The sequence below is a fragment of the Bubalus bubalis genome, chromosome X (genome assembly GCF_019923935.1).
Source record: "Bubalus bubalis isolate 160015118507 breed Murrah chromosome X, NDDB_SH_1, whole genome shotgun sequence".
NCBI classification, from domain to species: Eukaryota; Metazoa; Chordata; class Mammalia; order Artiodactyla; family Bovidae; genus Bubalus; species Bubalus bubalis.
This window is the reverse complement of record NC_059181.1, coordinates 135,748,035-135,820,123: the sequence shown is the minus strand read 5'-3', so window position 1 is coordinate 135,820,123 and position 72,089 is coordinate 135,748,035.

Sequence of the window (72,089 nt, the reverse complement as noted above, 5' to 3'; positions counted from 1 at the left end):
ATTTTAATATAACATCGTAAGTGCTATTTCATAGGTATTTATTAGTGCCAAGGGAACACAGAGGAGAGAACAACTACTGCTTGCATGAGACATTAAACAAAAGAGGTATTTTTTTTTCCTGAGACCTGAAAAATAAACAGGAATATTAAAATGCAACCAGGTTTAAAGGCTTAATGGTCTTGTGTGTTTATATGTATATCTATATTTCAAATATATGTGTATTGAGTATTATATAAATACATATTATATATTTTGGAGAGATAACATCTACCTGTTTTAATTAAGAAATATAATTTTTAACACTTGAATTATTTCTGTTTAACATGAAAAGTGTTTATTATTCTTATCCTCATTTAAAACAGTTCAAAATAGCTTTTATTGGACAAATTATCTTTAGTATGTATCTTAAGAATTATTTTACAGTTATTTTCTCTTTAGCATAAGTTAAAGTGAAACCATTGTATTTAAGCTATTCTTTTATCCAGACCTTACTAATATAGACTTACCTCCATCCAAGTCATTTGAATTTGAAAAACCAGAATATATCTGGATATATGAGAAACAAATGTAGCCAAGCTAATGGATCTTAGTCAATTCTTGGCTGTGAATAAAACCAATTTTAACCTGGGAAATCGATTGGAAATGTGGGAAACTCAGTCGGCAGGAAACCAGTGATGAGAACCACTTAAATTGGGTTAGAAATGAAATTTCAGACTACAACATGCTTTAAGACTTAGAGGAGCTAAGCAATCTAGTGAATATGGTTTGCTAGGAAGAAGTGTTAAACTTTCTGAGTATGGAAGAATAGTATATCCTAAGGGAAAGTATAATTAAAGCACAACAGATTGTATTTTTCTTTTTTGGAGGAATTGTAACGAGCAAGACGAATTCAATGCAGCCTCCCAGAGGACTGTTCAAAGATCTCCAGGTAAAGAAAAATCTGTTCTGGAAACTGGAGGAGAAAAGGAAAATGGAATAAAATAAAAGTCTGCTGCATCGGTTAAGAATGTTAGGAAAGAGATAAAGGCAGCAGGAAAGTGAAATGATTTCCTGCACACAAAAGCAGTCAGAGATTATAAAGGGGCACAGGTAATGGGAAACCTTTATGATTATATCACAAAAAGATCAGAAACAAAATGGATTTACTAATAATGGAAGAAACTGCAATTAAAAATGACTATTAAATATGTGCTTTCTCAAATCTATATTTAACAATTACAGTGCATTTCTTTTCTAAGAGCTATTTAAACAAGTTGGAGGTAATGGAAACTAGGTGAAAAAGTGAACAGCCAGGCACTAGTAATTAAATAAGAAAGGAATGTACATTAGGGAATAGGAAACTTTGAGAATGAATTCACTGTTTTATGTGAGCTCTTTTTTTTTTTTACTTCTCAGTAAAAATAATCAAACTCAGTCTGCTACTAAACAGCTAAGCAAAGTAGAAGAGTATCAGTGGAAATCAGATAAGTGTGTTTAGAATTACAGTTAGTTGAATACAATTATATCACAGGAAAGAGATTTTATCATTTTTTGAGAATTTAGTAGACATATATAAGAGAAGGTAAGAAAATCATTGAAAGTTATATCTGAAGGCATAGCTAGTTGCAGGTCTCAAATAGGTCGTTGAGAAATACTTCTAACGAAGCAGATACCATTACCTCCCCAAATTATAGTACTCCATGGAGAGCCAGTTATGTCAGATACACATGTCTCTAATATAATTTGGAATAGCCCAAGACATAATGATAAGAAAAAGTAAAGTTGTATATTTTACATCTTCCCAATCCCTGCTCTTAGAATTTTTATAGGCAAGCTTGCCATCCAAACTTTCCTAAGCTTCTTTCTTATCAAAATCTGATGTATTTATGCCCTACCCTATTAGAACCCCATTCTCTACTAGCAAACTAATCAGTGAAACCATGCTAGTGTGATCATGATGCCATGTACTTCTCAGTTATCTTTCCAAAGGGTTAATCGTTTGAAAATGAGTCTTATGGAGACCTACAACCTAAATTTAATAACAGAATTATCCTTTCTATAGTAATGATTTTAGGGAAATATGGTTCAGGAAAGATTACTTAAATAGGTGAAATTTTCAAGCATCCTTCTAATCATATTGCACAGACTTGTTTATAAACTAAAAAAAAATAGTCTTTGAAACTAAAATCAGTGAGTATTTCATCATATATTTGTCTACTAGTTGCTTTACATGGATTAACTATTATGATCCTCACAAAATAACTCTATAAATTAGGTATTATGATTATACTCTTATTTACAGATGGGGAAATGGAAACTTTAAGATTAACTTGTCTCTGTCATACAGCTAGTAAGTTGTAGAGCTGGAACTCATACTTTCCTGTGTCTCAATCCAGAGCCTGAATTCTTTACTGCTACTTTTACTGCCTATATATTGCATTACCTTTTCATAGAATAAGGTTTGCTTGAAAGTATGTTATGAGGGGTGGAGAAGAGCAGGAAACATCTGAAACATCTCTTTAGTCCTGAATGTCTCTATAGGAACTTCAATTAGGAATCTCCTGGCTTCTCTGTACTTTCCTTTATTGAATCCCTCTCTCAAAGGAAGATCAGTTAAGTATCCAACTGGTGAAATCAAGAGAAAGAACTGGGCATGCAGAACTCAGTACTTTCTCTCTTTCTCTTTAAGCTCAGTCTCTTTAGAGAGAACATTCATTTTACTCAGCTACTTTGTGCCATAAGTCTTTCAAGGCCTGGCTATTTCCCTGCAGGAAGATGCCAGTGTTTTACCACACACTGTCTATTACTGGAGTTCAGCATTAAGAATTCCACCTTTGACACACACCTGATGCAAGTTCTTCAATAGCTCCATCAATAATAATGCTGACATTTATTTCTACAGCTGCCTTACTGCTTCTTTACCCCTCAATTGGTTTACAACTCAGTACTGAGGAAAAAAGTGTCAATTATTGATCACATCAAACTACAAGAGTTATTTATGGTTAAGATTTAGGAATGTTTTCTGCGTGGCAAAGAAAATAAAACTCAGGCTTTGTTGACATGGTGATAGACATGTGGAGAGTTAGATATAACTAGATTATGTCACTGACTACTCTCCACTGATGTACCTGACACTGTTTTATATGTAATACAAATTCTTTCCTTGGTATAAATTTTGTTTAATTATTTTAAAGTGTTTGTTAATGAGTTATTCTAAGCATGCTTTGGGGGACAGTGACATTTAGCATCTTTATTTGATATTAGATATCAATAAACCTAGATAGCATATTGAAAAGTAGAGATATTACTTTGCCAACAAAGGTGCATAAAGTCAAGGCTATGGTTTTTCCAGTGGTCATGTATGAAAGTGAGAGTTGGACTGTGAAGAAAGCTGAGCACTGAAGAATTGATGCTTTTGAACTGTGGTGTTGGAGAAGACTCTCGAGAGTCCCTTGGACTGCAAGGAGATCCAACCAGTCCATTCTAAAGGAGATCAGTCCTGGGTGTTCATTGGAAGGACTGATGTTGAAGCTGAAACTCCAGTACTTTGGCCACCTCATGCGAAGAGTTGACTCATTGGAAAAGACCCTGATGCTGGGAGGGACTGGGGGCAGGAGGAGAAGGGGACAACAGAGGATGAGATGGCTGGATGACATCACTGACTCAATGGACATGAGTTTGAGTGAACTCCGGGAGTTGGTGATGGACAGGGAGGCCTGGTGTGCTGTGATTCATGGGGTCGCAAAGAGTCGGACATGACTGAGCAACTGAACTGAACTGAAAGATATAAATAGATTATTTAAGGAGAAATCTTTGACTTGAACAACTTAAAGATTGTCTATAGATAAGTTGTTTTATTGGGCCTGGTAGTATCAAATAGTTAATTACTTGTACCACTCAGTCTGGCACTTGCATCCATACTATCTTCTTTTGTTTCCAATTTTTCCATATGTTTCAGTGTTATCTCCAAAATGCAATTAGAAGCTCTTCTAGATGAATGGTGACATACTATGCTTCCTTTTTATCTTTCATGCCAATTATTGCCAATAGCATGGCCACAGGTTATGGGGTAAATAAATTTTTTTTCTGATTTGGAAGTGTAAAAATAATTAGTGAAATGAGTTATCTGTAAATCATCAAATTTTCTACCTGTGTTATTTAATTTTTAACCATTTGTTGGAGAGGTATAGTGTCTATCCCTTTTCATGTTCTCTTGGGGAATAGCCTGGTTGTTTACTGGTAAGTACTGGTAGCATCTTTTGTCAGTATTTATTCACAAAACTTCTAATAGGACTCATAATAAAAGATTTAAATTTCTATATTTCTGAAATTTTAGTAATATGGGGTAAAGTGGTAAAGATGTCATGGAAGAAGGTTGCCTTGATTTGGCGCATACTTAGTCTCTGTCACTGTCAGTGTTAGTACAATCATTTCTCTGTTTCCACAGTTTCAGCATCTGCAAATTCACCCAACTGCAGTTTGAAAATCTTAAAAAATTAATTCAAGAACTTACCAAAAGCCAAACTAAAATTGCCACATGCTGGTAAATATTTACATAGCATTTATATTGTACTAAGTATTATAAGTATTCTAGAGATAAGTTATAAGTATTATAAGTATTTCAGAGGGTGTGCCTAGGTCATATGCAAATACTACATCATTGTATTAAGGACTTGACCCTTCACAGGTTTTGCTACCCATGGGGCATCCTGCAACTAATCCCCTGTGGATACTGTGAGACATCTGTACATAAATCATCTCTCAATATCCATAGAAAAGTCATGACATTTATGTTGTTGACTGGAAAAAATAGACTGCCAGATATTTCTCCAGCAAAAGTGGGTTTGTTTGGGATCAGCAGAAAATTGCAATTCAAGGTCTGCAACCATGGAAAGCCTCATGCAAGCCCCTGCAAGGCAAGTGAAGAACACTTTTAAAGAGGTTAGAAGGAAATTGGGAGGGCTAGAGTAAACATAGTCCATGGCTTTTCATTAGCTGAGTCCTTGCCACTAAACAAGAGGAATCTTTTGTTGGGCACTGCTATTGCTGTAGAATATGAGCGTTCTCCCTTATGGTCTCCCCATTCTATTTAATTGGGGTTTCTATTTATTAATTTTTTTTTATATTTCCACCTTTTGATCAAGACCTTTCTCTGAAAGCATTGCTGATCAAGAGTTAGGTTTTCTAGTTTCAGAGGCTTTTTGTTCTTCAGTGTCTGGAAGGAACTTTCATGGATGTACTGTCTCACGTAAGAGGAAAAGTGCACTGGTTAGAAAACAATGTGATATATCATATTAACAAATTGAAGGATAAAAACCTTATGATTATCTCAATAGATGCAGAGAAAGCCTTTGACAAAATTCAACTCCGATTTATAATAAAAACTCTCCAGAAAGCAGGTATAGAAGGAACATACCTCAACATAATAAAAGCCATATATGATAAATCCACAGCAAACATTATCCTCAATGGTGAAACATTGAAAGCATTTCCCCTGAAGTCTGGAACAAGACAAGGGTGCCCACTCTCACCACTACTATTCAACATAGTTTTCGAAGTTTTAATCATAGCAATCAGAGAAGAAAAATAAATTAAAGGAATCCAGATTGGAAAAGAAGAAGTAAAACTCTCACTGTTTGCTGATGAGATAATCCTCTACATAGAAAATCCTAAAGACACTGCCAGAAAATTACTAGAGCTAATCAATGAATATAGTAAAGTTGCAGGATATAAAATTAACACACAGAAATCCCTTGTATTCCTATAAACTGAGAAAACAGAAAGAGAAATTAAAGAAATAATTCCATTCACCATTGAGATGAAAAGAATAAAATACTTATGAATAAATCTACCTAAAGAAACAAAAGACATATATATAAAACTATAAAACACTGGTGAAAGAAATCAAAGATGACACAAATAGATGGAGAAATATACCATTTTCATGGATTGGAAGAATCAATATAGTGAAAATGAGTAAACTACCCAGGGCGATCTATAGATTCATGCAATCCCTATCAAGCAACCAATGGTATTTTTCACAGAACTAGAACAAATGATTTCACAATTTGTATGGAAATGTAAAAGACCTTGATCAGCTAAAGCAATCTTGAGAAAGAAGAATGAAACTGGAGGAATCAACTTGCCTGATTTCAGACTATGCTACAAAGCTACAGTCATCAAGAGAGTATGGCATTGGCACAAAGATAGAAATATAGATCAATGGAACAAAATAGAAAGCCCAGAGATAAATCCATGCTCCTATGGACACCTTATCTTTGGCAAAGGAGGCAAAAATATACAATGGAGAAAAGACAATCTCTTTAACAAGTGGTGCTGAGAAAACTTTCAACCACCTGTAAAAGAATGAAATTAGGACACTTTCAAACACAAACTCAAAATAGATTAAAGATCTAAATATAAGACCAGAAACTGTACAACTCCTAGAAGAAAGCATGGGCAAAACACTCTCTGACATAAATCACATCAGGATCCTCTATAACCCACCTCCCAGAGTAATGTAAGTGAAAGGAAAAATAAACAAATGGGACCTAATTAAACTTAAAAGCTTTTGCACAACGAAGGAAACTATAAGCAAGGTGAAAAGACCACCTTCATAATGGGATAAAATAATAGCAAATGAAGCAACTGACAAAGAATTCATCTCAAAAATATACAAGCAGCTCCTGCAGCTTGATTCCAGAAAAATAAACAACCCAATCAAAAAATGGGCCAAAGAACTAAACACCCATTTCTTCAAAGAAGACATGCAGATGGCTAACAAACACATGAAAAGATGCTCAACATCACTCATTATCAGAGAAATGCAAATCAAAACCACAATGAGGTACCATCTCACACCAGTCAGAATGGCCACTGTCCAAAAGTCTACAAGCAATAAATGCTGGAGAGGGTGTGGAGAAAAGGGGGCTCTATTAAACTGTTGGTGGGAATGCAAACTAGTACAGCCACTATGGAGAACAGTGTGGAGATTTCTTAAAAAACTGGAAGTAGAAGTGCCATATGATCCAGCAGTCCCACTTCTGGGCATACACACTGAGGAAACCAGAATTGAAAGAGACACATGTATCCCAATGTTCATTGCAGCACTGTTTACAATAGCCAGGACATGGAAGCAACCTAGATGTCCATCAGCAGACAAATGGATAAGAAAGCTGTGGCACATATACACAATGGAATATTACTCAGCTGTTAAAAAGAATGCATTTGAATCAGTTCTAATGAGATGGATGAAACTGGAGTCATACAGAGTGAAGTAAGTCAGAAAGAAAAACACCAATACAGTATATTAATGTATATATATGGAATTTAGAAAGATGGTAATGACAATCCTATATGTGAGACAGCAAAAGAGACACAGTTATAAAGAACAGGATTTTGGACTCTGTGGGAGAATTTGAGGGTGGGATGACTTGAGAGAATAGTATTGAAACATGTGTGTTACCATATGTGAAATAGATGACCAGTCCAAGTTTGATGCATGAAACAGGGCACTCAAAGATGGTGCACTGGACAATCCAGAGGGATCAGATGGGGGGGAAGGTAGGAGGGGAATTTGGGATGGGGAACACATGTACATCACCTGTGGCTGATTCACATCAATGTATGGCAAAAACCACCACAATATTATAAAGTAATTGGCTTCCAATTAAAATAAATAAATTAATTTAAAAAAGAAACCTATTAAGGTCACATTCTTAGGAGAATGTGAGGGGGAGTAGGAAAAAGAACCCTCTGGTACTTTTTATTAACATCCATATGTTAGTAAGATCATAGACACTGAAGATCATCTGAAGTGTTAATGTCTTCATCAAAGTTTGGCAACAAACTTCCAACAGGCCTGGTCCAGATATCTTAGGAAAGCTGTCTCATCATATGTAATCTGCTTCAGTACTGGGAAATCTTTGCTTTCATGTTGCTAGATTATATGCAGGTCCATCAAGGTTTATTCATGTTTCAGCACTTTCTTTAGGTGTATTATGTGTATCTAAGAGTATATTCCTTGGTGGCACAAGGTTTGTTAGCAGTATTTGGTAGTGGCCTTTCCAATGATTTTGAGTAGAGTCCTTCCGGAGGTTTTTTCCCAGGTTGCAAGGTTTGATGTTTAAGGTGTTTATCTCCCAAGGGCACACTTTGAAATGATTGCTCTCCCAAAGCAGTGCTATTTTTAATAAAAGGAATTAGGCCTTTTAAATATTGGAGTATCTCTCCTTTTATCAGTTGTGGGTCAAAAGAAGCAGTAGCCATGTGCATTATGCATCCTGTGACTGTCTCAAAGGGTGAGAGTTTATGAGTTCCAAGGGGTGGATATGAGATCCAGAAGGATCATGGCAATACCTGTGGCCAAAGTATTTGGAGAGTCTTTATAAATTTTGCCATTTGAGTCTTAATAATGCTGTTAGTGTGTTTGACTAAACCAGAGGATTGAGGGTTGTAAGCACAGTGAAAATGATTTAATACTGGCTAAATAGTACAGACTTGTTGAAATGCCTGGCCAGGTAAATGGCTTCCTTGATGAATATAGTTTGATAAGAGTTCCCCAGGTAGGGATTATCTTTTCCAAGAGGACTTTAGCCACGGAAGAGGCAATCACCTGTCTGTTAAGGAAGTTTTCAGTCCAGTATAAAAACATACAGACCATGACTAAAACATATTTATATCCAAGAAATAGAGAAAGTTATATAAAATCCATTTGTCAGACTTTGAATGGCTCATTAGATAATTTAAAATGTCTAGGAACAGTACAAACATGTTTCCCTGGATTGTACTGCTGATAAGTAGGACAAGTGAGGTAGACAATTTTGTGGCCTTGTTAATGTTTCCCCACTGATAGTGATTCATGAAAGCTGTCATTTTGTCAGTAGTTCAATGGCTTAATGTATGTACAGTGGTGAAGAGTGGGACTTTTAGAGTCTACAGGAGGACTGGGTTGTTATTTGGTACAAACTAGAGCTTAATTTTTAAAAATCAAACAAATTATTAAATTTATAACCTGTTTTTCCTTTTCTGAGGCCAATTATTGGGCCTCTGTAGCCAGTTCTTCTAAATTATAATTTGGGAAAATATCTCTTTGGACCATGACAGAGATTTGGCTGTTATTAGTCACATTAAGAGCAGCATTCCTAGCAGAAATATCAGCAAGGTGATTTCCTTTAGTTTCCAGAGAGTCAAGTTTAGAATGCACCAGAATCTTAATAATAACTAGTGGAAGGTAAATATATTACACTCAATAATTCATGAACTTAGGGACCATTTTAAATTTTATTTCCATTGGAAGCAAGAAGGCTACTTTGCTTCCACAATATTCCAAAATCATAAGCTGCTCCAAAAGCATATCGACTATCAGTGTAAATATTGATCATTTTGTCCTTGGCTAAAATATATGCCTATGTAACAGTGTATAATTCAACAAGTTAGGCTGAAGTATCCATAGGTAAAGAGGCTGCCTTAGTAGTACCAAAGGGATTTGTAATAGCATACTCAGCACAATATTTGCCATTGTGACCTTTTAAATAAGAATCATTGTGAATGATAAGAAATCAACATTACTCAATGAAATTTCCTGTAGGTCATTATGAGGAGTCAGGAGGTGATTCATCAGTGCTAAGCCATTGTGAGGGACTTCATTGCTGATGGAGACCAGAAGATTAGCCAGGTTAAGATTATTACAATTTAAAGGAGTTTTGTGTGGAATAGGTAGCAAAAAGACTTCACGGGAGGTGAGGCAGCTGGCTGAGAAATGTCCAGTGTGATGAGAATTCAGGAAAACTTCTACTGTGTAAGGTACAAAAATGGTTAAAGGGAATCCTACAATGATACACTAGTGGCCTTCCACCAAAAAAGCAGTGGCCATAATGCCTGTAAGACATTATGGAGTAAGGAGTAAGACATTATGGAGTAAGGAGTAACCCCTTGCTACAGAATCCAGTTACTAGCTATAACACTCTATGGATAGTTGGTGGTGCCTGTTGATTTTGCTTGAGCAGCCCAGGCCTTGCTTTTCATATGCAGAAAGGAAAGTGGAGATCTGACAAATGGGGTGCCCAAGGGCAGGTGGCATCATCAAACTCTCCTTTAAAGCCTTAGAGGCCTTATTTTCTGATTCTTCTCCAAAGATTGACTTGGGGTTGTTATTGTTGAGTAGAACATATAGTGGTTTGACTATAAGAGAGCAACTTGGAATCCAATTTCAGCAATAACCAACTGGCCTGAGAAAACCTCACATTTGGTGCTTAGTTTTAGATTTTGGGAAATTTAGGACACAATGAAGTCTGTCTGGACTTAGGTGTATCCCTTGTTCTGATATCACAAGCCCTAAATATCAAGCCAGGACTTGGGTAAACTGCAATTTTTCTTTGGTAACCTTGTGTCCCTTTAAGCTGAAAGCTTTATCTGGATCCTGTATTCTTGTGAGGAGGCTTGAGAAGGAGAGCAAAGAAGAAAATCATCCTCATATGGCAACAAAGTAGAGCCTGTGGGAAACTATGTTATCCAGATCAGCCTTCAGGATAAGAAATATGATTTCTCAGTGTAACACTGGGGCATTAATGTCCAGGTGAATTGTTTTTCTTCTCAGTTCAGTTCAGTCGCTCAGTCGTGTCCGACTCATTGTGACCCCGTGAACCATAGCACGCCAGGCCTCCCTATCCATCACCAACTGCCGGAGTCTACCCAAACCCATGTCCATTGAGTCGGTGATGCCATCCAACCATCTCATCCCCTGTCATCCCCTTCTCCTCCTGCCCTCAAGTGAAGGCAAAAAGATATTGGCTAGCTTCATCAACTGGAATATTAAAGAATGTAATGTATAAAAAATTACTTCTGGTGGGAATGGATGTTCTTAGCTCATGAGGGTCAAAAACAACAGATTGTTGAGGGATAGAAGTATTGTTTATTTGCTTGGAGATCCTAGATAAACCTCCACCCTTGGCTCCTAGGTTTTTTCACCAGTAAAATGGGAGTTACAGGAGCTGATATAAGGACTAATGAGACATTGAGCCTGTAATCTTCTACTGTGGGCTTTATGCCTTGAAGGGCTTTTTTCCTTATAGAGGATTGATTAATTCTGGGAAGAGATTTTTTATGGAGTCTATTTGAATCATATTTGATGGGAAGTGTGCTGTGAATTTTGCCAACACCAGTTGAAGATTTTGCCCATAAGGAGATATTTCAGTTATGACAAGTGATCAGTGTTTTCAGAATCTACTCTAGTCCCATCAGAGATGGGACAAATCAAGTTGTCAAAGCATCATTTAATTTACCTGGTTGGTTACATTGATGACTACTGTCATACTTTGAAATAATTTCCCTCTTTTAGAAGAAATTCTGGCATGATACTTTTCTAACAAGTCTCAGCCTACCTGATGTCAATTAAGACAGGAAAAGATTCATCTCCAATCTGGAGAAATGATTCTCCAAGCTGATTAAGAGGGAGAATTAGGCAGAGCCCATGTAGTTCCATCAGAGAAGGCAATGGCACCGCACTCCAGTACTCTTGCCTGGAAAATCCCATGGACGGAGGAGCCTGGTAGGTTATAGTCCATGGGGTCGCTAAGAGTCGGACACGACTGAGCGACTTCACTTTCACTTTTCACTTTCATGCATTGGAGAAGGAAATGGCAACCCACTCCAGTGTTCTTGCCTGGAAAATCCCAGGGACAGGGGAGCCTGTTGGGCTGCCGTCTGTGAGGTCGCACAGAGTCGGACATAAATGAAGCGACTTAGAAGCAGCATGTAGTTCCATAGAGCCCTGCCATTGAGAATTGGAAGGACATTGTAAAGGCTGGGTAGATGGCTGAAAGCCCATAAAGGGCTTAAATTTGTAACAGTCTCTTTTCCTGGCATTTTTCACTAGTAGCAAAAACTAGGAGGGTTTTGGTATTGCTTAGGAGCCTTGATTTCCTGGAGTTGAAGAATTTTGGAGATTCTCCTTGTATGTGACTCATCTAGGGTATAAGAAGTTTGCAGGGTAAGTAAATCTGGAGTGGACATAGTTTCCCATTACATCCTAGTCCTTTTTACTAGAAGGGAAAGGTCCCAGTACAGCTCATTAATAAATGTAGAGTTAAAACCTACCCAGGAAGGAAAACCAGGGTTTTCTATAAAAACAATCTGAAGCTTATGATAACATTCATGAACAAGTTCTTCAGATTTTTGTGTGGAACCTTGCCATTTTGTTCTAATTAAGAGCCTTTGGAAAAGCTCTAGGAATTGCTTGATGAAGTCACCTTGTGATGGCCAGAACCCGATCATGTAAGAAGTTAGTGGGGTGATCTCCCAGTTGTAATCTTATAGACCTGTCAGGATTTTCCCAATTATGGTTTTCATCCAATGCTGGGTCTGGCCTTCATAGTTAAGCATATAAACTAAACTAATGTAAATCAGAGCAACAAGGTTGATAAGTTGGATAACTGTATAAAATTCTTTAGCAAATCTGTGAGAATCTTTGATTAGTTTGGGAAAATCTTTGTGGCTCATAGTTCAGCTGTAGTCCAAGAAGTATGAGAAATTAAGGGTTTGGGCTTTGGATCACCAGAAGTCTTCATTTTCAGAGTGATATGTGCTGACAACTTCAGAAGAAATGGCAGTGGGAAGAGTTTCAGAGAAAAGAAAGTTGGCAACTGAGGGCATAATGGAGGCATACACAGCATAGAAGGGAAGGAAGAAGATAGTGCAGGAGGTGAAGTCTGACCATAAGGAACAAGGCAGAGAGACAAGATGGTGCCAGAGATGGCACCAGTGGCTTTGGAAGCTACTTCATCTCTCTTTACTTGTTTGTTTGCCTCAGTTAATCTTAAAATATTTTGCAGAGAGGCAAATTTTGAACTCCTGACAACATTAGGAACCCTCAAAATGCCAATTAAAATACAGCATAGCACTCAGTTCTGGAAGTTTTTTGAGTTTTTGTAGTTTAATTTGGTCTTAAGGAAATTAGATATGCTGATTTCAAAGGTTCCCCATAATGGCCATTGATGTTCTAAATTGCCTTTGATCGGGTCTGCCTTTTAGTTAGAAATGCATATGGGAAAGACCACAGTTTTTTATAACGTAAAATTGGCTGTAGTTCTTGCAAGGGGGGGTGCACCCTTAAAACACTTAGATAACTACGATCCCATATCCTAGAGGTTTCTCATCTAAAGAACAATTTTCAAATAGCTTACACCACTTACAACACAAACAGCTCAATTCAAACATTTTGCAAGCCAATCCCAGCCACTCTTAAGGACATAACTGTCCTGGAGGAGCCAGGCTGAAGGCTTTTTTGAAAAGCCAATCTCCAGAAGACAGCCCTTCCAAAGGAATAGGCCAAAGGCTGAAAAACCTGGCACCATTTCAGAGAAAAAAACCACTGTTTCCACAGGAATGGGCCAAAGGCTAGTCAGCTTCAATGAAATTGTCTGATCTCAAATTCAGACTGGAGTGCCAACAAGTTAGTACTTACTAACAGAATAATCCCTTAACCAGAAAGACAAAATCTTTACATAGATAACTAAATAACCCTAGACAGCTTCAAACACAAAGAGTATGTGAGCTTGAATCCAAGAGAAAGATGTATTTTCAAACTCCAGGGTTTGCTCAACCCTGGAGGAGACCAACAATGGGCTCAATTGTGGGTACTCCATGTGTTTGCACATCAGACCCTAAGCCATCAGGAATTTTCTCTGGTCCTCCCTTAGGTCACCAAAATGTTGACCCGAAACAGAGTGCCAGCTATTTCTCCAGCAAGATGAGTTTATTTGGGAGCAGCACAGAATTGCAATTCAGGATCTGAAATCATGGCGGGCTACATGTAAGTTTCCCCCTTGGAAGTACATGGACAACACTTTTTACAGAGCAGAAAAGGAAGTTGGAGAGCTAGAGTAAACAGAGTCCATTGCTTTTCAATGAGTTGTTGCCAAGCAAAAAAGACGTCTTTCTTCTTCCTGTTGGGCTCTGTTGTCATCACAGGGCTTGTGAGCTCGCTCCTTCTGGTTTCCCAACTCTAAGTCTTCTGTTAATTTTTTTAGTGCCAAACCTTAAGATTTTCAGGGCTTTTCCAAGATGGGTGATGGGTATAGGTGGGCCATATAACTGATTTGTCTAGTAGGTTTTGGCTGATATCAGACATGTTACTTGTACAAGGAGAACATGCCATGTTATTTTGCAGAATTTCAGTGTTGCCTTAATTGTGATCCTCTATATGAATATTTCCTCTGTAATATTCTCTGGTGAATAACAAGTGTGGAAATATCTCACATTTTAGTGCATTTTTAATGCCAATTATTGCATAGAATGGATATAAGTATCAGGTGCCACCTTGTACCCTGAACCCTTATTATTAATTTTAAGGGATAGTGATTTAAAGATCACAACAAAACAAGAGAAGACTCTACACATGGACATCACTAGATGGTCAACACCGAAATCAGATTGATTATACTCTTTGCAGCCAAAAATGGAGAAGCTCTATACAGTCAACAAAAACAAGACCAGGAGCTGACTGTGGCTCAGATCATGAACTCCTTATTGCCAAATTCAAACTTAAATTGAAGAAAGTAGGGAAAGCCACTAGACCATTCAGGTATGACCTAAATCAAATCCCTTATGATTATACAGTGGAAGTGAGGAATAGATTTAAGGGAGTAGATCTGATACATAGAGTGCCTGATGAACTATGGACAGAGGTTCATAACATTGTACAGGAGACAGGGATCCAGACCATCCCCACGGAAAAGAAATGCAAAAAAACAAAATGGCTGTCTGGGGAGGCCTTGAAAATAGCTGTGAAAAGAAGAGAAGCAAAAAGCAAAGGAGGAAAGGAAAGATATAACCATCTGAATGCAGAGTTCCAAAGAATAGCAAGAAGAGATAAGAAAGCCTTCCTCAGTGACCAATGCAAAGAAATAGAGGAAAACAACAGAATGGGAAAGACTAGAGATCTCTTCAAGAAAATTAGAGACACCAAGGGAACATTTCATGCAAAGATGGGCTCGATAAAGCACAGAAATGGTAGGGACCTAACAGAAGCACTAGATATTAAGAAGAGGTGGCAGGAATACACAGAAGAACTGTACAAAAAAGATCTTCATGACCAAGATAATCACGATGGTGTGATCACTCCCCTAGAGCCAGACATCCTGGAATGTGAAGTCAAGTGGGCCTTAGAAAGAATCACTATGAACAAAGCTAGTGGAGGTGATGGAATTCCAGTTGAGCTATTTCAAATCCTGGAAGATGATGCTGTGAAAGTGCTACACCCAATATGCCAGCAAATTTGGAAAACTCAGCAGTGGCCACAGGACTGGAAAAGGTCAGTTTTCATTCCAATCCCAAAGAAAGGCAATGCCAAAAATATCCTCAAACTACCGCACAATTGCACTCATCTCACACACTAGTAAAGTAATGCTCAAAATTCTCCAAGCCAGGATTTAGCAATATGTGAACTGTGAACTTCCAGATGTTCAAGTTGGTTTTAGAAAAGGCAGAGGAACCAGAGATCAAATTGCCAACATCTGCTGGATCATGGAAAAAGCAAAGGAGTTCTAGAAAAACATCTATTTCTGCTTTATTGACTATGCCAAAGCCTTTGACTGTGTGGATCACAATAAACTGTGCAAAATTCTGAAAGAGATGGGAATACCAGACCACCTGATCTGCCTCTTGAGAAATCTGTATGCAGGTCAGGAAGCAACAGTTAGAACTGGACATGGAACAACAGACTGGTTCCAAATAGGAAAAGGAGTACGTCAAGGCTGCATATTGTCACCCTGCTTATTTAATTTATATGCAGAGAACATCATGAGAAACACTGGGCTGGAAGAAGCACAAGCTGGAATCAAGATTGCTGGGAGAAATATCAATCACCTCAGATATGCAGATGATAACACCCTTATGGCAGAAAGTGAAGAGAAACTAAAATGCCTCTTGAAGAAAGTGAAAGAGGAGAGTGAAAAAGTTGGCTTAAAGCTCAACATTCAGAAAATGAAGATCATGTATCTGGTCTCATCACTTCATGGGAAATAGATGGGGAAACAGTGTTAGACTTTATTTTTTGGGGCTGCAAAATCACTGCAGATGGTGACTGCAGCCATGAAATTAAAAGATGCTTACTCCTTGGAAGGAAAGTTATGACCAACCTAGATAGCATATTCAAAAGCAGAGACATTACTTTGCCAACAAAGGTCCGTCTAGTCAAGGCTATGGTTTTTCCTGTGGTCATGTATGGATGTGAGAGTTGGACTGTGAAGAAAGCTGAGCGCTGAAGAATTGATGCTTTTGAACTGTGGTGTTGGAGAAGACTCCTGAGAATCCCTTGGACTGCAAGGAGATCCAACCAGTCCATTCTGAAGGTGATCAGCCCTGGGATTTCTTTGGAAGGAATGATACTAAAGCTGAAACTCCAGTACTTTGGCCACCTCATGCGGAGTTGACTCATTGGAAAAGACTCTGATGCTGGGAGGGATTGGGGGCAGGAGGAGAAGGGGAAAACAGAGGATGAAATGGCTGGGTGACATCACTGACTCGATGGACATGAGTCTGAGTGAACTCCGGGAGTTAGTGAGGACAGGGAGGCCTGGCGTGCTGCAATTCATGGGGTTGCAAAGAGTCCGACACGACTGAGCGACTGAACTGAAGTGAATGATATCCAAAATTTACTGCCTTGCACAAAGCCAAGGCTACCAGCCAGTGAATTTTCAATAAGTATATTTTCTATGGTGCTAATAATGATAGAAAGAATATGCTGGGAATGTCACAAGATTGTCATTTAGTATTGACAATTAACAACTATCATCAAGTATCTAATTTGATTTGTATATATCAACTAGAGGGAGTCAAAAAACTGTCACAGGTTAATTTAAAGTAGCAGTATCGTTGCCCACTAATTGCAGGCATGAAATTAAAACATGCTTACTCCTTGGAAGGAAAGTTATAACCAACCTAGATAGCATATTCAAAAGCAGAGATATTTGCTAACAAATGTCCGTCTAGTCAAGGCTATGGTTTTTCAAGTGGTCATGTATGGATGTGAGAGTTGAGCTGTGAAGAAAGCTAACACTAATTAATTGATGCTTTTGAACTGTGGTCCTGTAGAACACTTTTTTTAAAATATAAATTTATTTATCACGCCAGTCAGAATGGCTGCAATCCAAAAGTCTACAAGCAATAAATGCTGGAGAGGGTGTGGAGAAAAGTAACCCTCTTACACTGTTGGTGGGAATGCAAACTAGTACAGCCACTCTGGAGAACAGTGTGGAGATTCCTTAAAAAACTGGAAATAGAACTGCCTTAAGATCCAGCAATCCCACTGCTGGGCATACACACTGAGGAAACCAGAAGGGAAAGAGACATGTGTACCCCAATGTTCATCGCAGCACTGTTTATAATAGCCAGGACATGGAAGCAACCTAGATGCCCATCAGCAGATGAATGGATAAGAAAGCTGTGGTACATATACACAATGGAGTATTACTCAGCCATTAAAAAGAATACATTTGAATCAGTTCTAATGAGGTGGATGAAACTGGAACCTATTATACAGAGTGAAGTAAGCCAGAAAGAAAAACACCAATACAGTATACTAATGCATATATATGGAATTTAGAAAGATGGTAGCAATAACCCTGTGTACAAGACAGCAAAAGAGACACTGATGTATAGAACAGTCTTATGAACTCTGTGGGAGAGGGAGAGGGTGGGGAGATTTGGGAGAATGGCATTGAAACATGTATAATATCATGTATGAAACGAGTCGCCAGTCCAGGTTTGATGCACGATACTGGATGCTTGGGGCTGGTGCACTGGGATGACCCAGAGGGAGGCTATGGGGAGGGAGGAGGGAAGAGGGTTCAGGATGGGGAACACAGGTATACCTGTGGCGGATTCATTTCGATATTTGGAAAAACTAATACAATATTGTAAAGTTTAAAAATAAAATAAAATTTAAAAATAAATAAATAAATATAAATTTATTTATTTTAATTGGAGGCTAATTACTTTACAATATTGTATTGGTTTTGCCATATATCGACATGAATCCACCATGGGTATACACGTGTTCCCCATCCTGAACCCCCCTCCCACCTCCCTCCCCATACCATCCCTCTGGGTCATCCCAGTGCACCGGCCCTGAGCATCCTGTATCATGCATCGAACCTGGACTGGCAATTTGTTTCACATATGATATTATACAGGCTTCAGTGCCATTCTCCCAAATCATCCCACCCTTGCCCTTTCCACAGAGTCCAAAGGCTGTTCTATACATCTGTGTCTCTTTTGCTGCCTCGCATACAGGGTTATCATTACCCTCTTTCTAAATTTCATATATATGCATTAGTATACTGTATTGGTGGTTTTCTTTCTGGCTTACTTCACTCTGTATAATAGGCTCCAGTTTCATCCACCTCATTAGAACTGATTCAAATGTATTCTTTTTAATGGCTGAGTAATACTCCATTGTGTATATATACCACAGCTTTCTTATCCATTTGTCTGCTGATGGACATCTAGGTTGCTTCCATGTCCTGGCTGTTATAAACAGTGCTGTGATGAACATTGGGGTACATGTGTCTCTTTCAATTCTGGTTTCCTCGGTGTGTATGCTCAGCAGTGGGATTGCTTGGTCATATGGCAGTTCTATTTTCAGTTTTTTAAGGAATCTCCACACTGTTCTCCAGAGTGGCTGTACTAGTTTGCATTCCCACCAACAGTGTAAGAGGGTTCCCTTTTCTCCACACCCTCTCCAGCATTTATTGCTTGTAGACTTTTGGATCGCAGCCATTCTGACTGGCGTGAAATGGTACCTCACTGTGGTTTTGATTTGAATTTCTCTGATAATGAGTGATGTTGAGCATCTTTTCATGTGTTTGTTATCCATCTGTATGTCTTCTTTGGAGAAATGTATGTTTAGTTCTTTGGGCCATTTTTTGATTGGGTCATTTATTTTTCTGGAATTGAGCTGCAGGAGCTGCTTGTATATTTTTGAGATGATTTCTTTGTCAGTTGCTTCATTTGCTATTATTTTCTCCCATTCTGCAGGCTGTCTTTTCACCTTGCTTATAGTTTCCTTTGTTGTGCAGAAGCTTTTAAGTTTAATTAGGTCCCATTTGTTTATTTTTGCTTTTATTTCCAATATTCTGGGAGGTGGGTCATAGAGGATCCTGCTGTGATTTATGTCGGGGAGTGTTTTGCCTATGTTCTCCTCTAGGAGTTGTATAGTTTCTGGTCTTACATTTAGATCCTTAATCCGTTTTGAGTTTATGTTTGTGTATGGTGTTAGAAAGTGTTCTAGTTTCATTCTTTTACAAGTGGTTGACCAGTTTTCCCAGCACCGCTTGATAAAGAGATTGTCTTTTCTCCATTGTATATTCTTGCCTCCTTTGTCAAAGATAAGGTGTCCATAGGTGCATGGGTTTATCTCTGGGCTCTCTATTTTGTTCCATTGATCTATATTTTTGTCTTTGTGCCAGTACCATACTGTCTTGATGACTGTGGCTTTGTAGTAGAGCCTGAAGTCACGCAGGTTGAATCCTCCAGTTCCATTCTTGTTTCTCAAGATTGCTTTTGCTATTCGAGGTTTTTTTATATTGCCATACAAATTATGAAATTATTTGTTCTAGCTCTGTGAAAAATACCATTGGTAGCTTGATGGGGATTGCATTGAATCTATAGATTGCTTTGGGTAGTATACTCATTTTCCCTATATTGATTCTTCTGATCCATGAGCATGGTATATTTCTCCATCTATTAGTGTCCCCTTTAATTTCTTTCACCAGTGTTTTATAGTTTTCTATATATAGGTCTTTAGTTTCTTTAGGTAGATATATTCCTAAGTATTTTATTCTTTTCATTGCAATGGTGAATGGATTTATTTCCTTAATTTCTCTTTCTATTCTCTCATTATTAGTGTATAGGAATGCAAGGGATTTCTGTGTGTTGATTTTATATCCTGCAACTTTACTATATTCATTCATTAGCTCTAGTAATTCCCTTGTGGAGTCTTTAGGGTTTTCTATGTAGAGGATCATGTCATCTGCAAACAGTGAGAGTTTTACTTCTTCTTTTCCAATTTGGATTCCTTTTATTTCTTTTTCTGCTCTGATTGCTGTGGCCAAAACTTCCAAAACTATGTTGAATAGTAGTGCTGAAAGTGAGCACCCTTGTCTTGTTCCAGACTTTAGGGGAAATGCTTTCAATATTTCACCATTGAGGATAATGTTTGCTGAGGGTTTGTCATATATAGCTTTTATTATGTTGAGGCATGTTCCTTCTATTCCTGCTTTCTGGAGAGTTTTTATCATAAATGGATGTTGAATTCTGTCAAAGGCTTTCTCTGCATCTGGCTTTTATTTTTCAATTTGTTAATGTTGTGTATTACATTGATTGATTTGTGTATATTTGAGAATCCTTGCATTCCTGAGATAAAGCCCACTTGGTCATGATGTATGGTCTTTTTAATGTGTTGTTGGATTCTGATTGCTAGAATTTTGTTAAGGATTTTTGCATCTATGTTCATCAGTGATATTGGCCTGTAGTTTTCTTTTTTTGTGGCATCTTTGTCAGGTTTTGGTATTAGGGTGATGGTGGCCTCATAGAATGACTTTGGAGGTTTACCTTCCTTTGCAATTTTCTGAAAGAATTTGAGTAGGATAGGTGTTAGATCTCTAAATTTTTGGTGGAATTCAGCTGTGAAGCTGTCTGGACCTGTGTTTTTGTTTGCTGGAAGATTTCTGATTACAGTTTCAATTTCCATGCTTGTGATGCGTCTATTAAGATTTTCTACTTCTTCCTGGTTCAGTTTTAGAAAGTTGTACTTTTCTAAGAATTTGTCCATTTCTTCCAAATTTTCTATTTTATTGGCATGTAGTTGCTGATAGTAGTCTCTTATGATGCCTTCTATTTCTGTGTTGTCTGTTGTGATCTCTCCATTTTCATTTCTAATTTTATGGATTTGATTTTTCTCCCTTTGTTTCTTGATGAGTCTGGCTAATGGTTTGTCAATTTTATTTATCCTCTAAAAAACCAGCTTTTTGCTTTGTTGATTTTTTCTATGGTCTCTTTTGTTTCTTTTGTATTTATTTCTGCCCTAATTTTTTAAGATTTCTTTCCTTCTACTAACCCTGACATTCTTCATTTCTTCCTTTTCTAGTTGCTTTAGGTGTAGAGTTACGTTATTTATTTGACTTTTTTTCTTGTTTCTTGAGGTCTGCCTGTATGCTATGAACCTTCCCCTTAGCACTGCTTTTACAGTATCCCACAAGTTTTGGGTTGTTGTGTTTTCATTTTCATTCGTTTCTATGCATATTTTGATTTCTTCTTTGATTTCTTCTGATTTGTTGGTTATTCAGCAGCTTGTTGTTCAGCCTCCATATGTTGGAATTTTTGATAGTATTTCTCCTGTAATTGAGATCTAATCTTACTGCATTGTGGTCAGAAAAGATGCTTGGAGTGATTTCAATTTTTTTGAATTTACCAAGGCTAGATTTATGGCCCAGGATGTGATCTATCCTGGAAAAGATTCCGTGTGCACTTGAGAAAAAGTTGAAATTCATTGTTTTGAGGTGGAATGTCCTATAGATATCAATTAGGTCGAACTGGTGTATTGTATCATTTAAAGTTTGTGTTCTGTGTTAATTTTCTGTTTAATTGATCTATCCATATGTATGAGTAGGGTATTAGTACTAGTGTTAGCCGCTCAGTCATGCCCGACTCTTTGCAACCCCGTGGACTCCAGCCCACCAGGCTCCTCTGTTCATGAGATTTTTCCAGGCAAGGATACTGGAGTGGGTTGTCATTTCCTTCTCCAGGGGATCTTCCCACCCCAGGGATAGAACCCGGATCTTCTGCACTGCAGGCAGATTCTTTACCGACTGAGCTACAAGGGAAAGTCTCCCACTATTATTGTGTATTGTTAATTTCCCCTTTCAAACTTGTTAACATTTGTCTTACATATTGTGGTGCTCCTATGTTGGGTGCATATATATTTATAATTGTTATATCTTCTTCTTGGAATGATCATTTGATCATTATGTAGTGTCCTTCTTTGTCTCTTTTCACAGCCTTTGTTTTAAAGTCTATTTAATCTGATATGAGTATTGCTACTGCTGCTTTCTTTTGGTCTCCATTTGCCTGGAATATCTTTTTCCAGCCCTTCACTTTCAGTCTGTATGTGTCCCTTGTTTCGAGGTGGGTGTCTTGTAGACAACATATATAGGGGTCTTATTTTTGTATCTATTCAGCCTGTCTTTGTCTTTTGGTTGGGGCATTCAACGCATTTACATTTAAGGTAATTATTGATAGGTATGATCCTGTTGCCATTTTATTGTTTTGGGTTCGAGTTTATACACCCTTTTTGTGTTTCCTGTCTACAGAAGATCCTTTAGCATTTGTTGGAGAGCTGGTTTGGTGGTGCTGAATTCTCTCAGCTTTTGCTTGTCTGTAAAGCTTTTGATTTCTTCTTCATATTTGAATGAGTCCTTGCTGGGTACAGTAATCTGGGCTGTAGGTTATTTTCTTTCATCACTTTAAGTATGTCCTGCCATTCCCTCCTGGCCTGAAGAGTTTCTATTGAAAGATCAGCTGTTATCCTTATGGGAATCCCCTTGTGTGTTATTTGTTGTTTTCCCCTTGCTGCTTTTAAATATTTGTTCTTTGTGTTTTATCTTTGTTAATTTGATTAATATGTGTCTTGGGGTGTTTCACCTTGGGTTTATCCTGTTTGGGACTCTCTGAGTTTCTTGGACTTGGGTGATTATTTCCTTCCCCATTTTAGGGAAGTTTTCAACTATTATCTCCTCAAATATTTTCTCATGGTCTTTCTTTTTGTTTTCTTCTTCTGGGATGCCTATGATTCGAATGTTGGTGTGTTTAACATTGTCCCAGAGGTCTCTAAGTTGTCCTCATTTCTTTTAATTCGTTTTTCTTTTTTCCTCTCTTCATTTATTTCTACCATTCTCTTTTCTACCTCACTAATCCTATCTTCTGCCTCTGTTATTCTACTATTTGTTCCCTCCAGAGTGTTTTTAATCTCATTTATTGCATTATTCATTATATATTGACTCTTTTTATTTCTTCTAGTTCCTTGTTAAACCTTTCTTGCATCTTCTCAATCCTTGTCTCCAGGCTATTTATCTGTGATTCCGTTTTTATTTCATGATTTTGGATCATTTTCACTATCATTGTTTGGAACTCTTTATCAGGTTGATTCCCTATCTCTTCCTCGTTTTTTTGGTTTTATGGGCATTTATCCTGTTCCTTTACCTGCTGGGTATTCCTCTGTCTCTTCATGTTGTTTATATTGCTGTGTTTGGGGTGGCCTTTCTGTATTCTGGCAGTTTGTGGAGTTCTCTTTATTGTGAAGTTTCCTCACTGTGGTGGGGTTGTACCAGTGGCTTGTCAAGGTTTCCTGGTTAGGGAAGCTTGTGTTGGTGTTCTGGTGGGTGGAGCTGGATTTCTTCTGGAGTGCAATGAAGTGTCCAGTAATGAGTTGTGAGATGTCAATGGGTTTGGAGTGACTTTGGGCAGCCTGTATATTGAAGCTCAGGGCTATGTTCCTGTGTTGCTGGAGAATTTGCATGGTATGTCTTGCTCTGGAACTTGTTGGCCCTTGGGTGGTTCTTGGTTTCAGTGTAGGTATGGAGGCATTTGAGGAGCTCGTGTCAATTAATGTTCCCTGGAGTCAGGAGTTCTCTGGTGTTCTCAGGATTTGGACTTAAGCCTCCTGCTTCTGTTTTTCAGTCTTATTTTTACAGTAGCCTCAAGACTTCTCTACCTCCTTTCAAAGACTATGGGCTGCCTTTCTGGGTGCCTGATGTCCTCTGCCAGCATTCAGAAGTTGTTTTGTGGAATTTTCTCAGCTTTCAAATGTTCTTTTGATGGATTTGTGGGGGAGAAAGTTGTCTCCCTGTCCTATTCCTCTGCCATCTTAGGACCACGCCTGGAGAAGACTCTTGCAAGTCCCTTGGACTGCAAGGAGATCCAACCAGTCCATCCTAAAGGACACCAGTCCTGGGTGTTCATTGGAAGGACTGATGGTGAGGCTGAAACTCCAATACTTTGGCCAGCTCATGCCAAGAGTTGACTCATTGGAAAAGACCCTCATGCTGGGAGGGATTCGGGGCAGGAGGAGAAGGGGATGACAGAGGATAAGGTGGCTGGATGGCATCATCAACTCGATGCACATGAGTTTGGTTGAACTCTGAGAGTTGGTTGTGGACAGGGAGGCCTGCCGTGCTGCGATTCATGAGGTCGTGAAGAGTCGGACACGACTGAGTGACTGAACTGAACTGAACTGCCTTAATGAAGAAGTCTCTAACCAACATTATTTACTAAAGAAAAATAGGCCTTTATTTTGTATTATTTCCACTGAATCTGTTACAAAACAAAAATGGAATGACAACTATGTCTGAGATAGATTTTTAAAATTCCATCTTCTTCTTGTGGGTCTTCTAATATACTGTTTACATTTAAAGTCTATTTTAAAGTAAAAATGATTAAGTGGGTTTGCATACTAATGTCTTTACTATCTTAAAGCTATATGGAATAAAGTGAGAGGTTTTAGCTTTGGAGCATCCATGAAATACTTTGTTTTTCTATAAACTCAATGCAGTAGAAAATTTCAGGTTTCAAAAAGACCACAGGAGGAAAAGGGAGGTGAGAGGAGGAGAGGGAAACATTATTAAAAAATCTGTGACTTCACTCTGTTGTGAATTATTATGCTATACCACATGGGGCAAGCCACACTAAAGTGTGATTGTCCCTCAAAGATACAGTATATCCTACAATACATGGAGACAGAGGAGAGAGACAGAAAGGGATGACAAAACAAATATTTCTTTACTCTCCTCTCTGTCCTAGTTTCTTCAGAAATGTCATCACTAGTAGCAAAAGCAGAAGACTGAGATTATGAAGACTTCAGGATCTCCAGAGGCCTCGAGACACATGAATTTATGCACAAATACCACCTGGACCTCTAGATACCTAGAGAAAAGGATACTAGCTTGGCTATATGAAGGAGGCTTTGGGTTGGAAGGTCAGTGGGAACTGTTACTTTTCCAGAGATTTCTATGCCATTCACTGTCACTAGCCCTCTTCTCCCAACTACCAGTTTGGTTTGCTAGACTCCCCCAAAGAGAACAACACAGTTATTTTCCTGATTTGACTCACCCCTCCTTTCCCCCAAAACCTACTCATGGAAGCCACTGTAAGTATCAACTCTTTCTTCTCTTCACTCAACCTCAGCCTGAGTAATCTCAGAAAGTATACTTTGATTTCCAAATTCCTGTCTCTACTACTAAACAATAGAATACAAGTTTCAGTTCAAACAAATCATACATTTGGCAAGTTGTATAATTGAAAGAGACCTTGAGAAATATTTTAGTCACACTTGATGAACAAAGAAAAATCAGTTTGTGGTTTGCCTTTGGGATGTCATATGTCTCTTTTCAGTGGGACATCTTTCTAAGAAAGACGTTTCTGAAAGGTTCTTTTTGACTCTCCATAATTTTAACTTTATGTATTTAAGATGAAACACTATAAAAATGACATATACACTCCTAGAGCTAAGAGAACCAGAGAAATGGGAATTAAACCAGCCTGGGTGGAGGTGAGGAACTGATTAAAGGCAAGAAAAAGGCCTTTCTGAAAGAGCTAAGTTTAGAGCTGTGTGTCAATAGCTGAGTGGTGAAGAGTTTGAAGAATGAATTTTCAAAGAGGACAGTGCTAGCAGAGTTGAAACCAAGCATCATTGTGGTGTGTATAGGGCAACATAGGGAAATAGTTGATATTTCGTTATATACCAGAAACCAACACAATGTAGAAAATCAACTATACATCCATAAAATTTAAAAAAGGAATAACTACCAAAAAAAAAAAAAAGAGAGAGAGACAAGGGGAAATTGGTAACATTGGCACATAAAGTAAAAGAATAAAAATGAGACTGAAAAACTAGACAATGATTTTGTCTCGTTTAGGCCCAGAATTTTGTCCCTGACATATCATCAGAAAGAAACTCTTTGTGTTGGTCTTCCTGTAATGAGGATGGGTTTTCATTGAACTCCCCATAATTTATTACCAACATGTTTTTTGACAACAGTTCCTGTGAGGTGAGCACATTGTGCAAAATCTAGAGTCTCAGAGTCAGACTGCTCTGCTTAGATTTCAAAGTATAACAGCTCAAATCAACTGAGGAAAATAAAATTAAGCTGAAAACAGTGCAAATATTGTTTATGTGCTATTGAAATTGATATCTTCTACATCTCCAGCTGAATTAAAGTTGCAAAAGAAAGAATAAATATCGATGAGTTCACAAGACTCATGAGTTCACAAGACTTTGTTAGAGTTAGTGTTTTCCCCAGGAGGAAAAAAGTTGAACTTCGATTGGAGAGTAAGTTGTAAGTCTCATGTTAATAAGTATCTGTCAAGGGAATCTCTTGAGTGCTGAGATTGGCTATTATGAAATAGGGAGAACTGATTTTTTAATAGCAAGGCATCTGGTAAATATCAACAGGATATCTTTTCAACACAGAAGTATCAGTTGTGTTGCCTACATTAAAAGGAAATGCACAGTAAAATAAACTTTCTTGGTTGTCTGGTACTTTTTGACAACTGTTTGTTGATGATAGTAAATAATCATACATGCAGAAACTTCTCTGGCATTTATATTTTATTTTCAAATTCTAGTACATATCCTAAAACTCAACAAAATATCAAATGAGTTGATTCTCTCTTCATGTCTGCAATATGCTTAAATATCTAGGACATTAGATTCATTCCTTCTTACAGATGCCTATGTATAATGCCTAAACAATAGAGTAAAATTTTAAATTCAAGGAAACCATATATTTGAGGAATTGTTTAATTGAAACTCCGGTGGAGTCCAAAAGACTGTTCTATACATCAGTGTCTCTTGACGTCTTGTAGAGGGATGGTACAGGGAGGGAGGAGGGACGAGGGTTCAGGATGGGGAACATGTGTATACCTGTGGCAGATTCATGCTGATATATGGCAAGACCAATACAATATTGTAAAGTTAAAAAATAAAATTTTTAAAAAATTGAAAAAAAAAGAAACTCCCTTGGAAATGTTTTAGTTATGGCCACCAAAAACAAGACTGGGAGCTGACTGTGGCTCAGATCATGAACTCCTTATTGCCAAATTCAGACTTAAATTGAAGAAAGTAGGGAAAGCCACTAGACCATTCAGGTATGACCTAAAGCAAATCCCTTATGTTTATACAGTGAAAGTGAAAAATAGATTTAAGGGAGTAGATCTGATAGATAGAGTGCCTGATGAACTATGGACGTAGGTTCGTGACATTGTACAGAACACAGGGATCAAGACCATCCCCATGGAAAAGAAATGCAAAAAAGCAAAATGGCTGTCTGGGGAGGCCTTACAAATAGCTGTGAAAAGAAGAGAAGTGAAAAGCAAAGGAGAAAAGGAAAGATATAACCATCTGAATGTAGAGTTCCAAAGAATATCAAGGAGAAATAAGAAAGCCTTCCTCAGTGATCAATGCAAAGAAATAGAGGAAAACAACAGAATGGGAAAGACTAGAGATCTCTTCAAGAAAATCAGAGATACCAAGGGAAAATTTCATGCAAAGATGGGCTTGATAAAGGACAGAAATGGTATGGACCTAACAGAAGCAGAAGATATTAAGAAAAGGTGGCAAGAATACGCAGAAGAACTGTACAAAAAAGATCTTCATGACCAAGATAATCATGATGGTGTGATCACTCACCTAAAGCCAGACATCCTGGAATGTGAAGTCAAGTGGGCCTTAGAAAGCATCACTATGAACAAAGCTAGTGGCAGTGATGGAATTCCAGTTGAGCTATTTCAAATCCTGGAAGATGATGCTGTGAAAGTGCTACACCCAATATGCCAGCAAATTTGGAAAACTCAGCAGTGGCCACAGGACTGGAAAAGGTCAGTTTTCATTCCAATCCCAAAGAAAGGCAATGCCAAAGAATCCTCAAACTACCGCACAGTTGCACTCATTTCACACGCTATTGAAGTAATGCTCAAAATTCTCCAAGCCAGGATTCAGCAATCCGTGAACCGTGAACTTCCAGATGTTCAAACTGGTTTTAGAAAAGGCAGAGGAACCAGACATCAAATTGCCAACATCTGCTGGATCATGGAAAAAGCAAGAGAGTTCCAGAAAAACATCTGTTTCTGCTTTATTGACTATGCCAAAGCCTTTGACTGTGTGGATCACAATAAACTGTGGAAAATTCTGAGAGAGATGGGAATGCCAGACCACCTGACCTGCCTCTTGACAAACCTGTATGCAGGTCAAGAAGCAGCACTAGAACTGGACATGGAACAACAGACTGGTTCCTAATAGGAAAAGGAGTATGTCAAGGCTGTATATTGTCACCCTGCTTATTTAACTTATGTGCAGAGTACATCATGAGAAACGCTGGGCTGGAAGAAGCACAAGCTGGAATCAAGATTGCCAGGAGAAATATCAATAACCTCAGATATGCAGATGACATAACCCTTATGGCATAAAGTGAAGAGGAACTAAAAAGCCTCTTGATGAAAGTGAAAGAGGAGAGTGAAAAAGTTGGCTTAAAGCTCAACATTCAGAAGACGAAGATCATGGCATCTGGTCCCATCACTTCATGGGAAATAGATGGGGAAACAGTGGAAATAGTATCAGACTTTATTTTTCTGGGCTCCAAAATCACTGCAGATGGTGATTGCAGCCATGAAATTAAAAGATGCTTACTCCTTGGAAGGAAAATTATGACCAACCTAGATAGCATTTTCAAAAGCAGAAACATTACTTTGCCAAGAAAGATCCGTCTAGTCAAGGCTATGGTTTTTCCAGTGGTCATGTATGGATGTGAGAGTTGGACTGTGAAGAAAGCTGAGCACCGAAGAATTGATGCCTTTGAACTGTGGCATTGGAGAAGACTCCTGCAAGTCCCTTGGACTGCAAGCAGATCCAACAAGTCCATTCTGAAGGAGATCAGCCCTGGGTGTTCTTTGGAAGGACTGGTGCTAAAGCTGAAACTCCAATACTTTGGTCACCTCATGCAAAGAGTTGACTCATTGGAAAAGACCCTGATGCTGGGAGGAATTGGGGGCAGGAGGAGAATGGGACGACAGAAAATGAGATGGCTAGATGGCATCACCGACTTGATGGACATGAGTTTGTGTGAACTCCGAGAGTTGGTGATAGACATGGAGGCCTGGCGTGCTGCAATTCATGAGGCCGCAAAGATTCAGACACGACTGAGCAACTTAACTGAACTGAACTGAATGAACACAGGAAAGACTTGTGGTTTGTTGCTAGCCCCTTGAATTTGGCCTCTTTCCTTAGGTTTAATAAGTCGAAAGGAGCTCCAATCATTTACAGTGGAAATCCTCACAATTGATGGGTCATTGGTGAAATATCTAGGTTGTTAGGGTTGGCTTCATTTGCACATAAAAATGTGTTTAAAATTCTCCATTCTCTTTCCTCTTGAATTTCAGTTTTAAGCTTTATTCCTTCCTTTGCAGTAAAAGGCTTTTACTCTTGTAATATCATTTAGCAAAAAAACAATTGGAGAAGTATTTATCCCTGACAGCAGATCTTTGTAGAGCTCTTGAGGGTGTATTTTGCCTACGTATAAGTATTTCCTATATAATGAATAATTTATGGATGAAAATATATATTAGCAAACTATTGCATGAGTTAATAAATTGTGAGATGGTCTGTATACTTGGATAACCAATCAAATTCAATGAAAACATCAAGTTATACAATTGACATTGTATAGACAAAAAAGATCTAGTTAGTAATTGGGTTTTTGGCTTTTAAACAGGTTCTTTTGTTATCTTCTGAAAGCAACCAACTTCAAAGTCTGCTCTCTTTTCAAGACCTAATTTGTGAGTCATCTCCAACATGTTACTAAGTATCCTACAGGACTTCTTCTTGACTCACACATGCATGAATACACAGATACAGAAATACACAAACACTACCCAACTCTTTATTACACATTTTCTAACACATGGACTTAATTTTTTCTCTAATTATCTGATGGAATGTCCTGCCACATGTCTTGCTAATGAACACCTGGAAGACAGTGAATTATTATTTCTTCACACATTTGAATGTGATTATGTAGTTAGTATAGCATTGCTGATGCTGACGCTCCAATAATTTGGCCACCTGATGGGAAGAACTGACTCACTGGAAAAGACCCTGATTCTGGGAAAGATTGACAGCAGGAGGAGAAGAGGGCAACAGAGGATGAGATGGTTGGATGGCATCACCAACCCAATGGACATGACTTTGAGCAAACTCTGGGAGACAGCAAAGTCAGGGAAACATGGCAGGCTGCAGTCCATGGGGTCACAAAGAGTTGGACACAACTTAGCTACTAAATGCATAGAGTTGGGTACAATATAGGTACAAAACACAGCTGGCTACCTGAGTAAAACTGTAGATATTTTTAGATGTAGCAAACTCAAAGGTAGAAAAGTGCTTGTTTCTGCTTGCATTCTAAGCATGATCATCATCTTCTTTTTCAAAAATTCAGTGGGGTTTCAGGGAAAGTATACTAAAGTAGTGTCATTGAGCGTGATTATCTTTTTTTGTGGGAATTAATCTCAGAGGACATTTGTAAAATACTCATCAGCACTGATTCTTCCCTTTCTCTCTCTGAGCCTTGAAGTACCCCTTGAATGGAGTAATTTTTTGTTTGTGCATTCACTCCTGCAAATGCAAGGAGGCTGCAGGTGATATGCCTAATTGCCTTTTTCACTACCAAACTGCTTCACACAATTTTAAATAGTTTTATCTTTGAAGGAAACACCTCAATCTGTTTCTCTAATTGAGAGTGAATCCCATTGTCTAATTAAGAGATTTATCAATACAAGCAATGGGTTCCTGGTGTGTACTCTGGGGCAGGCAGAAATTCAATCTAAGAATGCTTTCCTTTTCGGTCATGAAGCATTAGGTCAAGTGTGTGTGTGTGTGTGTGTGTGATTCATATATTCATGGGAAAGAGACTTAAATCCTGAAAAGTGATGGGCAATTCATGTGGAATCAGTCCTCTTAGAATCACAGCAGGATAGAACTTGTTTCTAAACCTTTAGAAGAGGTGAAGAAGCTCTGGGCTCACAACCCCAGGGAGGCTAGAAGTATAAAAATGTTGAGGCAGAAACCAGAGAATCTACATGTGCTATTTTCTCTAGTGTCTGGTATATCTAACACAAAATATTTTACCTATCAAAATGAACTCACTAGGACTTAGAGAAAATGACTTATGCACCTCGGGACATGTACTGTTCTTGTCCTTATTTATCCCTTCTGTACTTTTCTTCAGGCATAGGTACCTTTTGCAGTGACCCATCTCTCTGCGAAGCCTAACTAATATGTTAACTTTGCCTTGCCTTTGCTTGTACTACACTGCTGATTAAAAGCATTTTATTCTTCTCTTCTCGGTCTACTTCTATTATCCTTTTAATATCTGCCTTTAGTAATAATAATAAATATTGTTATTATTGATGATGACCATGGTGATAATGATGATGACTATTGGGCTTCCCTTGTGGCTCAAATGGTAAAGAATCCACCTGCAATGCGGGAGACCTGGGTTTGATCCCTGGGTTGGGAAGATCCCCTGGAGGAGAACATGGCAACCCATTCAAATATTCTTGCTTAGAGAATCACATGGACAGAGGAGCCTAGTGGGCTACCATCCATGGGATCGCAAAGAGTCGGACATGACTGAGTGGCTAAGCACATGCACATATTCCTTTAGAATTAACCTGCAGATGAATATATAAGATTTAGCTCCACCCAGATCTTCCAAATCATAGTTCTGGAAGTGAAAAACCACTGACCTACACTATAAGCAATCTAGTGATTATTCAGTTCAGTCAATTCAGTCACTCAGTCGTGTCTGACTCTTTGCAACCGCAAGGACTGCAGCACGCCAGGCCTCCTTGTCCATTGCCAGCTCCCAGAGTTTACTCAAACTCATGTCCATTGAGTCAGTGATGCCATCCAGCCATCTCATCCTCTTGTCCCCTTCTCCTGCCTTCAATCTTTCCCAGCATCAGGGTCTTTTCAAAAGAGTCACTTCTTTGCATCAGGTGGCCAAAGTATCGGAGTTTCAGCTTCAGCATCAGTCCCTCCAGTGAATAGTCAGGACTGATTTCCTTTAGGATGGACTGGTTGGATCTCCTTACAGTCCAAGGGACTCTCAAGAGTCTTCTCCAACACCACAGTTCAAGAGCATCAATTCTTCGGCGCTCAGCTTTCTTCATAGTCTACCTCTCACATCCATACATGATTACTGGAAAAACCATAGCTTTCACGGACCTTCGTTGGCGAAGTAATGTTTCTGCTTTTTATTATTATGAAGATTGAATGAACAAAGTATGTGCAGAGTGATTTATAAACCAAAAAAGTAGTATATAAATATTAGAATGTCACTGTTATTTTTGTAATTGTTACTATTGTTATTGCTTGTCAGTGCTGTAAATTTCGTTTCTTTTCACTCCAACATAAATGTTGGTTGAGAAGGCTGTTTTTACTAATACTTATCTGTAAGAAAATGTTCTCAGTTAAATTGCTGGAATATTCTTCTGGCAGTTTTAGCAAGGATACAGTAAAGAAAAAATGCATATGCTATCACCCTATTGCTACATTTTACAATGGAAAAAATATACATGGATATTTTTCAGTATAATATATACTAATCTCCAATAACCTTAAATTGTTATACTCCCCACTGGTTTAATTGTCATAAATTAAAAGTTAAATAATAAAAATATAAGATAAATGAATAATAAAGAATAATTTTATGTATATGCCTGTTTATGAAATAGAGTCCTAGAAATTCATTTAATGCACAAAAGCAGCAAACCCACCACCCACGGTGCATTAGAACTTTTGGGTTCATCTAAATGAATACATGAATTTGACCAAAAGTCATGTTTGCTATTTAACTTGGGGAAGAAATAAACAGGTGGCTCTCACAACTTCCATACATCATCATATGTCTTATCACTGAGATAATAATTCAAAATATACATTTTATGGTTGAATTCAAGGTTATTTCTGAAATTGACATTTATGTGCTTAATTATGCATCATCACCCTAGGATTAAAAATGTCTTTCCACTTGGTTCAAGCAAAGAATATTGCTGATCTAGATGTAGAAAAAAACACTTGTTTTAGCTTATTTTTAACCCTATAAATTTCCTCTTTTAGAAAATCTGCTGCAGTGCTAAAACTGAACTTTGATCCCTTTTCTGTCTTCTTTTTGTCTTTCATCAGTCTCAGCTAAGTGTTCAGTTCAGTTCAGTTGCTCAGTCATGTCCGACCCTGCCACCCCATGGACTGCAGCATGCCAGGCTTCCCTGTCCATCACCAACTCCTGGAGCTTGCTCAAACTCATGTCTCCATCGAGTTGGTGACGCCATCCAGCTATCTCATCCTCTGTCATCCTCTTCTGCCTTCAATCTTTCCCAGCATCAAGGTCTTTTCTAATGAGTCGGCTCTTTGCATTAAGTGGCCAAAGTATTGGGGCTTCAGCTTCAGCACCAGTCCTTCCAGTGAATATTCAAGATTGATTTCCTTAAGGATTGACTGGTTTGATCCCCTTGCTGTCCAAGGGACTCTCAAGAGTGTTCTGCAATACCACAGTTCAAAAGCATCAATTCTTTGGTGCTCAGCTTTCTTTATGTTACCTACAAACAACTGTGTATCAATTTTATATCACTTAAAATAAGTGTTTAAAGGCATTTAGACATATACAATAAGAAAAAAAAATCCACATTTGGATTGTGGCCAGGGAGCTAAAACTACCTCATTTCCCATGTCAATTGCAGTCAGCTTTGTAGTGGCAGCTACAGTATTGGGCTGAAAGGGATTGTAACTATTCAGCAATGACCACCAAGAACCTGGAAGAGAAGAGTAAAAGCATACATCCCAGATATTCTCCATCTCAGGACTAGGACAAAATATCTTTAGGAGCAGGAAAAGCACAGGTTTTGGAGTCAGATACCTTGGTTCAATACTTAGTCAAATTATCTGAACCTTTGTGTCTCAGTTTCCACTTATGTAAATGAGAATACAGTGTCTCTCTCTGAGTGTTTTATTGGTTATGAAATGAGAAAAGAGAGAGAGAGTAACTAACAAAGTGCCTGAGCTCTAACCCAGTGCCTGTAAGAAAGGCAGCTATTAGATAAGGGTTAATAAATACACCATTAAACATATTTACCACCTCATCCTTAGGTTATCACATATTCGCAGACAATCACCTGGCAAATTCTTTAAATAGATGTATTTTATTGAGGGCAGCAGAGAATAGATCTAGTTCTTAGTGTGTTTGAACAGGGAAGAGTAGGACAAAGTATTATACCAGTAAGCAGTTAAGTAACTTGAAAGCACTGTTTGAAAGGCAAAGGAAGAGATAGTGCTTTAGCAGTAGGCCGTAAAACAGAGTAAGAACTATGTAAGAATTACTAACCAGATTTTTAAAAATAGGAGCCTCAGCCAATACACTATATATAAGTAATAACTCTAACTACAGAAATGCTAGTTTGTGTGTGTCTCTCTCTTTTTGATATCTTCTGTTTTACTTTTAGTATTAAGACTCCCCACCACTTTGAAGCAAAAACACATAGCAACATTTTTCTGACTATATTTTTTCCTCATTGTTTGGAAAAAATATTATGGGAAATGAAAAAGAAAACCCTACAAGATCCAAAACCTCCAAACTTCCTTTAAGCAACAGTTTCTCTGTAATGAATCAACAAATTGGACACTAGTAGGTTGTTTTATTATAGCATATATTTTGACTTAGCACTAACTCTTTTCTTCATTAGTTAGTTGTGAACTGGTGGACATGCTTATCTTCTGTAATAACTTTAAACTTCTTGAGGAAAGATATTATGCTTTATTTATTTTTTGTCTCCAAGCACCCTGTACATGGTAGTTACTCAATATATTGGTTTGCCACAAAAGTTTGTTCGTGTTTTTCTGTAGTGTCTTCTGGAATTTGGGGGCCAACCCAATATTTTATTTAATTCTGTCATGCATGTTTCTTGCTTTTGAGAGAGATTGAATACTAAGTTAAAGAATGTTTAAATTAAAAATTGACTAATTTAACTACAGATGTCTTAATAACAAACTCAATATGCTCTCACATCATTACCAAACCAGGGCTGGTTATCTGATACATTTTGTAGGACATTTTCCAGACTAAAAATCCTCGTTTGTGGTCAATATGCCAGTTCCTCTCAAGCTACATGGCATCTCTAGCCATTTGGTCTACTGTTCCTTGCCTAAACTTCTTCATGTCAGTTAAGTTTCATAGGACTGGAATAATCAGCTTGGTCTAAATAATAATAAATCATTGTAGTGTGAAAATTTTGTTATAGCTACTTAGCTGACTCAACTCTGTCTTCTTCAAATTTGATTTCTCAAATCATTCAAAATCCAGATCTTGACTTAAATAAGTAGGACCTAATAAGTGAAGTAAATTTATATTCCTGATGCCTGGGTAAATTATATTCCCAGAAAATTTCTGACATTTGAGCTTTACTTTATGGGTCCTTGGTCATCCAAGGTAGCTCTAGAGGTAAAACAGAACAAAACAAAACCTGCCTGCTGATGGAGGAGACATACAAGAAAGGGGTTCAGTCCCTGGATTGGGAACATTCTCTGGAGGGGGACATCACAACCCACTCCAGTATTCTTGCCTGGAAAATCCCATGGAGAGAGGAGCATGGTGGGCTACAGTCCACAGGGTCGCAAAGAGTCAGACATGACTAAAATGACTTATGCATGCATTATGGGTCCTTACAAACTCTCAGGGCTGCTTTAGCATTAGCTAATTTGTCTGTATGCTACATGTTTATTAGATGCCCACGACACTTTTTGAAGTGGCAACCTACTATTTCTTTTCTTCTTTTAAAACTAGCAGTGCTCTGCATTTTTGATTAATATATTCGCAGTCATCTCATGTTTCTCTGCTCTCCTAACCTGGATATTAGCCAAGCTCAAACTGAGCCTTGCTTGGCTTTGGGAAAACATAAAGCAAGCCTATGCATTCATTAAGGCTGAGCAGTCTTTCCAGAGGGACTCCTGGAATTGCACCATGTAGAGTTAAGTGTGTCTGACCTGAATAGATATAAATGTAAAGTCTACTTCACGTTCACCTCAAGTCAAAAGAGTAATAAAAGGTGATCCCATTTATAGATTTCTTTTGAAAAAATGGAATTTCTACTGTATGTAGCTATCATTATCCACATGTATAGGGTATCTTTTATCTGATCAAAGTAACACCCCAATTTCAATGTCAGAGAGGAGTCCTCCAACTTTAAATATTATCTTTCTCTGAATCTTAGAAGTTCCTAATGATGAATCAGTGCTCAATCAATGTTGGCCCTCTGGGAGGGGTAGAGTCACGAAACCAAATTTTTTGGTACAGAATTATTTTTTAAATTTATATAGCAATAATAAAAACAAAACATTTTCAGGGGTAGATATTTGCAGGGGTAGATCTTGTTATACTCTGAGCATATCTTATTTAATGATCCATTCCTGGATTCTGAATATATTGTCTACTCTGGAGATAGATATTTTCAATTATTGTATATATGTTTATTTTTAATTCTGGTTGAAATTTCCAGGAAAGAACACCATTATATCCAGAAACTATATTATGCAATAAGCCATACTCTAAAATAAACCTTATTTCTAAAGCATGCAAAATTCACCCCAACCCAAATTACTATACTATATTGCTATAGAAGTAAAAATAGACATAAAATTGGCATTACAATGCCATAGTAGCAATATATTTACTATAGTCCAGCATCTCATGTAGGTAGAATATATTTACAAATCAATTTTCTTTGTAATGACTTGGCTAGGTTGGTTTAGCAGTAGAATTGTCACTCTTGCCAATCTGTTCTAGTCTGTTTATAATCCAGTACCTAGTGTGGGACCTTAAAGTAAAAAGAGTAAATGAAAATTTGCTTGCCCATACTATTATAATGGATACATCAGATTTGCCCAGCTCAGGTTTATTTTTAAATTATTAGTGAAATTATCTTGTTTTAAAATTTTGTATTTCTAAAGCATTAAATTATTAATATTTTACTTTAAACTATTTTAAAGCTAGTCTATCAATATATAATCTGATTTAAAATTATGATAGTTTCAAAAATCTGATATAACTTTCATCAAATGAAAAGTGCTCAGAAAAATAACATGAATGTACTGCCTCCTTAGTCACATTGAAAATGTGTAGATAAATTTATACTACAGAAAACTCATGTTTATTTTTTAGGAAGCGAAAGTGATTGTAAAAATACAAACATCCTAATTTTTATGTTTTCATTTTAGTTCACTCTATAGTGTTGAATTTAATTCTTTTTTCCTGGAATCTCCCAAACATCACTATTGGTTTCCATTATATCCAAACTCCAACCTTCACAAGTTCTGAAACAATCTGACCCTAGGGTGGGGGAGGGGAACAGAACAATAATTCCTAGATCATCAGCTTCCCTATCACTGAGCCAACTTACTGCTTATCCAATTCTGAACTGATGTTCTGTCCCCAAAATTTGGTTGTTGTATTCTTTCTTGTGATCAAACAACCACCTTCTTCTTTAGTTCCCTTAATTGGATATCTGTTTTGTTCCCCATGACTGAGTTCTAATCTTGTTACCTGTATTCTCCAGCAACTTGGGTTCTATCTTGCTTGGTCCTTCAAATTTTCCATACAATTTTACCTCTATACCGTGATCTTAACATTTGTGTGACCACTGCCTATTGTCAGAGTTCTAGGACAAGAACCTGCATACCTGAAAAATGTTTAAAACTTGACTCCTTGGAAAAAATGTCCTAATTTGTTGTTTGTTTCTAGACTCACTTAGACCTTTCTAATACAAATTTCCTATTTTTCTACTTGTTTAGACTTCCTTAATCTGATGTTCCACATTAACTTCTACCTTTCTAGGCTCTAATTCTTACTCATTCAGTTTCTGTGTCATCCCCGCATAAATATGGATTTGAATCTCCATTGAATCTAGTAATAACTGATAACTGATACATTTAACATGATCTAATAACTCATAAGTGTAAAATATTGCCAATTAAAATACCCTTTAAACAAATAGTTTGTGCTGATCTTTTAAACCTTATTTGTTAGAGTATTTAGGCGTAATTTATTAGCAGTTTATTATAATGCAGGCTTTATAATTTTGTCCCACCAAAGAAAAAAGCCTCTTTTAAATTAAATTTTGGTCACTACTTCAAATGCATGCTTTTTCATAATTTCTTTGTACTTCAGCTGGAATGGTGCAATGCCAAATGATTTCCTCATCTGTAAAGGGTATTACTGTGATTGTAACAAGAGAAAATACATGCAATGTACATAGAACCTGGCACATAATAAAGCTCTAATACTCTGGCCACCTGATGGAAAGAGTTGACTCACTGGAAAGGATCCTGATGCTGGGAAACATTGAAGGCAAAAGGAAAAGAGGGTGGCAGAGGATGAGATGCTTAGATAGGATAAGTGGTTCAACAGACATGAGTTTGAGTAAACTCCAGGAGATGGTGAATAACAGGGAAGCCTGGTGTGCTGCAGCACATGGGGTAGCAAAGAGTCAGACACGACTTAGTGACTGAAAAACAACAAACACTCAAAATATTAGCTAATAGTAATGCTATTAAAAAATACATGAATAATAAATTGTGATTACTATTTTCTCTTATTATGTTTATATCTTACTGAATTATCACAATATTAGACATACATTTTGACTTGAATTTAATGCTTTGAATTTAATCACTCTGTTAATAGCTAACTTATTTAGGTACAGTCAGTGATAATTGATAAGTAAACTTTGAGAAGTTAATCTAGAAAAACATTGGGATTTATAAAAATATCTGTCCTCTTGGCAAAAAGGGGGTTGTGCTAGAAGATCTGGCATTGCTTTTTTTTTTTTTTCTTTAGCAATAATAGAATTTTTATCTCTTGGAGAGTTGTCAGTTATCTCATGCTTCTTAACTTGATAACAAATGCTTCAGGATGAATGTTAGCCAAGCTAAGTATTACATTTTGTACTATCCCCTTCAAGTTGGCAGCTTTGTTATTCATATACACTTTGGCTTATAAATACAAACTTCAGGGTTTTGTGTGTGTGTGTATGTGTTACATGGTTACTCAAATAAAGTGCCAGATATACATGTCAGTCAGTCTTGTGAGATTAACAAAATGTACCTTAGTTGTAATAGTGGAAGAATAGGTGGGACTATTAGTTGTGACATTTTGGTGTGCTATATGCACATAATGTTTCATGAAAAAGGTCAAAAAGAAAAAAAGAACAATAACACAAATCCTTAAGTTTATCAATCCTAAAAACCAAACAGAAGTTTTACATGGAAAATTTTTTATAGTCCTGAATCTTAAAATCTTGTCTTGTCCTATTAAGAAAAATCAAATATTATTGCCTGAATATGCCAGTTCCTATGCCTTTTATATTTATTCAACTTCAAAGAAATAGTCTTTTTTTTAAGTTTTAATTGAATTAAAATTATTCTCTACTTAATTTGTCAGTGCCATTCATAGAAGTTGAAATTTATGAAGCTAAATTTTATTTATTTATTTTTTTCAGTTGTTAGATGGTTTTTATTGTTGTGTTTTTTTTGGCATTTTTTTTGTTGTTGTTCTTCAATTTTATTTTATTTTTAAACTTTACATAATTGTATTAGTTTTGCCAAATATCAAAATGAATCCGCCACAGGTATACATGTGCTCCCCATCCTGAACCCTCCTCCCTCCTCCCTCCCCATTCCATCCCTCTGGGTCGTCCCAGTGCACCAGCCCCAAGCATCCAGTATCCTGCATCGAACCTGGACTGGCAACTCGTTTCATACATGATATTTTACATGTTTCAATGAAGCTAAATTTTAACTTAAAGAAGTTAAATTCATGTAGAAGTAAGAACTTTTACCAAATTGTCAAGAGAAATATTATTGATTTAAGGGGGGAAATCATGGTTAATTAAATGAGCATCAGTTTAGTTCAGTTCAGTTCAGTCGCTCAGTCATGTCCGACTCTTCGGGACCCCAGGAATCACAGCATGCCAGGCCTCCCTGTCTATCACCAACTCCCGGAGCTTACCCAAACTCATGTCCATGGAGTCGGTGATGTCATCTAGCCATCTCATCCTCTGTTATCCCCTTGTCCTCCTGCCCCCAATCCCTCCCAGCATCAGGGTCTTTTCCAATGCATCAACTCTTCGCATGAGGTGGCCGAAGTATTGGAGTTTCAGCTTCAGCATCAGTCCTTCCAAAGAACACCCAGGACTGATCTCCTTTAGGATGGACTCGTTGGATCTCCTTGCAGTCCAAGGGACTCACAGGTATCTTCTCCAACACCACAGTTCAAAAGCATCAATTCTTCGGCTCTCAGCTTTCTTCACAGTCCAAATCTCACATCCATACATGACCACTGGAAAAACCATAGCCTTGACTAGATGGACCTTTGTTGGCAAAGTAATGTCTCTGCTTTTGAATATGCTATCTAGGTTGGTCATAACTTTCCTTCCAAGGAGCAAGCGTCTTATAATTTCATGGCTGCAATCACCATCTGCAGTGATTTTAGAGCTCAAAAAAATACAGTCTGACGCTGTTTCCACTGTTTCCCCATCTATTTCCCATGAAGTGATCATAGTCTCTCTTAAATGAGGTGAAAAAAATGTTAAACAAGTTTATTACTCAAATAACCCTAAAAGGTGTTTATAATGCACATGTTTTCAAATAGAGGTAATAAAACATGAAAACTGCCTACAAAATGACAATATAAGGGTTTTCCTGATGACTCAGATGCTAAAGAATCTGCCTGCAATGCAGGAGACCTGAGTTCAATCCCTGGGTCAAGAAGATTCCCTAGAGGAGGGCATGGCAACCCACTCCAGTATTCTTGCCTGGAGAATTCCATGGACAGAGGAGCCTGGCGGGCTACAGTCCATGGGGTCACAAAGCGTTGGACACAACTGAGAAACTAATACACACACATGACAATATTAGTATGTATGAATGTCTATGTGTGTAAATATAAATACAAGTTACTTGTGTCACTATTACAAATGCAACAAGTTTTTCTCATAACTAATTAATATTTAGGTGATGCTCCTATGATTCACAGAGTGGTTTCAAGTTTGAAAACAAGCATGACTTCTTACTTTTTTAAGAACTTATTTTTTTTAATTGAGGTAACATTGGTTTATAAGATTATGTAAGTTTCATGTGTACAGCACTACAATTTGAATTCTGTATAGACTACACCACCATAAATTTATTTTCCATCTATTACCATAAAATTGACCCCTTTTACCTATTTTACCTTCCCCAACACCCTGCCCAACCACCAATCTGTTCTCCATATCTATGTGTTTTTGTTTTATTTGTTTGATTATTTTGAGTTTTTAAAAAGTATTCCACATGAATGAAATCATATGGTATTTGTTTTTCTCTGACATATTTCACTTAGCATAATATCCTCAAGTGCCATCAATGTTCTTGCAAATGGTGAGATTTCATCATTTTGTGGCTGAGTACTTACTATTCTACAGTGTATATATGCACACACCATCTTTTTTATCCATTCATTCATCAATAGGCACTTAGATTGTTTCCATATCTTGAATATTGTAAATAATGTTGTAAAGAGCATAGGGAGCATATATAATTTAGAGTTATCATTTTCATATTCTTTGGATAATTATGCAGAAGTTAAATAATGGAATCATATGGTAGTTCTATTCTTAATTTTTTGAGAAATTTCCATACTGTTTTCCACTGTGACTGTACCAATTTACATTCCCATCAAAGGTGTATATGAGTTCATTTTTCTCTGCATTCTCATCACCATTTATTATTTTCTGTCTTTTTGATATTATCCATTTTAAAGGGGGGTGTTGATATCTCATTTTGGTCTTAATTTACATTTCCTAATTATTAGCAATATTGAGCATCTTTTATGTGCCTACTGGCCTTCTGTATATATTCTTTCAAAAGGACCCCAAACAGGGTCCTCTGTCCATTTTTTAAATCTGATTGTGTTTTTGTTCTTGTTGAGTTGCATGAGTTCTTCCCTGGTGGCTTAGAGTGTAAAGCGTCTGCCTGCAATGCAGGAGACCCGGGTTCAATCCCTGGGTCGGGAAGATCCCCGGATAAGGAAATGGCAACCCACTCCGGTACTCTTGCCTGGAAAATCCCATGGACGGAGGAGCCTCATTGGCTACAGTCCATGGGATCACAAAGAGTCGGACACGACTGAGCGATGACACGTCAGTCACTCAGTCATGTATGACTCTTTGAACCATGGACTATAGCCCGCAAGACTCATCAGTCCATGAAATTCTCCAGGCAAGAATATTGAGATGAGTAGCCATTTCCTTCTCCAGGGGATCTTCCTGACCCAGGGATTGAATCCATGTGTCCTGCATTGCAGGTTGATTCTTTACCATCTGAGCCACCAGAGAAGCCCTGAGTTCTTTATATATTTTGTATATTAACCCGTTATTGGACATATGATTCGCTAATATATTTTCCCACTGAGTACATTTTCTTTTCATTTTGTTGATGGTTTCAATTGCTGTGTAAAAGTTTTGTAGTATGATATAGTCCTATTTATTTGGCTTTTGTTTCCTTTGCCTTAGGATACATATCCAAAAAGATATTACTAAGCCCAATGTCAAAGTGTGTATATCAGTGTTTTCTTCTAGGATTTCTACAGTATCAGGTCTTGTGGTTCCATACAGATTTTAGGATTTTTTGTTCTATTTTTGCGGAAAATGTTTTTGGAATTTTGGATGGAGATTGTACTGAATTTGTAGATTACTTTATGAAATATGGATGTTTAAACAACGTTAATTCTTCCAATCCATTAGTGTGGAATATCTTTCCATTTCTTTGTGTCATCTTCAATTCTTTCACCAGCATCTTATGGTTTTCAGTGTAGAAATCTTTAACTCCTTATTCTGAGGCATTTTATTCTTTTAGTTGCAGTTGTAAATTGGATTATTTTCTTAATTCATCTTTCTGTTATTTGTTTTTAATGTACAGAAATTAAAATAAATTTTGTATATTTTTCCCTTACAACTTTACTGTATTCATTTTTTATTTCCAATACTGTTTTGGTGGAGTCTTTATGGTGATTCATATATATAAAATCATTTCAATTTCAAATAGTAACAGTTTTATGTCTTCCTTTCTAATCCAACCTCTCTTAATCATGAGATTTGTATAAAACATCTCATAGGTAAAATAGTCATTTTTATGTTGATAGTATCTTATTTTCCTTGCTTGTACAGATTCAGTCCTTTTTCTCTTCCCCTTTTGTGTTTTTGTTGTCAAAAATTTTTTCCTTTTTATGCTGTGATTTTTTTTATCAAATTGAAGTAGCCATAGTTATTTTACTGCTTTTTACCCTTAACGTTTCACTATAATTGCTTAACTGCCTATATTAATAAAGAGTTGTAATTTTCTGCTTCTATTTGTTATCTTAAAGTTTTGTGTACTTTTTCGCCTTTTCATTTCAGGTAGAAGAGCTATTTACAATATTTCTTGGAAAACAAATCTACTGGTGATGAATTCCCTCAGCTTTTGTTTATCTTGGAAAACCTTTATTTCTCCTTTATAACTTAATGTTAACTTTGCTGGAGAGAAATTGCTTGGCTGACAGTTTTTATCTTTAAATATTCTGAGTATGTCATTCTACTCTCTCTTGGATGGAGAGTTTCTGCTGCGAAATCTGCTAATACCCTAATGGGGTGACTTTGTCATTCACTTTCTTTTTTTCCCTGTCTGCCTTTAAAAATTTGTCATTGACTTTTGGTAGTTTTGCCCTAACATGTTTGGAGGTCTTTTTTGCTGAGTTAATTGGGCATTTTCTTAGCTTTGTGAACTTGTATATCCATTACCTTCCCTGGGTTTGGGAAGTTCCCAGTTATTTTTCTTGAAATAAGCTCTCTGCTCCCATTTTCCTCTCTTCTCTTTCTGGGATACATTTACCCCCTTATGTAGCTCTTTCTAATGGAGTTGGATTATTCTTGTTGTATTTTTTTTCATTAAAAAATGTTATTACTCTCTCCTGTTCTGCCATAATCATTTCTGGATTTCTATCTTCAAGCTCACTAATTCTTTCCTATTACCTGCACTATTTCTGATTCTTTTCAATGCATTCTTTATTTCTTTTATTAAGTGTTTCAACTGCATAATTTCTGTTTGTTGTTTATACTTTTAATATCATTGGTCAAGTATTCCCTCTGTTCATTAATTTATTTAATTCTTTTATTATTCAAATTAATATATTTAATATTTAATTTCAATATTAATATTTAAATACCTTTATTTATTTAATTCATTAATTTATTTAATTCCTTCTGTTCATAAATTTGTCCCTGAACTCATTGAACTGTCTTTCTGACTTTTTCTATATGAGTGTCTTTATGACAGCTATTTTGAATTCTCTATCAGTTGGGTCACAATCTTCCAGGACTTTGAGTTAGATTTCTGGAGAGTTGTCATTAAATTTTCTGATATATGTTACTGTGATTTTTCACAGTGCTTTATGTGTTGTTCCTCTGTTGCTACATTTGAAGTCACAAACATCTTTCTTAAGGTTTTGTTTGCTTAACTTCCAACAATTTAATAAATTGGAAATTAGAGACCTTTCTTTTGTTTTTAATTGGTGGTGCCATTGCACAAATTTTTGGTTTCTTTTTCCTAGCTGCCTTCAGCAGATTTTGAGAATTAATGCTTTCCACCCTCTTCTTCCCCTGTCAGAGGTGTCACCAATGCTCTTGTCATCACTACTTATGCCTCCTGGGTTGCTGGAGCCTTACTACTCACACTGTCACTTCTATCATTGGCATCATTCTTGGGAGCACTGGGATTGTAGGCACCTATGCTGTATTTAGTATTAAAAAGTAAAGTATTAGTTGCTGAGTCGTGTCCAACTTTTTGTGACCCCATGGACTGTAGCCCGCCAGGCTCCTCTGTCCATGGGATTCTCTAGGCAAAAATACTGGAGTGGGTTTCCATTTCCTCCTCCAGGGGACCTTCCCAACTGTACATAAAGGAGACTTCATTAATGTGCATTAGAGGATACCCCAGGTTAACCTGTTATAGAAAACTGTCTCTTGAGTCTTTAAATTCTATACCAATTCTATACCTCTGGTTGGCCGATTGTTTCTTTATTTGGGTTTTAAGGTGAATGACCTGGGGCTATTTGTTTCCATCAACCTGACTGATAATGCTGTATTTACGATTGCCTAAATTGAATGTACCACTGATGTGGTAGGGGCATAATAATCATGGGAGTGTCTGGGTCATGCTCCTTTGCTGTATCCAGGGTTGATAAGTTAAAGGTGTCACTGCTGTGTACAGGGGGATTGAAGTTGCAGGTGACAACACCTAGAGGGACCTGGATCACACACCCTGCTGCTTCAGTGGCCACATTCCTTGTGATCATGGGTGCTGCTGTGGGAAGCTGGAATGAAACGCACCATCTGTACTGCTGTTATCAGGTTCTCTAGGGCTGTGTGCTCAGCAGCTGCAGCTGGTAGCACTGGATTGTAGGCACTACCTCCACTGTTCCTTTTTTTCCCCACCACTATGTCTTCAAAATCCTTCCACCTTCAGATGTACAGCAGTGTGAATCTCTTGGGTATCCTGATATGTTGGACAGTGGAACCTTTGTTGTGCTATGGCTATTTTACTACTTATAGAGTGAAGTGTAGATCCAAAGGGAGCATCTTATTCTTTCATGATAGTGACATCACTCCCATGAAGCTGTTTAATCTTGGAATTATGTTTTGATTTTAATTACCCATTTAAGCAATCATTCAATACTTATTTATTGAGAACACACTATGTTCATAAGTACTTAGAACTAACATATGAGATTAAAAAAGATCAAGCCATGACTCTGCCTTCTTAAAGTTTAAAATGTAGAAAGGATACATTAATATTAGGTCATACAACTTTAGTATAACTGCAATTTCAAAAATAATTAGTATTCTCACTCTCCCACCTAGAAAGTTATTGTATACATGGTTTGATTTTCAGTGACTCACAACAAAAGAGTTTTGCTTTATTGTTTTAAAAATGTCAACTTTTGCTATTATGGGTAGATTTGATTCTTTGGAGTGTGCTGTCCAATCATTGAAAGAATTCTTAACAGTATAAAACACAAAAAAGCCAAAAGGAAATAAAGTCTATCACCATTAAACTCATACTTTGATGTGCAGATTTCCTAGATAACAGTTAAAACAATCTTAGAACAAAACCAAACTAAGGATTAAATACGGATTTGTTTGAGGTCTTGAATAGTTTTTAAGAGAGTTCAATCTATTTTTCTCAATAGTACATGATGTGTTTACATATTTCAAGTTGTATTTTTGGACACCTAAAAGATTCCTTACAGACTAAAGATGTGTTCTTTCCTCCTGAAGGCCTGATCTCAGATGTCTAAATAGCTACTGACATTTAAGTCAATGTAATTTCCCATATAAATCCCCAAAGTTTGCATTCATCATGTACATTCCTTCCTTTGCTTGTAAGTCTCTGTGTAATACCTAATAGATTTGTTCTTTGAAAACTTATTTCAACATTTATTAAATAAACACTGTACAAAATCCTGTATATACTTTGATAAAGTATAGAAAATACATATAAAATACCACTACCATAACAGTTCAGATCAGATCAGTCACTCAGTTGTGTCCGACTCTTTGCGACCCCATGAATCACAGCACGCCAGGCCTCCCTGTTCATCACCAACTCCCGGAGTTCACTCAGACTCATGTCCATCGAGTTAGTGATGCCATCCAGCCATCTCATCCTCTGTCATCCCCTTCTCCTCTTGCCCCCAATCCCTCCCAGCATCAGAGTCTTTTCCAATGAGTCAACTCTTTGCATGAGGTGGCCAAAGTACTGGAGTTTCATATTAATGTTTTTTTATTATATGGATTTTAATATATTGGATGACACATTAGACTCCTAAACCCAAAAAGCCTATTATAAAAATATTTAGCTTGTACTTTAGAAGTTCTCCCCAAACATTTTATTTTCTTGTTTTGCAACTGGGTATTTCCATAGAAGATTAGGTCACTTTCGTGGTAGTTCTTGAAGTTTACCTGTCACATACCTACTGTATTGCATAAAGGGATATGAATTTTGGAAGAAGAGCATTTGGCTAATTAATGTTTTTTTAAGTGAAAACCTGAAATTATAGTGCTTTTTTTCATCTTTAGTAGAACATGATAGGGATGTTGATGTGTGGAACACAAGATTAAATGTAGGAAATGATTTAACAAGGTGAAATAAGAGAGGATGTAATTCATTCTGAATAACAGTTTGATTGTGTTAAAACTACAGAGAAAAGGCACAATTCGAACTGAAGCTACCAGCAGTCTCTGGCTAGCATAGTATTTAATTGATACTAGGGGACCAACTATATCCAGCAGAGAGTTCAGCACATGAGGGCAATATTTTGATGTCTGTTTTGCTTTCTTTATTATTTCACGGAGTTTGATAGCAGAATGATCTAATTCTTGTTGATGACCAAGGCAGTCATCCTTTTACACATAATGCATTTTTTGTGAATATTTTCACCCTGAACTTTTAGAGAGTTTTAATGCCAGTATTTCACTATGAACTCCCTGTAATGATTCACTAGTGGAAAATGGTCTCTAACAATTCATCCTGAGTTATCCCAGGATACCTAGTTAGTCCTCAGGCAACAGATAGTTCATGTGGAGGAAATAGCATGCTGATTTGCAGTTATAATTGAAGAAAATTGCTTGAGAGGATTCTGACAGCACAGAAAATAGGCCAATTAGTTACCCAACTCTCATCCTCCTGTGATTCATGATTGTCTCCATTTAATTTTGCTGTCACTTATGAAGTAAGGTTAAGAATAGATTAGCTTCTTTTAGCCACATCTTACAATTAGCTTATACTTTTGCTTCTTCCTCTTTTTCTTAAAACAGCATGATTGGGTTTAAAAATCAGTATTCTCAAAACTGTATTTAACAGTTATTCATCAAAAAGCACTTACAAATATTTTAAACAGCCTCACTCAGCACCAGAACCTAACAATCAATCATGCTCAGAGTAGGATTTTTTCCACCAAAAGTTCATCAAATGCTATTTTATAATAATTAAAATCAAAGCCAAGAAGATATAATAAGCTTTGGCCAAGCAAATAGATATTTATGCTTGAAATCAATTTTATGGTGACAAGTTCATTACAGAAGAAAAGGGCAAAATAAAAGCATAATACAAAAAAAGCAATTTCCAATACTATAAAATCTAGAAAGTCAACATTTTCCTTCATACCTCTGTTATTTCTATTTATTTCAAAATATTGTTTGTACTTCCTTAGAAAAGAAAAGTAAAATATTATGAAAATAAATATTTCAGTTGATGGGAATATTGGAAGGTCATCATATTTTGTCACACTTGGACATAGATTGGTTAATAAATTTGGTCCAACTGAGTTCAAAGTATATGTTTGTGTGTATATGTGTCTGGTGTTGGTTTCTAACTAATAAAATTGCCTTAAGGAACAGGTTAATGCTTTCGCTTATAGTGTGTTCCAACCAAAGCACTCAGTCTCTGAGCTCACAATAGGGACTAAGTATGTAATATTGACATAAGGAATCACTGAATGATCTTGATTTACTGGTGCTAAGAAGTTTTCTTATTACATCCAGAAGCCACAATATTATTCTTGTGACCTAATTGAATTGAATCATGTCTGAAGCAATTTAGTTTGAATTATTTAGTCAGGTTCCCCACAAGAATTCTGTAGAGTTATAGAACTCTCTAGCATTTATTTATTTATTTATTTTTTACTCAAGATAAACATTTATTATTCTTATTTTTTGACTTATTTGTAAAATCTTTTGGATTTTTTTGATTTATTGTAATAACTAATTTATTTATTTTTTTACTTTACAATATTGTATTGGTTTTGCCATAATTCAACATTTATTTTTCATGACAATATATTCTCTTAATATCTAGACATCCATCCATCTATATTGATCTACCCAGCCATCCACATCAGTTGATCCATTCATCTATCCATTTATTCATCCATCCAATCTAGCTCTTTCTTTCTCTCTTTCCCCCTTCCTTCCTGTATATTTATCTATTTAAATTACTTTTTTTTGAGTATATTCATGTATTCCAGGTCCAGGGCATATGGATTACAAGACCTGATTAAGGTATCTCTAATTTACATTTAATTACCTGTATAATTTGGAGGATCTTTTATGTAATTATTTATATTTTATGGGTCAATAATTATAACATATGAGAGAACATAATCAAATTATAAGTGTTTCTTTGATTTAGTGTATCAGCCCAGATATCCTCAAACCAAGTATCACAATGTTATGTGATAACCTGAATTAACATTTGATGCCTAGATATAGCTCTTGGAAATTTCTGAAAGCAAGCTGTTTGTTATTTGAGGAACCATTTTGTGTGTGTGTGTGGTTCAAAAACACTTGTGAGGGATTTCACCCACATTTCTCAGGAATGAAGTATTTGATTATAACTGGAGGTATGTAAATTTCTTCTATAATGTCCATTTAAGTTACATTTTGTTCAAGCTAGAAAAAAAAAATCCCAACATATCTCAAGATCGTCTTGCTTTATTTCTTGTAAGACATAGAACATAATACCGTGTACTGAAACAGCTTAGAGAAAAAAATATTTAAAATACCATCTGCAAAATCTTCTTTGAATTTTAACATTCTGCAGGAAGACAACATAAAAATCTGAACAGAAGCACCCAATAAAAAGAGAAACCAATTATGCATCTTTATCAATTTCACTTTTCATCTCCCTCAATTATAAAAACACATTATGGAACAGATTACTCAAAAAATCAAGCAAACAAGATGGAAATGCAGTTAAATTGCAAACACTTTTAAAACATCTTCTTGTATTTTATGATGAACAATTTCAAAAAAATTTTTATAACAGTCTCACTTGATATTTCTTGTTTTGCATTTTATTTTTTGATAATAGTTTGCTTTAAGAAAGATACAATGTATAAATTGGAGAGGAAATATGCTTTATTTCTAGGGTAGCTATATATATATATATATATATATATATATATATATTTACTTCCTCAGTATTCATTTATGAGATAGTTATTCTATAGTTAAGCACATAATCTATAGTAAAGAAGAGAGAGCCTCTTTGGGTTTATTCAACAGAATTGCATGGAAAAATAAATTTTCTTAATAGCATTGGGAGATTTTAATATTGTTGAGGGTGTCAGTATTTCTAGCTAGAACTAATCAAAAGAAAATTTTGTAGTCTGAAATTGCATCTGTTGTATACATTAGTGAAAAGTAAATGAAGGATGAAGGAATAAACATAGATTGAATTTGTCAGAAAATTACTTGGAGAAGATAAAATACAAAGGGAAAATTTCAGTTACTGTTACCAGTCATGATAAATTGATAAGGTTGATGGTGGAGTTTGTGGTTATGTGAACCAAATGCAGTGTTAATTATATTATGTTGTACATTGCATCTGTAGTTCTTAATTTATCTTGTAACTGGAAGCTTCTATTTTTTGACTACCTTCATTCAGTGCCTCCCACACACCCTTCTTCTGATAACCGTAAGCCTGATCTATTTTTCTATGAGTTCATTTGTTTTGAAATATAATTAACATATCTATACAATACTGTATTAGGTTCTGGTGCACAGCATAGTGATTTGATATTTCTATACATTTCAAATGATCTGCAATAAGTATAGTAACCATCTGTCATCATACAAAGATATGACATTTTTTAAAGTTTATATTGAAATAGAGTTGTTCTGCAATGTTGTACTAGTTTCTACTTTATGGAAAAATGAATCATATATATATATCCCTTATTTTTTGGATTTCCTTGTGATTTAGGTTACCACAGAGCATTGAGTAGAGTTCCCTGTGCTACACAGTATGTTCTCATTCAGTTCAGTTCAGTTGCTCAGTCATGTCTACCTCTTTGTGACCCCATGGACCGCAGCCTGCCATTAGTTATTTAATTTATACATACTAGCAATAGTGTATATATGCCAATACTAATCTTCAAGTTCATCCTATCCCCCATCCCCTTGATATCCATATGTTTGTTCTCTACATCTATGTCTCTACTTCTGCTTTGTAAATAACAGTCTGTACCATTTTTTCAGCTTCCACATATATATGTTAATATGCATTACTTTTCTCTTTTTGATTTCACTCTATAGGACAGTCCCTTGATTCGCCCACGTCTCTATGAATAACCAAATTTTGTTCCTTTATGGCTGAACAATATTCCATTGTGCCTATGTACCACATCTTCTTTATCCACTTCTCTGTTGATGGACATTTAGGTTAATTCCATGTCCTAGCTATTGTAAACTGTGCTGCAGTGAACATTGGGGGTTCATGTGTCTTTTTAAATTATGGTTTTTTCTGGGTATATACCCAGTAGTGAGATTACTGGGTCATACGGTAGCTCAATTTTTATTATTTTAAGGAACCTTTATACCGTTCTCCATAGTGGCTATATCAATTTACATTCCCACCAAAAATGTAAGAAGAATCCCTTTTTCCACAACCTCTCTGGCATTTATTGTTTGTATTTTGTGATGATGGCCATTCTGATTGATGTGAGGTCATATCACATAGTAGTTTTGACTTGCATTTCTCCAATAATTAGTGATATTGAGCATCTTTTCATTTGTGTCTTGGCCATTTGTATATCATATATCGAGAAATTTCTATTTAGTTCTTCTGCCCATTTTTTACATTTTTTTATATTGAGTTGCATGAAGTTCTTTGTATATTTTAGAGATTAATCCTTTGTCAGTTACTTCATTTGCAAATATTTTCTCCCATTCTGAAGGTTGTCTTTTTATCTTTTTTACAGTTTCTTTTGCTGTGCAAAAGCTTTGAAGTTTAATTAGAACCATTTTTTAATTTTTGTTTTTGTTTCTTTTGCACTAGGAGATAGATCAAAAAATGTTTATACGATTTATGTCAGTGTTCTGCTGATGTCCTCTTGTAAAAATTGTTTTAGGTCGTACAGGTGTTTAATCCATTTTGTCTTCATTTTGTATATGATGTGAGGAAGTATACTGATCTCATTGTTTTACATGTAGTTGCCCAGCTTTTCCAGCACAACTTATTAATGAGACTATTTTCTCCATTTTATGTTCTTAACTGCTTTGTTATAGATTAATTGACTTTAGATTTGTTGGTTTCCTTCTGGATTGTCTATTCTGTTCCATTTATCTATTTGTCTTTTTTTTCTTTTTGTCTTAGTACCATACCATGATGTTTGATTGCAGTAGTCTTGTAGTATATTTTGAAGTAAGGGAGGGTGATACCTCAAGCTTTGTTCTTTTTTTTCAAGATTTCTTTGGCAATTCAGGGTCTTTGTGGTTCCATATACCTTTTACAATTATTTGTTCTGGTTTTGTGAAAAATATCATTTGTATTCTGCTAGGGCTTGCATTAAATCAGTTGATTGTTTTCAGTAGTATGGACATTATAGGTGTATCAATTCATCCATTTTAAGAACATGGAATATCTATACATTTCTTTGTATATCTTCAATTTCCTTCATTAATTATTAATTGTTTTCTGAATACATGTCTTTTACCTCCTTGGTTAAGCTTATTCCTAGTTATTTTTTTCTTTTTGATATAATTTTAAACAGGATTTTTTTGCCTTCTCTTTCCAATAGTTCATTATCAGTGTCTAGAAAAGGAACTGATTTCTCTTAACCTTAGATCCTGCTGCTTTACTAAGTTTATTTGTTAGTTCAGATAGATTTTTTTAGTGAAGACTTTAACATTTTCTATATATAATGTCATGTCATCTGCAAACAGTGACTGTTTTACTTCTTCCCTTCGAATTTGGATGCTTTTTATGTCTTTCTTGTCTGATTGCTGTAAATAAAGCTTCCTATTCTATGTTAATAGAAGTAATAATAGTGGGCATTTTTGTCTTTAAGCCATAGAGTATGCTGTTTGCTATGGGTTTGTCGTAATAAAATCTTAAGATATATTCCTTCTATGCCAACTTTGTTGAGACTGGTTCTGTATTTGGGTGCATATAGGTTAACAAATGTAATATCCTCTTCTTGTATTGATCCTTTTTCATTATATAATGCCCTCTTTGTCTTTTTGTATCAACTGTTTTAAAGTCTACTTTGTGTTTTCATTTTCATTTGTTTCTATGCAAATTTTGATTTCTTTTTTGATTTCTTCTGTGATTTGTTGGTTATTCAGCAGCGTGTTGTTCAGCCTCCATATGTTGGAATTTTTAATAGTTTTTCTCCTGTAATTGAGATCTAATCTTACTGCATTGTGGTCAGAAAAGAGGCTTGGAATGATTTCTATTTTTTTGAATTTACCAAGTCTAGCTTTATGGCCCAGGATGTGATCTATCCTGGAGAAGATTCCATGTGCGCTTGAGAAAAAGGTGAAATTCATTGTTTTGGGATGAAATGTCCTATAGATATCAATTAGGTCTAAGTGGTCTATTGTATCGTTTAAAGTTTGTGTTTCCTTGTTAATTTTCTGTTTAGTTGATCTATCCATAGGTGTGAGTGGGGTATTAAAGTCTCCCACTATTATTGTGTTATTGTTAATTTCTCCTTTCATACTTGTTAGCATTTGTCTTACATACTGCGGTGCTCCCGTGTTGGGTGCATATATATTTATAATTGTTATATCTTCCTCTTGGATTTGTCCTTTGATCATTATGTAGTGACCATCTTTGTCTCTTTTCACAGTCTTTGTTTTAAAGTCTATTTTATCTGATATGAGTATTGCTACTCCTGCTTTCTTTTGGTCCCTATTTGCATGGAAAATCTTTTTCCAGCCCTTCACTTTCAGTCTGTATGTGTCCCCTGTTTTGAGGTGGGTCTCTTGTAGACAACATATGTAGGGATCTTGTTTTTGTATCCATTCAGCCAGTATTTGTCTTTTGGTTGGGGCATTCAACCCATTTACGTTTAAGGTAATTACTGATAAGTATGATCCCGTTGCCATTTACTTTATTGTTTTGGGTTCAAATTTATACACCGTTTTTGTGTTTCCTGTCTAGAGAATATCCTTTAGTATTTGTTGGAGAGCTGGTTTGGTGGTGCAGAATTCTCTCAGCTTTTGCTTGTCTGAAAAGCTTTTGATTTCTCCTTCATACTTGAATGAGATCCTTGCTGGGTACAATAATCTGGGCTGTAGGTTATTTTCTTTCATCATTTTAAGTATGTCTTGCCATTCCCTCCTGGCTTGAAGAGTTTCTATTGAAAGATCAGCTGTTATCCTTATGGGTATTCCCTTGTGTGTTATTTGTTGTTTTTCCCTTGCTGCTTTTAATATTTGTTCTTTGTGTTTGATCTTTGTTAATTTGATTAATATGTGTCTTGGGGTGTTTCACCTTGGGTTTATCCTGTTTGGGACTCTCTGGGTTTCTTGGACTTGGGTGATTATTTCCTTCCCCATTTTAGGGAAGTTTTCAACTATTATCTCCTCAAGTATTTTCTCATGGTCTTTCTTTTTGTCTTCTTCTTCTGGGACCCCTATGATTCGAATGTTGTAGCGTTTAATATTGTCCTGGAGGTCTCTGAGATTGTCCTCATTTCTTTTAATTCGTTTTTCTTTTGTCCTCTCTGATTCATTTATTTCTACCATTCTATCTTCTAATTCACGAATCCTATCTTCTGCCTCTGTTATTCTACTATTTGTTGCCTCCAGAGTGTTTTTAATTTCACTTATTGCATTATTCATTATATATTGACTCTTTTTTATTTCTTCTAAGTCCTTGTTAAACCTTTCTTGCATCTTCTCAATCCTTGCCTCCATGCTATTTATCTGTGATTCCATTTTAATTTCAAGATTTTGGATCAATTTCACTATCATTATTCGGAATTCTTTATCAGGTAGATTCCCTATCTCTTCCTCTTTTGTTTGGTTTGGTGGGCATTTATCCTGTTCCTTTATCTGCTGGGTATTCCTCTGTCTCTTCATCTTGTTTAAATTGCTGAGTTTGGGGTGTCCTTTCTGTATTCTGGCAGTTTGTGGAGTTCTCTTTATTGTGGCGTTTCCTCCCTGTGTGTGGGTTTGTACAGGTGGCTTGTCAAGGTTTCCTGGTTAGGGAAGCTTGTGTCGATATTCTGGTGGATGGAGCTGTATTTCTTCTCTCTGGAGTGTAATGAAATGTCCAGTAATGAGTTATGAGATGTCTGTGGTTTTGGGGTGACTTTGGGCAGCCTGTATCTTGAAGCTCAGGGCTGTGTTCCTTTGTTGCTGGAGAGTTTGCTTGGTATGTCTTGCCCTGGAACTTGTTGGCCCTTGTGTGGTGCTTGGTTTCAGTGTCGGTATGGAGGCGTTTGATGAGCTCCTGTCAATTAATGTTCCTTGCAGTCAGGAGTTCCCTGGAGTCAGGGTTTGGACTTAAGCCTCCTACTTCCAGTTATCAGTCTTATTTTTACAGTAGTTTAAAAACTTCTCCTTCTATACAGCACCATTGATAAAACATCTATGTTAAAGATGAGAAGTTTCTCTACTGTGAGGGTTACTCAGAGAGGTTCACAGCGTTACATGGAGAAGAGAAGAGGGAGGAGGGAGTTAGAGGTGACCCAAATGAGATGAGGTGGAATCAATAGTGGAGAGAGTGGGCTAGCCAGTAGTCACTTCCTTATGTGCACTCCACAACTAGACCGCTCAGAGATGTCCACGGAGTTATACAGAGAAGAGAAGAAGGAGGCAGGAGACAGAGGTGGCCAGAAGGATAAAAGGGGGAAATGAAAAGGAGGGAGACAGATCCAGCCAGTAATCAGTTCCCTAAGTGTTTTCCACCGTCTGGAACACACAGAAATTCACAGAGTTGGGTAGAGTAGAGAGGGGTTAGGGAGGAGATACAGGCGACCTGGTGGAGAAAACGGAGAGTCCAAAGGGAGAGAGAGCAGTCAAGCCAGTAATCTCGTTCCCTAGTGAAAAATGGGTCCTGAAGATTAGGTTCTTAAAGGTACAAAATTGGTAACAAATACATAAAAGCAAAAATTAAAAATCTAGAGTAGAGTTTGGAATTTCAAAAATGTGATGTTAATGAAAAGAAGAAGGAAAAGAAAGAGAGAAAAAACGAACAAAGAAAAACAAACAAGGTTGCAAAAATTATAAAGAAACTACAGGTACAAAATTGATAACTAATACCAAAAAGCAAAAATTAAAAATCTAGAGTAGAGTTTGGAATTTCAAAAATACGATGTTAAAGAAAAGAAGAAGGAAAAGAAAGAGAGAAAAAACGAACAAAGAAAAACAAACAAGTTCGTGAAAATTATAAAGAAACTACAGGTACAAAATTGATAACTAATACCAAAAAGCAAAAATTAAAAATCTAGAGTGGAGTTTGGAATTTCAAAAATACAATGTTAAAAAAAGAAGAAGAAGAAAAATAAAGAGAGAAAACAAACAATCCAACAAAAACAATGTCACAAAAATTATAAAGAAAATACAGGTACAAAATTGATATCAAATACCAAAAAGCATAAATTAAAAATCTTGAGTAGAATTTGGAATTGCAGATATACGAAGTTATATAAAAGAAGAGAAAGAAACAGAGGGGAAAAAAAGTCACAGAAATTATGAAAAAAACTATAGGTACAAAATTGATAACATATACCAAAAGGCTAAAATTAAAAATCTAGAGTAGAGTTTGGAATTTCAAAAATACAATGCTAAAGAAAAGAAGAAAAAGAAAAAGAAAAAAAACACGGTCAAAAATTATAAAATATATATATGAAGTTTGCTGAAGAAGAAAAAAAAAATATGAATGAAAATGAAAACACAACAACCCAAAACCTGTGGGACATGGTAAAAGCAGTCCTAAGGGGAAAGTTCATAGCAATACAGGCACACCTCAAGAAACAAGAAAAAAGTCAAATAAATAACCTAACTCTACACCTAATGCAACTAGAAAAGGAAGAAATGAAGAACCCCAGGGTTAGTAGAAGGAAAGAAATCTTAAAACTTAGAGCAGAAATAAATGCAAAAGAAACAAAAGAGATCATAGCAAAAATCAACAAAACCAAAAGCTGGTTTTTTGAAAGGATAAATAAGATTGACAAACCATTAGCCAGACTCATCAAGAAACACAGGGAGAAAAATCAAATCAATAAAATTAGAAATGAAAATGGAGAGATCACAACAGACAACACAGAAATACAAAGGATCATAAGAGACTACTATCAACAATTATATGCCAATAAAATGGACAACGTGGAAGAAATGGACAAATTCTTAGAAAAGTACAACTTTCCAAAACTCGACCAGGAAGAAATAGAAAATCTTAACAGACCCATCACAAGCACGGAAATTGAAACTGTAGTCAAAAATCTTCCAGCAAACAAAAGCCCAGGTCCAGACGGCTTCACAGCTGAATTCTACCAAAAATTTAGAGAAGAGCTAACACCTATCCTGCTCAAAATCTTCCAGAAAATTGCAGAGGATGGTAAACTTCCAAACTCATTCTATGAGGCCACCATCACCCTAATACCAAAACCTGACGAAGATGCCACAAAAAAAGAAAACTACAGGCCAATATCACTGATGAACATAGATGCAAAAATCCTTAACAAAATTCTAGCAATCAGAATCCAACAACACATTAAAAAGATCATACACCATGACCAAGTGGGCTTTATCCCAGGGATGCAAGGATTCTTCAATATCCACAAATCAATCAATGTAATACACCACATTAACAAATTGAATAATAAAAACCATATGATTATCTCAATAGATGCAGAGAAAGCCTTTGACAAAATTCAACATCCATTTATGATAAAAACTCTCCAGAAAGCAGGAATAGAAGGAACATACCTCAACATAATCAAAGCTATATATGACAAACCCACAGCAAACATTATCCTCAATGGTGAAAAATTGAAAGCATTTCCTCTAAAGTCAGGAACAAGACAAGGGTGCCCACTTTCACCATTATTATTCAACATAGTTTTGGAAGTTTTGGCCACAGCAATCAGAGCAGAAAAAGAAATAAAAGGAATCCAAATTGGAAAAGAAGAAGTAAAGCTCTCACTGTTTGCAGATGACATGATCCTCTACATAGAAAACCCTAAAGACTCCACCAGAAAATTACTAGAACTAATCAATGACTACAGTAAGGTTGCAGGATATAAAATCAACACACAGAAATCCCTTGCATTCCTATACACTAATAATGAGAGAACAGAAAGAGAAATTAAGGAAACAATTCCATTCACCATTGCAATGGAAAGAATAAAATACTTAGGAATATATCTACCTAAAGAAACTAAAGACCTATATATAGAAAACTATAAAACACTGGTGAAAGAAACCAAAGAGGACACTAACAGATGGAGAAACATACCATGTTCATGGATTGGAAGAATCAATATAGTGAAAATGAGTATACTACCCAAAGCTATCTATAGATTCAATGCAATCCCTATCAAGCTACCAATAGTATTCTTCACAGAGCTAGAACAAATAATTTCACAATTTGTATGGAAATACAAAAAACCTCGAATAGCCAAAGCGATCTTGAGAAAGAAGAATGGAACTGGAGGAATCAACCTACCTGACTTCAGGCTCTACTACAAAGCCACAGTTATCAAGACAGTATGGTACTGGCACAAAGACAGAAATATAGATCAATGGAACAAAATAGAAAGCCCAGAGATAAATCCACGCACATATGGACACCTTATCTTTGACAAAGGAGGCAAGAATATACAATGGATTAAAGACAATCTCTTTAACAAGTGGTGCGGGGAAAACTGGTCAGCCACTTGTAAAAGAATGAAACTAGAACACTTTCTAACACCATACACAAACATAAACTCAAAATGGATTAAAGATCTAAACGTAAGACCAGAAACTATAAAACTCCTAGAGGAGAACATAGGCAAAACACTCTCTGACATACATCACAGCAGGATCCTCTATGACCCACCTCCCAGAATATTGGAAATAAAAGCAAAAATAAACAAATGGGACCTAATTAACCTTAAAAGCTTCTGCACATCAAAGGAAACTATTAGCAAGGTGAAAAGACAGCCTTCAGAATGGGAGAAGATAATAGCAAATGAAGCAACTGACAAACAACTAATCTCGAGAATATACAAGCAACTCCTACAGCTCAACTCCAGAAAAATAAATGACCCAATCAAAAAATGGGCCAAAGAACTAAATAGACATTTCTCCAAAGAAGACATACAGATGCCTAACAAACACATGAAAAGATGCTCAACATCACTCATTATCAGAGAAATGCAAATCAAAACCACTATGAGGTACCATTTCACACCAGTCAGAATGGCTGCGATCCAAAAGTCTACAAGTAATAAATGCTGGAGAGGGTGTGGAGAAAAGGGAACCCTCTTACACTGTTGGTGGGAATGCAAACTAGTACAGCCACTCTGGAGAACAGTGTGGAGATTCCTTAAAAACCTGGAAGTAGAACTGCCTTATGATCCAGCAATCCCACTGCTGGGCATACACACTGAGGAAACCAGAAGGGAAAGAGACACGTGTACCCCAGTGCTCATCGCAGCACTGTTTATAATAGCCAGGACATGGAAGCAACCTAGATGTCCATCAGCAGATGAATGGATAAGAAAGCTGTGGTACATATACACAGTGGAGTATTACTCAGCCATTAAAAAGAATACATTTGAATCAGTTCTAATGAGATGGATGAAACTGGAGCCTATTATACAGAGTGAAGTAAGCCAGAAAGAAAAACACCAATACAGTATACTAACGCATATATATGGAATTTAGAAAGATGGTAACAATAACCCTGTGTACGAGACAGCAAAAGAGACACTGATGTATAGAACAGTCTTATGGACTCTGTGAGAGAGGGAGAGGGTGGGAAGATTTGGGAGAATGGCACTGAAACATGTAAAATATCATGTATGAAACGAGTTGCCAGTCCAGGTTCGATGCATGATACTGGATGCTTGGGGCTGGTGCACTGGGACGACCCAGAGGGATGGAATGGGGAGGGAGGAGGGAGGAGGGTTCAGGTTGGGGAACACATGTATACCTGTGGCAGATTCATTTTGATATTTGGCAAAACTAATACAATTATGTAAAGTTTAAAAATAAAATAAAATTTAAAAAAAATAATAAAAAAAAATAAATAAAGTCTACTTTGTCTGATGATAGTATGGCCACTTCCACTTTTTTGTCATTTCTGTTTTCTTGAAATGTCTTTTACCATCCCCTCACTTTCAGTTTGTGAATGTCTTTAGGTCTGAAATTAGGCTTTTGTAGTTAGAATTTAGATGGGTCTTGTTTTTCTTATCCAATCAGCCAACCTATATCTTTTGATTGGACCTTTTTGTTCTTTGACATTTAAAGTAATTATTGATAGCTGTAACGTTTTCATTTTAGATTGATGAAAATCTGTAAATGATTATCTACAGACAGTTCATTGTGTAAACTCATATGTATAGAAGATGGATATTTTCGTAAGTCACTAACTTGCATTTTAAATAAAACAATAAACAAAATACCCACCACACCTATAATTTTTGTCAGATACTTAGAGAAAGCTTTTCCTTAAGATCAACACAAAGCAAGGACAGCTTTCTCACAAAGTGACATTGCATTCAAAAAGAAAATATGTCAGGGGTACATATGGCTGTGGCAAGGACTGTCTGTGTGATTCTCATTTCATTTAGACTGTTGCAGATCAGCTGCTTCACTCTCAGCCTCAAATATTTCTCCCCTGTTCCAAAGAATTGCCTCGATGTGGGGATAGGACCCCTGCTTTAGTTCCCCCACCTGCAAAGGGCAGGTACAATCCTGCTAACTCTCTTCTTTTCCCCCCTACTTCCTTCGTCCTACTGAGTTTTCCATGGTTCTATATATTCTACAGTGGTCAGGTACGCCTGCCTGCCCTCAGCTGGTGTTCTGCAAGATCTTCTGTGTCTGAAGGTGTATTCCTGATGTAACCATGTAGAGAGATGATAGATAGCCAGTGAGGATTTGCTGTACAACTCAGGGAACTCAAACTGGGGCTCTGATAACAACCTAGGGGGTTGGGATGTGAAGGAGGTGGGAAGGAGTTTCAGGAGGACAAGAATATATATATTTCTGTGGCTGATTCATGTTGATGTTTGGTCAAAGCCAACACAATTCTGTAAAGTAATTATCCTTCAATTAAAAATAAATTAAAAAAAAGAAAATATGTCTTCTCCACAAAGTTTCTTTGTTTCATTTTGAGTTTCTAATGACTTCATATGACACAGAGAGGCACTTTGCAAATACCCAGACAGGTAATTGATATTCCTAGGGTAAATTGTTTCTTCTCAGTTTTCAATATAAATGATTCTTTCTCAATATCACTCAGTGTTTGCCGTTACTGCAGTTCTTTCCAGTGGCCACATAGGAATCTTGGACTAAAATGTTTCTGTTAAATAAATCACGAACCTTCAGAGATCCATAATATAAACACAGGTAAAACAAACTTTTGAAATGTGTGGTGTCTACTCAAAATTATTGAATTAACCAAATTGTAGAGCAAGGCATTTGGTTTTCATGGGTCTTTTAACATTCTTTTTGAGCAGCGACACAGCACATTAGGGACTGTGCTTTCCTTTCATCTGTAGTTTATGTTATAGGTAGCTTCCCTGAAAGGTCAGAACATCCCTAGATGCTGCTTGCTATTGAGTGACTAGGAACACAGGTAACCACAGAGAATGAATTAATCAGCCATTTTGGCAATTAGCCTCCTTTTGAGCATTTTCAGCTGTAATTAGAGGATCAACATTTTTTAACCAAGAAGCAGAAAGATCAAAATGAATCAGGACATCAAAATGAGAAGTTGGGAAACTTAGACTTAATGTTTTTCTACTATATCATATTTGTAAAAACTGCATAAAATGGACCATCAATGAAATAAGTATTCTTCCTTTAAGTAAGGATGCTCAGATACTCAGATTTAGTCTTCAAAGACTAAGGGCACTGTGTATGTGTCTCAAACTCTTCTCACATTGTTTTCTTCTGGAGGAGCTCTGCCTGAAGAAAGTTAATCAGACTTTAAGAAACCCATATCAGAAAGTTTAAATGAAAGATTAGTATTAAAAGAAGTCAAATCACAGTAAAAGTGAGTAAGTCAGAATTCTTAGGCTTTGTTATTATGGCTGAAACCTATAAGTACCCAAGGGAGATTGCAGTGCAGCTAAAAGAGAGTGTAAGCTTGTTGTTGTTGTTTAGTAGCTAAGTCATGTCTCTTTTGAGGCCCCATGGACTGTAGTCCACCAGGCTCCCCTGTCCATGGGATTTCCCAAGCAAGAACACTGGAGTGTGTACTCATTCCCTTCTCCAGGGGATTGTCCTGACCCAGGGATTGAACCCACATCTCCTGAATCGGCAGGTGGATTCTTTACCACTAAACCACCCAAGGAAGCCCAGATGTGAGCTAAAGAAAGGGAATTAGCCTATGTCTGGTCTGGAGCATTGTCATTGATTGAATCCTGAAGTGCACTGGGTTTAGAAGAGTATCATTTCCTTTATAGAAAAACTACTAGTAAAAGCATAGTTCATCCACATTTTAGTGAGTTATTCTTCATGCTATACAATAAAAGTTAAAGAGGAGAACAAAAACGACTTTTGATTTGAAGGAAGTTAATGTTATTTCATTAACAAACTGTAAATAGTAACAGCATAAACTGGATAAGAAGATGCTTTCACAGGCCATAAATGCTTAATGTGTATTACCAATAAAAGTCAAAGGAGCATTTAGTAAAGCAGTTTACCAAACAAACATTAAATACTTTAATGCATTACCTTCAGTGGACAGAATCAGGCTATTTAATTAGCAATGAGTAATCTGTTAGGCTTTGATTCACCACAAATGATCCGAAGCTTAATACAGGATGATAGCCTTTGAAAGCAAGTGATAAGGGTAAACATTAGTTTGGAGTAATAGGACAATTATCCTAAAAGTAAGGAAGGAAAAAGACCAATTTTGGTGTACTTGAGTTTCATTCTAAACTAAAAGTAGGGAAATGCTTGACTTGTCTTATGCTGAAGATATGGTGGAAAGAAAATTATTCTCTACTTCTAAGCTTTGGGATTTGAAGACAGTTTACTACCTATTCTTTAGTTTTTCCATCTAAACAATGAGTCCTATCTCACTAGATGGCTGTGAAGATTAATGATAGCACATGCATAGTCCCAGGACATATGGAGTGTGCATATGTAATTTTACTTTACATTACCTTGATTCTTTTCTCTCCTTCATTCCTTCTGCTATCTACTTCCACCCTACTACTACTACTACTACTACTATTTGTGCCACTTAGTGAGAATACATGGGTTAAACTGTAATTATTTGGGTTTCAAAGAAAATAAAATCAGATTAACTTTAGTGATAGACATTTATTGCAAGGGCATGGAAAAAATAATTTCATTTATCACACTGTCAATACAATCTCAGGATTTCTAACATTGCAGTATGTCCTGATCTTCATAGAAAATAGGAAATATTATTCATTATGACTTGGGATAGCAACCTGAGCTGAGTAACACACCTTCCTTTTACTCATTTAGCATTTATACTTCTCAAGAGATGTTTTGATTGGGTTGATTTATTACCAATTTCTGTGGGACAGTTAATACGAAGTCCCCTTAGAAATGATTGGATATCCTTTTGCCCACATCATTCATGGGTTCTTTCTGCTGGTGCACCATTCACTTGACCAATCAGCTGCATTCAAGTTTGCAAATTTGACTTTTCTTAAAGATAATATTGTATAAGAAAGCAGATTATGCAGGGAAGATCCTGTAGAAGCAACTTTTTCTTAATATAGAGAAGTGTATTTTATGGGCATTTCAGAAATTTTATGGAGATGCACTCACATTTATTGTGAAATAATATATTCCAGATAGAACACTAAAGAATTTATGTATCAGTTCAGTTCAGTCACTCAGTCATGTCTGACTCTTTGTGACCTCATGAACCGCAGCACACCAGGCCTCCCTGCCCATCAGCCGCTCCCGGAGTTCACCGAAACCCATGTCCACTGAGTCAGTGATGCCATCCAACCATCTCATCCTCTGTCGTCCCCTTCTCCTCCTGCCCTCAATCTTTCCCAGCATCAGGGTCTTTTGAAATGAGTCAGCTCTTCACATCAGGTGGCCAAAGTATTGGAGTTTCAGCTTCAACATCAGTCCTTCCAATGAACACCCAGGACTGATCTTGTTTAGGATGGATTGGTTGGATCTCCTTGCAGTCCAAGGGAGTCTCAAGAGACTTCTCCAACATCACAGTTCATAAGCATCAATTCTTCTGCACTCAGCTTTCTTTATAGTCCAACTCTCATATCCATAAATGACTACTGGAAAAAACATAGCCTTGACTAGATGGACCTTTGTTGACAAAGTAATGTCTCTGCTTTTTAATATGCTATCTAGGTTGGTCATAACTTTCCTTCCAAGGAGTAAGCGTCTTTTAATTTCATGGTTGCAATCACCATCTGCAGTGATTTTGGAGACCCCCAAAATAAAGTCAGCCACTTTTCCCCACTAGTTTCCCATCTATTTCCCATGAAGTGATGGGACTGGATGCCATGATCTTAGTTTTCTGAATGTTGAGTTTTAAGCCAAATTTTTCACTTTCCTCTTTCACTTTCATCAAGAGGCTCTTTAGATTTTCTTTGCTTTCTACCATCATCAGGGTGGTGTCATCTGCATATCTGAGGTTATTGATATTTCTCCTGGCAATCTTGATTCCAGCTTGTGCTTCATCCAGCCCAGTGTTTCTCATGATGTATTCTGTATATAAGTAAAATAAGCAGGGTGACAATAAACAGCCTTGACGTACTCCTTTTCCTATTTGGAACCAGTCTGTTGTTCCATGTCCAGTTCTAATTGATGCTTCCTGACCTGAATACGGGTTTCTCAAGAGGCAGGTCAGGTGGTCTGGTATTCCCATCTCTTTCAGAATTTTCCACAGTTTATTGTGATCCACACAATCAAAGGCTTTGGCATAGTCAATAAAGCAGAAATAGATGTTTTTCTTGAATTTTCTTGCTTTTTCAATGATCCAACAGATGTTGCCAATTTGATCTCTGATTCCTCTGCTTTTTCTAAAACCAGCTTGAACATCTGGAATTTTACGGTTCATGTGTTGCTGAAGCCTGGCTTGGAGAATTTTCAGCATTATTTTACTAGCATGTTAGATGAGTGCAGTTGTGTGGTAGTTTGAACATTCTTTGGCATTGTCTTTCTTTGGGATTGGAATGAAAATTGACCTTTTCCAGTCCTGTGGCCACTGCTGAGTTTTCCAAATTTGCTGACATATTGAGCGCAGCACTTCCACAGCATCATCTCTTAGGATTTGAAATAGCTCAACTGGAATTCCATCACCTCCACTAGCTTTGTTCATAATGATGCTTCCAAAGTCCCACTTGACTTCACATTCCAGGATGTCTGGCTCTAGGTGAATGATCATACCGTCATGATTACCTGGGTTGTGAAGATGTTTTCTGTACAGTTCTTCTGTGTATTCTTGCCACCTCTTCTTAATGTCTTCTGCTTCTGTTAGGTCCATACCATTTCTGTCCTTTATTGTGCCCATCTTTGCATGAAATGTTCCTTGGTATCTCTAATTTTCCTGATAAGATCTGTAGTCTTTCCCATTCTATTGTTCTCCTCTATTTCTTTTTATGTATATGCTAACACTATTTCAGTAACTCTGTGAGATAGGTATTATTCCCTTTTTATAGATAACAAAAAATGAGGCTCTCAGAAATGTCAGCAAATAGTTCATGACCAAACATCTAGTAAATGACGTTGATAGAATTCAAAACCAAACTTGGCCATTGTTCACTCTGTCCTTTGATTTTCACATACTAATAACTATTCTGCCATTAACTCAGTATTCTTGTGTAAGTTACTCTCCCACTTCCAATTTTTTTATATGACAATATAAGTTTGAATTGCATCACTGATATCCTACTTTCTAAAAATTGCATAGAAACCCCAATTTTATTTAAAATCTTACACAAAACTATTATACATATAAATAGTAGAAAAAATAATTAAACAAGCTCTCATTGAAGGAAACCTCTAAGATTTTGCTCATGTTTTTCTCTATTACTTGGCTGCCTTCTCCATATCCATATGTCTATAAGTTCCCCTCACTCCTCAAAGCCATGTTTAAATGCCACCTCTCTTAGTCTTTCTTGATCTACTGAACCATAAGTAATCATTTAGTTTTCTGAAAGTTTATAGCATTTAATTTGCAGTTTCTTATGCATGTATTATTTTCTACCTTATTGTTATTTTTATAAATGTGTTAACTTCTGTGGTTAACCCGCCATTCCTAGAGGGCAGGAACTCTCTCACATTCATTTTTGTATCCTTCGTACAATCTAGTATAGTGTCTGACATACTAAATTCAGGGATAAAAAATAGGTTGCAGTTTCTATGCCAACTGTAATTAATTGACAGTTACACTGTGGTGAATAAAGATTCCAACACTGTGCAAGGGTTCATAAAGAATAGTAATAATGTAATGCAGGGGAAGCAGGTTCAATCCCTGGGTCAGGAAGATCCCCTGGAGAAGGAAATGGCAACCCAATCCAGTATTCTTGCCTGGAAAATCCCATGGACAGAGGTGCCTGGCAGGCTATAGTCCATGGGGTAGCAAAGAGACAGACATGACTGAGCAACTGAACACACACACATGCAATGTGAATTATCATTTAGGAGTTTTTATTTGACAAGTGTTTCTTGATGTCCACATGTCTTCTTACTGGTGACGTTAACATTGCTAACTTGATTAAGTTGGTGTCCATTTAGTTTTTCCAGTGTACAGTGACTATCTTTTATTATAGTTGATCAGTATCTTGGGGATGATATTTTGAGACTTAGCAAATTCATATTTTCTTCACACTTGTACTGACTAATTTTAATGTCCATTGGTGAATCATATCTACAGAGTCTGTAACTGTGCTGTTTGCCTAATACAGATTCTCTTATCTTTCTCTTTACATGTATTAACTTAATATCTATTGTATGGAAGAATGCTCTCTTGTCCGGCATGTTCAGATGTATTTGTATTAGTGTGAACTAATGATTACTTAATTTATTCTGTAGGTTAAAATTCAATACTATAATTATTTTGTTTCTCAATTTGTTCTGTGTTTAGCCATTAGTTTATTTTCTGCTTGTTGCTTGTATTTTGTTTTGCTCTTTTAAATTTAAATATTTATTTTGGAAAAATTATAGGTTCATCCACATGCAATTTTATGAAATAATGTACAGAAATCCCATGGATCCCTCACCCAGTTAACGCCAATGGTAGCATCTTGGAAAAAATATATTACAGTATTATAACCAGGATATTGACATTGAGTTTATTCAGGTTAATGTGTTCTTATTTCAATGACTATATATTTGTATGTTTGTGTACTTTAATTCCATGACATTTTCTCACATGTGTAGGTTTTTGTATTGAGAGTAAAGATACAGGACAGTTATATAATCATTAAGTTTTCATACATTGCCCTTTTAAGACCTCTCCGTACATCCAAACATTCTCTCTCAGTAATGCCTATCTACCACTGCTCTGTTTCTATAATTCTGCCATTTCAAGGATGTTAAATAAATAGAATCAAATAGTATGATTTATTTATCTCACCATGCTGCTGCTTATTTATCTCATCATGCTTTAAGTTGCTTCAGTCGTGTCCAACTCTGTGAGACCCCATAGACAGCAGCCCACCAGGCTCCTCTGTCCCTGGGATTCTCCAGGCGAGAATACTGGAGTGGATTGCCATTTCCTTCTCCAATGCAAGTCGCTTCAGTCGTGTCCAGCTCTGTGTGACCCTATGGACAGCAGCCCACCAGGCTCCTCCATCCACAGGATTCTCTAGGCAAGAGTACTGGAGTGCATTGCCATTTCCTTCTCCGTATCTCACCATAGTTTCATGATTATTCATCTAAGTTGATATATACATCAGTAATAGTTCCTGCCCCTTTTTTGTTGAAAAGTGTTCTGTGGTATATTAGCCAGAGTTCTTAGTGAACCTACCTATATCAATAATTTCAGCCTGATCCAAATTTATGTTCCTTCCACAGTTATCTCAAACTGCTAACGTCTATCCCTATACATGTTCCCCAGACCTCTGTCTGTAGAAATTAGAAAACTCACATACTTCTTTGGGAGTATAGTGCACTTCTTCATGGGTCACACTTTATACCTCACCCTTAGAGACCTGGGTAGGAGTTTAGTCTAGTTATCAATCTAGAAGCAAAAAGGAATGTTGCAGATAGGTCCTAAGGAGACACAGCATTGTCTTGCATGCTAACTGCTTTTGATAGCCATTAAAGTTTCTTCAGGTGATTCAGGGTTAATCCTATCAGAAGGCGGCAAAAAGGATGCTACCTCTGAGGACAGAGAGGCCTTTCCCACTGGTAGAGAAGATATCAGTATTGAGAGCCTCAGTGTCTCCAGCTTCATCACAGACTTCCCATACATTCTTATCCCACCTCCCAGGATCCTACTCCTCCCAAATCAATGCCCTCACTGTAACAGTAGACAACCTGTGAGGCTGGGAGTTCAACTTCCCTTTTAATTCAGCCAGTCATAGGGTGAGTTTCTGCATTTGATTTTTCAGCAATCTCAGACCTGCAGCTGAAGGAGATATGTGTCGTCTTCAGGGCACATATAGAAGATTTCAAGTAATTTATACAGCACATAAGCTAAGAATTTAAATCCCCAGCTCATCCTCTTCTTTCCTCACACTATCTAGCAACATTAGGAGAAAACGGCAGTCTTATCACATCCATTAGTGTAAGAAAAATGTCCAAAAGTATCATATACACAGTTATGCAGATTCTTTTGTAATTTATAAGTGGTTGATTAGGAGTATCCAAAGGTGATATTTTGCGTGCCTCCATTGCTAGAGTACATCATAGACTATCAATATTTTCTTAACTACTGGAAATTGTTATTATCATCTTATATTTAAAGAAATTAGAATGACAATTCCAGAACCACAAAACCAATTTAGGGAGCTCATTCTTAAAATTATCTTCCTCTGGAACCACTCTTCATACTAAAATGTATATTAGTCAAAGCTCACCAGAGAAACAAAAACAATAGAATATACTTACCTATTACATACTTACTTATTATAAGGGATTGGCTAATGCAGTTAAAGGAGTTAAAAAGTATCAAAATGTGAAGTCCACAAGCTCATCCAAGTTTGAAGACCTATAAACTCAGAGGCCTAATGACATAGTTCCAGTCTGAAGCCCTGTGTCCTAGAGACCCATGAAGAGTCAATGTTTCTGTCTAATTCCAAAGGCAGGAAAAAATCACTATTACATCTCAAATACAGTCAGGCAAGAAGAATTGCACCTTACTTGTGGGAAGGTGAGCCTTTTTGTTTTACTTAGATTTTCAATTGGTAAGATGGGCTCAACCACTTTAGAGTGGGCAACCTGCTTTAATTAATCTGTTTATTGAATGCTTAATCTCATTCAGAAACATCTTTATTTAAACTCAGAATAAAGTTTGAACAAACATAATCAACATTTTTGGTTTTCTTTTATATTTTTTAATTTTTATTTTTTATTAATTTATTTATTTCAATTGAAGGCTAATTACTTTGCTATATTGTAGAGGTTTTTGCCATACATTGACATGAATCAGCCATGACTGTACATGTGTTCCCCGTCCTGAACCCCCCTTCCACCTCCCTCCCAACCCCATCCTTCAGGGTCATCCCAGTGCGCCAGCCCTGGTCACCCTGTCTCATGCATCGATTTTGGACTGGTGATCTGTTTCACATATGATAATATACAAGTTTCAATGCTATTCTATCAAATCATCCCACCTTCACCTTCTCCTACAGAGTCCAAAAGACTGTTCTTTACATCTGTGACTCTTTTGCTGTCTCGCATATAGGGTCATTGTTACCATCTTTCTAAATTCCAAATATATGCATTAGTATACTGTATTGGTGTTTTCTTTCTGACTTACTTCACTCTGTATAATAGGCTCCAGTTTCATCCACCTCATTAGAACTGATTCAAATGCATGCTTTTAAATGGCTAAGTAATATTCCATTGTGTATACGTACCATAGCTTTCTTATCCATTCATAGGCCAATGGACATCTAGGTTGCTTCCATGTGCCAGCTATTGTAAACAGTGCTGCAATGAACATTGGGGTACATGTGTCTTTTTCAATTCTGGTTTCCTCAGTGTGTATGCCCAGAAGTGGGATTGCTGGATCATATGGCACTTCTACTTCCAGTTTTTTAAGGAATCTCCACACTGTTCTTCATAATGGATGTACTAGTTTGCATTCCCACCAACAGTGTAAAAGGGTTCCCTTTTCCCGCACCCTCTCCAGCATTTATTACTTGTAGACTTTTGAATAGCAGCCATTGTGACTGGTGTGAAATGGTACCTCATTGTGGTTTTGATGTGCATTTCTCTGATAATGAGTGATGTTGAGCATCTTTTCATGTGTTTGTTAGCCATCTGTATGTCTTCTTTGAAGAAATGTCTGTTTAGTTCTTTGGCCCATTTTTTGATTGGGTCATTTATTTTTCTGGAATTGAGCTGCAGGAGCTGCTTGTATATTTTGAGATGAATTCTTTGTCAGTCGCTTCATTTGCTAGTATTTTATCCCATTCTGAAGGCGGTCTTTTCACCTTGCTTATACTTTCCTTCATTGTGCAAAATCTTTTAAGTTTAATTAGGTCCCATTTGTTTATTTTTGCTTTTATTTCCATTATTCTGGGAGGTGGGTCATAGAGGATCCTACTGTGATTTATGTCAGAGAGTGTTCTGCCTATGTTTTCCTCTAGGAGTTTTATAGTTTCTGGTCTTACATTTAGATCTTTAATCCATTTTGAGTTTATTTTTGTGTATGCTGTTAGAAAGCATGTTGATGTATGGCAAAACCAATACAATATTGTAAAGTAAAATAATAATAATAATAAAAAATTTTAAAAAAGAAAGTGTTCTAGTTTCATTCTTTTACAAGTGGTTGACCAGTTTTCCCAGCACCACTTGTTAAAGAGATTATCTTTTCCCAATAGTATATTCTTGCCTCCTTTGTCAAAGATAAGGTGTCCATAGGTGTGTGGGTTTATCTCTGGGCTTTCTACTTTGTTCCAAAGATCTATGTTTCTGTCTTTGTGCCAGTACCATACTGTCTTGATGATTGTGGCTTTGTAGTAGAGCCTGATGTCAGGCAGGTTGATTCCTCCAGTTCCATTCTTCTTTCTCAAGATTGCTTTGACTGTTCGAGGTTTTTGTATTTCCATACAAATCGTGAAATTTTTTGTTCTAGTTCTCTGAAAAATAGCATTGGTAGCTTGATAGGGATTGCATTGAATCTATAGATTGCTTTGGGTAGTATGCTCTTTTTCACCATATTTATTCTTCCAATCCATGGACATGGTATATTTCTCCATCTATTTGTGTCATCTTTGATTTTTTTCATCAGTGTTTTATAGTTTTCTATATATAGGTCTTTTGTTTCTTTAGGTAGATTTATTCCTAAGTATTTTATTTTTTCCATCACAATGGTGAATGAAAGTGTTTCCTTAATTTCTCTTTCTGTTTTCTCATTGTTAGTGTATAGGAATGCAAGGGATTTCTCTGTGTTAATTTTATATCCTGCAACTTTGCTATATTCACTGATTAGCTCTAATAATTTTCTGGTGGAGTCTTTAGGGTTTTCTATATAGAGGATCATGTCATCAGCAAACAGTGAAAGTTTTGCTTCTTCTTTTCCAATCTGGATTCCTTTTATTTTCTTTTCTTCTCTGATTGCTGTGGCTAAAAATTTCAAAAGTATGTTGAATGGTAGTGGTGAGAGTGGGCACCCTTGTCTTGTTCCTGACTTTAAGGGAAATGCTTTCAATTTTTCACCATTGAGGATAATGTTTGCTGTGGGTTTATCACATATGGCTTTTATTATGTTGAGGTATGTTCCTTCTATTTCTGTTTTCTGGAGAGTTTTT